A 72,089-nucleotide genomic window follows, 5' to 3' on the forward strand; every position below is an offset into this window, starting at 1 on the left:
GCAGGAATGTAATATTTCCATTGGGAAAACAATGGATTAGGGTGGTTTTTGATAATATTTCACACTGGCACCATCGAGAAACTTCACTTTCTTTCTACTGAAGCGCCACTTCTATTCTCCGAAATTAAGGATTTAGGAGTCTCTGGGTCTGAAATTATTCTGCAAGGTTCAGATCACTGCAATTAATGGTTTGGGAGGCATTTAAAATGCCCTTGAAGAAACAACTTAAATGCATAACTTCTGGAATACCCTGAGAAGCAATGAGACAAGAAAAGGAATAAAATAGTGAAACATTCTGTGAAAAGATGGAGGTATAGAGAGAAAACCTTAATGTTTTGGACTGTGGACTATGGAAGTAGACCAAGATTTATTTATTTGTTTGACCCTGAATTCCAAAACATTGGCATACTATCAGCTTTCACTGTCAGTTTTGAAAGTCCCAAGATATCAAAGCATCAGACACAAATCACATGGTATACGCTCAAAATTACCAAAATTTCTCTGTCCTGGTGAGGCTTCATTGATTCAGATGGAAAGAATCTGCTTTCATGGTGAGTTTGGAGGAATCAGAATCACTGTCAAAAGACAGTTTTGAGAGTTTCAGTGAACAGTTGAAAGCCTCTTTCTAAAAGAGTTCAAACACAAAATGAACTAACCCACCTTTACCTCCTTCTGGGAGGTAACTGGGAGAGGCTTCCACATTGCCTGCCTTTGCGGCATGCAGGACACTTTAAAAACGGGGTAATGAACTAATTGTATGAAAACAGAAGTGAGTCACATACTTTCTAAGCATGTGACTTAATATGATACTGCTATAATACTACAAAAGGTTTCTTGTCCTTCTTACAGTTACTGTTCTTCCTTGATCCATTGAACAACTTTATACAGGAGGAATTATCCTAGATGCTTCTTCCACTCTTCCTTCACTCTTCATGTGCTCTGAATTGATTTGTGCTCCATGGCGATTCCTGGAAATTAAAATCTGAAGGAGAAAAATTGGTGCCAGACTAAAAATAACAGTTGATGAAGTAGTTTAATATTCATACTTTAATATCCTACTTACTGAAGCTAAAATCGTGAGTCCCCATGGATCAGCCTGCATTTTTACTTATATTCTAAGGACAGGGTTCAGTCCACCTAACTCCAGCTGTCTCAGCTCACTAAGTGACTTCAATAGCTCTTTTGATATCTAATGAAGATAAATTGATACACGAATGAAACCCACCTTAAAACCGTGGGTCAAAAGAGATTACATCAATCACCCTCTGAAAGCACTCTCTCATTCATTGACTGCAGAAATAGGCTGTGGAGAGATCTTGCTAAACATTGCATGACCCAATTTCTGACTTCGGAATCCTAAAACGCATGCACAGTTCTTCCCGCTGAACGGGTAAGCAACGTGGTTACAGTAATCGTGGGGCAAGCAACATCACAAGAGCATAAACTGTATATTGAAGTTTTACAGCGAGTTTTAAAAGAACAGGGATTTAAGGTAGCACCAGTAAAATTGGCCGCATTATTAATGAGGGTAAAGACCCACTGCACTTGGATTCCTATCACAGGAACTTACGATAGCCAAATTTGGTCAAAGGTGGGAGAGGAATTACAAACAAATAAACTGTTACAGTTTGAAGTTCTGGAGGAATTAATTGTGACTTGGAGAACTGTATATACCACTTTAAAAACTTTACAACCGGCTCAGGCTATTTTGAGATCTAAATTGGAGAATGAGAAGGATGATGATAATATATATGATGATGACCCTTCTCCAATCTAGTTCTGATTTTGATCCTCTTGATCCTAGACCTACTGAGCCAGAAAAAGAGCCTGACCTATAGCCACCTTTAAAGCCTGAAAAAGCCATGGCAGCTGCAGCACCAATGGCAGCACCACTTTTACAACCTAAACAGGCTTCTTTAACACCAACGGCACCCCCAGGGTATCTTTCTATACCTATGACACAACCACTAAATGACCCACCACTTATTGATTTGTTTAGTAAACCATCTCCCTGTAACCCAGGGGAGGTAACTACTTTAACTCCTCAGGCACAAGCCACCCTGCCTAGGGGTGCTTTACGATAAGCCTCTCTAGTATCCGTTCCAGCTTTGAGGAAGATGCCTGAAACAAGAGGTCAAGATTCACCATTTGCCGCTATTCGGCAAGGTCTACATGAGCTGTATATTGCATTTATTGATAGACTGCAAGCTGCAGTCAATAGCCAAGTAAAAAATGAGGAAGTTGCACAAATTTTAGTATTCCAGCTAGCATTTGAAAATGCTAATGCAGATTATAAAAAGGCTTTATCTTCTGTGAGAGAGACTGCAAAAACCTTAGTTGATTATATCAAGGTGTGTCAAGATATTGGCTTGGAAGAACATAAAGCTAACATCCTAGCAGTAGCCTTAGTGCAACATTTAACAATGAATAAATCACCCTCACAACAAGCGGCTATAAAATGTTTTCAATGTAATCAGGAAGGACACATGCAGAGAGAGTGTCCATAACTTAAAGGAGAACATAAAAGAGACAAGAGAGCACCAACAACTTTATGTCCCTGATGCAAAAAGGGTTTTCATCGGAGCAATCAATGTCAGTCTAAATTTGACATGCAGGGGAGACCTTTGCCGGGAAACTCCCGGAGGGGTGCAATACCCAGTGCCCCTCAACCCAACACGGTTTGCCAAGTTCATTATGTTCCTCAACCATCATGCACTTGCAATCTAACACACGAAAACAATATGTCTGTGATTTGTCCACCAGCACCAGCAGCAGCGCAGGCTTGCACTTGGCTGCAGCCTCCGATAGAACCCTCTTAGATAGTAAAGTCTGTTTAATTAATACCAATGTGTATGGACCTTTGCTCACAGGATTTTGTGGACTTACATTGGGCCAATCTTCTGTATCAAAAGTAGGGTTTTTTGTTCTACCTGCAGTTATAGATTCTGACTATACTGGAGAGCTGAAAATTATGACTTGGACTATAACACCTCCTTGCAAAATATTACAGGGAGATCGTATAGCGCAATTACTTTTACTTCCTCATTTTGTTCCTCAAGCATCAAATGCTGAGTGAGGAAATCAAGGATTTGGTAGTACCGGGATGCCTCAGATCCTCTGGGCACACAAGGTTATGCAGTCACAGCCCATGTTAACACTGACAATTAAAGATCGGTCTTTTACAGGATTGTTAGATACTGGTGCGGACATTTCTATTATATCTCAAAAAGAATGGCTGTGAGATCGCTCAATAGGTCCTGCATTTGCTACAGTATCTGGTGTTGGAGGGATTCAAATTCCATTACAGAGTTTAATTACGTTAACTGTTGTCAGTCCAGAACAAAGAAAGGCTTCTCTTTGTCTTTATGTGATGTCAGTTCCTTATAATTTATGGGGAAGAGATTTACTGTCTCAATGGCAGATGATCCTTACTGCTGCTTTAGCAACAAATTTAACCCTAGGGTCACGGTCCATAAACCCCTGCTCAGACTGACTTGGCTCACTGCCCAGCCAATTTGGGTTGACCAGTGACCCCTAAAAGGGGAAAAGTTACAGCAAGCAGAAAGACTTATAGAAAAGCAACTACAGGCTGGTCATATTGTTCCCTCAACAAGTCCGTGGAATACTCCTATTTTTGTAATTCCTAAGAAGTCTGGAAAATGGAGACTTTTACAAGATTTAAAAGCAGTCAACGCAGTTATGCAGCCTATGGGAGCAATACGGCCTGGAGTTCCTAATCCTACTTTAATCCCTTCTAACTGGCCTCTGTATGTAATATATTTAAAAGACTGTTTCTTTACTATTTCATCCAGACGATTGTCCGCATTTTGCCTTTTCTTTACCAACAATTAATAATCAGGCACCTATGAAACGATATCAGTGGACGGTTCTTCCACAAGGCATGAAAAACAGCCCAACTATATGTCAAATTGTGGCGGCTGCAGCAATTGAGCCCACTCGTAATAAATTTCCACAAGCATGCATTTATCATTACATGGGTGACATTTGGCTTGCTACAGAAAATACTTTAATATCACATGAGGCATTACAGCATTTGTTATTACATTTGAAAACTTTTGGACTTATCGCACCTGAAAAAGTACAAAGTCAGAAACCTTAGAAATACTTAGGTTGGACTCTTTTTAATCAAATTGTTCGTCCTCAAAAGCTAACTTTGGCTACACAAATTAAGACCCTACATGATGCTCAAAAATTGCTTGGCAGTATTAATTGGTTAAGACCTCTGTTAGGAATTGCCACACATGAATTGAGCAATTTGTTTAACATTTTAAACGGGGATGCAGACCTCAGTTCACCACGTCACTTGACTAAAGAGGCTAACTATGAACTACAAGTGTGACAAAAAATACAAACAGGTTTTGCAGGACATGTAGTTCCGCACCTAGCTGTGGGAATTTATGTAATTAATCCTAATTTACGTAATAAATCCTTTTCAGCCTTTTGGCCTAATTGGTCGATTTGAGGAGCAAACCAAACAATTAATAACACTCGAATGGGTGTTTTTATCAAATAGTCCAAACAAAACAATAACAACAAGAATTGATGCAGTAGTCAGTGTCATTGAAAAAATAAGATTGCATTTCCAACAGTTATGTGGATGTGATCCAGCCTTTATTTCTTTACCTATGTCCACTGACTCTTTTCAAGAGCTTTTTAGGGAATATCTTTCGCTGCAAGCAGCATTGGCAGATTATTTGAACAAGATCGTGTTTATGAACCCGAGTCATCAGATTTTTACACTTTTAGGAGATACCTTTATCTGTGCAATCTATCATTCAAACTGTGCCTTTACCTAATGCTAGAACTGTCTTTATTGACGGCTCAGGAAAATCACATAAAGCGGCAGTCACTTGGCAGGAGGAGGGTGTTTGGCGTGATACTGTTATTCAACGACAAGGTTCAACACAACTAGTCAAATCAGTAGTGGCTATACATGCCCTTGAACTCTTCTCAAAACAAGATGTGAATATTTTGCTGACTCTTATTATGTAGTAGGAATAATCCAGAGAATCCCTGATTCCTTTTTGAAGGATGTTTCTAACAAGGCTTTGTCTCAATTATGGTTAAAATTATCACAAATTATATCCCAACGCACACATCTTTATAATGCACCTCCATTCACATACTAAATTACCCGGGCCACTGATACAAGGCAATGCTAGTGCAGACACCTTGACATTACCTGCCATATCAACTCAACATTTTGAAGATGCTCAATTATCTCATAACTTTTTTCATCAAAATTCTTTGGCTTTACAGAAGGAATTTAATTTAACACCACAACAAGCTTGTGATATTATAAGGGCGTGTGCTGAATGTCAATGATTGACGTTGTCCCCATTGGAAAATGGAGTTAATGCTCAAGGCCTAAGTCCTAATGAGATTTGGCAAACTGATGTTGCACATGTTCCATCTTTTGGTCAATTACGTTATGTACATGTATCAGTTGATACCTTTTCTGGTTTTTTAATAGCCACTGCCCTTAGTGGGGAAAGGGCCAAGGATGTTAAACGTCATTGGATGCATGCTTTTGCCACTTTAGGTGTTCCAAAATCTATTAAGACAAACAGTGGCCCTGCCTACCAGTCTTATTCAATAAAATTATTTCTTCAGGATTGGAATGTTGATGGTGTTTTTGACATTCCATATTATCCTACTGGCCAAACTATTGTTGAACACGCACTTAAAAATTTGAAACATATGCTTGAAAAACAAAAAAGGGGGAATATGCCTCCTCAGGAACAATTAGACAATGCTACTTATACTCTCAATTTTTTAAATCGTTCTATAGATCATTTAGCATCTACAGCCAGGGTATGGCATTCTGTATCAGGAACACGATTAATTCATAAACCTAAGGTATGGTTTCGGGATCCCCCGGATTATAATCAATGGAAGGGACCTGTGGAATTGCTAACCTGGGGAGAGGGTATGTTTGTGTTTTGTTATCCTCAAGTCCTCGGTGGTTACCTGCTCGACGCATGAACCCATACCATGAGTTGGAAGAAGTGGTAAACAACCCAGTGCCTCAGATAACCAACCTGCAAATTCAGGAGAAACCAGTGAAAAGGAAGCGGACAGCGCAGAACATCACATGGGGAGACCTGAAGAAATGGGATGAAGACACAAGCAAAATGGAGCAGAACCAAACCGTGTTAATACCTATTTGGTATATCTAGCCGTAGTGGCTAGCAACTCCAAGGTAAAATTGGGAAATTGGGCATTTTTAATGACCCTGCTAATGATCTTATGGCCAGTTCAAGGTAATGTATACTGGGTACACATAGCGGATCCACCATTGTTTAGGCCTGTTACTTGGTGGGATCCAGATCCTCCGAATTCAAATAACAACACACAGTGGGCTGGCGGGATACGGCTACCACCATCGGGCCCGTTGTCAAATCTTAGTGACTGATTGATGATAATGATCCATGAGTTTCGAACAGTTACCTCTTATGTGCTTTACTAGTAACAATGAATTGGAAGGATGTGTACAAGTTCAGGAAAAATGGCATTTAGTTGCTAAAAAGGGGAATCTAACATTTTTTACCTTACCTGGTATGTAGTCAAGTAATATTTCAGAGAACCTTTTTCCACCTGTAAATATCCCCGAGTGTCATTTTGAAATGATGGATACTAATCATCATCTTATTTGGAAACCCTGTCGATTATCACAACCAAGAAGACAAAGTTCAGTTGATTTTGATATGTTAGATTGGGGTCCATATGGACAATTTTGGTCAAACAATCATACTGTTAACTTTAATGAAACTTCCGCAACACCACTGGTTTGGCATAATGGTGGTATTTTCAAACATTAATAGATGAACAAATTTTAGCAAGACTGGATGCCCTAGAAGCTGCTGTTTTATGGATAGGAGAAAAACAAAATGCATTAATGACTAGAATGAGTTTACATTGTGATTAGGAACACGTAGAAAAAAATTTATGTGCAACAACACTAAAGTGGAATCAGTCTGTTACAGACTGGGAACAGATTAAAGCTCACTTACAAGGAACCTCTTCTGTAAATGTTGCTGCTGAAGTTAAGAGTCTCATCGATAGTTTAACACAACAATTGAAACAATTACAAATTCTTACCCAAAAAAGTGTGATGTATGATTTGGCCGACAGTGTAAAATGGTTAAACCCTTCAACATGGTTTTCTGGACCAAACTTACGAATTTGGATATTTGCTGGTATTGGTATTCTTGCTGTAATAACAATTTTTATAGTTTTGCAGTTCCTATGGAGAATCACAAGAAGCTTGCAAAAAACGGAAGCAAGAGTGATGGCGGTGCTGATCATGCGACTGGCAAACAAAGAAGGGTGAAATGTGGAGAGATCTTGTGAAACATTGCATGACTCAAAGAATGTAACTGTATCTGTATGAGCTTTAGCAAGAAGCAAAAAAAAGCATAAATAGTGTCTTGACAGGTCTTGACCAGCCTTTCTCAGGAGTTCAAAGCACAGCTGTGTGTGGGTGTGAAACAGGAATGTGTGATAGTGGTGGTCAGTTTATGACTTGTTTATGGAACACCAGAAGAGGTCAGACTACCCTTTGTCCCGGAACACTGAGGCAGCGTTAGTATGTTTAAGAAAGAGTGTTTGCTGAGTGCATGAACATCCTGTTTGGCTGTGTAGTCAAGTTCCTGAAATGTAACTGTAAAAGCAAGGCAGTGAAACAAGTAAACAGCTTGGCTTGGCTTGGCTTAGCTTGGCTTGGCTTGATCATATGCTGAGTTCGTGTCTTTCAGTCCGCCACAATAGGCTTAGGGACAAGTTTAGCCCAGACATGTGCATTTAAGTACAGAATTAGATGAGATGAACCCTAACTCTGACCAGTGACACATTTGTGAATAAATACCATGAGAGACATGCTAAACAGCTGTGTTAATAACTTGGGAACTAAACTCTCCTTCAACCCATTCCACACGTTCTTGCCAAGATGATCATCCATATTTGTTCGGATAGAATCATAGAATCACAGAATAGTTAGGGTTGGAAAGGACCTTAAGATCATCTAGTTCCAACCCCACTGCCATGGGCAGGGGCACCTTGCACTAAGCCATGTGGCCCAAGGCTCTGTCCAACCTGGCCTTGAACACTGCCAGGGAGGGCGCATTCACAACTTCCTTGGGCAACCCATTCCAGTGCCTCACCACCCTCACTGCAAAGAACTTCTTCCTTAGATCCAATCTAAACTTCCCCTGTTTAAGTTTGAAGCCATTACCCCTTGTCCTACCACTACAGTCCCTAATGGAGAGTCTCTCCCCAGCATCCTTATAGGCCCTCTTCAGATACTGGAAGGATGCTATGAGGATCATTTTCACTATGTCCAGGAACCTTTTCCCTTCCCTCCCATGGCTCTATGGCATTAACAGCCTTTGTTTTAAGACATGCTGCTGCCAGCTCATCACTCATCTATTCCTGCAAGCAATCTCCTCAGTCCTCTCTTCTACCCAGTAAAGGATGATGCAAGTCTGATGGCCTGTATTTGTCACTGCGTCCATAAATATTTTAAACTATGCAAAAGGAGCTGCACAAATTTTTCCCCTGGATCCTTTCAACCGTCATTACTGAGATATCTTGGTTCCAGCTGTGTATTGCACACACACTTGTATCTGTTGTATGTATCTGTGTATGGACAGATAGACACATAGATACACTTTAATATGCACATGATAACAAAAATTCAACAAGTTTATTACAAAGGTCCTACTCCTGCAGACATCTGCATATGAGAGGATCCTCATGCCTGTGTCAGTCCCGATGCAAAGATCTGGATCACAGCCAGCCTGTGCAGCCCATGGTCCCCCTGAGATGTCACTGAATTTCATTCCTTCAGAGGCAGGAATGTCTGGAGCTTTCGGAGAGTCTGACTTATATACACCCAACCCAAGAGGAGTGAGGTGACCGTTTCAGCCCATGAGCCATGGAAGGCATGATAAAATAGGTTTGAAATTTAGAAAATGGCTACTATTGACGAGGCTTAAAAAAAGGTGAAACAAAACCAAACAGACATGACTGTGTTGAGATCTTGGAGCAGAATAAAATACACACTCTACATTAAAGTCAAACTCCAAAACTGCTTTCAGGCTCTCAAACTTGAGAAGGAGGCTACAGAAAATGGGAGAAAGTAGAGCACTTGTTTGGGATTTTCACTCTCATCAGTAGAAATCAATGCATTTGAAAAGCAGCAGGTGAGCTTTTGATGCTCTGGAAATTTCCAATGCTTCAGCATCTGATTTTCCTGAAGAGACTTAGCCATGAAAGTGCTAGCAGGAAAATGCAAGCATATCAGGCAAGCAGACCGGCAGCTCTTTGCAAAACCTTAAAAAGAATGAAAAAAGCAAAACGTTGCAAATACCACGTTATTTTTAAGAACTGGAAAACCCCACCAGCAATTATAATCTGCACCTTTGCATCTTTTAAGAGCTCAGCAGGCAGTTCTTGAAGCTAACGGATTTAATGCAGTCATACCAAAATGCTGCAGATAATGTAAATGCAAAATGTGTTATAAAAGTGGAACAAAGATAAATGAGGGAAGGAAATCTACAAAGTTATTGGGACCTCTGTGTCAAGACTCATCACCCACAAAAATCAGTGTCATTAGCAGTGTGGGGCCAAAGGAATCAATATTCGGCAAAGAAGCAAGGTGTAAAGAAGTTTTGGAAGTGCCTATCTCTAAGAGTGGAATTTGAGTGAATGGGGAGAACTGCCAAATAATGCTAATGACATCAGATGATAAACTGCAAGTTGTGCTTTATTCAACTGAAATAAAGGTGATTGAAAAAATGTTGCCTCTTTCCAGAAAGCAGCAGGTATGGGAACTTTACCTTACATCTTTTTTCCCATTAGAAATCAAACCTGTGCTAACGATGCTACATTATTTTTTAGTGTAATTTCTATGTTTACTGAATATAAAGTTGAACAGAAATAGTCAAAACCATGTATAAGGTAATTTTTCTTTTAATGTACCAAATGAGATAGATACCCAAATAAAAGAGCCCAGTTAGCCATAAGTCATTCCCTCTGTTCTTAACTTTGATTCCCATCCCTTTGCTTCCAGCTCAGCACCTGGTCACTTTGGGAGTTTGTCTAGCATAGAAAGTACTTTATGCTAATGCTCCATCTGTGAATTGGCTTGGCTATTCAGAAAATTTAAATATCTCTGCTGTCCACAAGAGCTGGCTCCCATTTGGGGAAGAGGTAATTCAGTGTTAATCCACACATTATCCTCCAGGGTCATTTAATGCCACAGTAGGAATCAGTCTTTAAAGAATCTTTTGGACAATGTTTCTACAAGACCCTCTGTAATTCATTCTTCTCCCTAACACTTTTGCCATAACAACAGGGAATGCTTGGGAGCTCTGTTAATAGAGAGCTCACAGTGAGACATCAGATGCCTTTTCACTCACTGCCTTCCTTTCCACTGAGCTCATACTGTTAATATTGCAGTATCTAGTATACAGCAAGCCTACATCAGACAACAAGGAGAATTAATAATTACAGGCTTTGGGCCTTTAAATCACATACTATCTACCAATGTGTTTGTCTGGAACAACCAAACCCTTGCAAGAAGACTCAAACATACCATTACATCCCAAGGAGACATTTCGAGAACAGTATCTCAGTAGCAAGTAGAAAGGTAACTTTTTTGGTGAGTTGTTAAAAGAAAAAGAAAAGAAGATCCATCCAGGATTGTTCCCTATTCAATGAACATCCCTGGAGAGCACAGCAAAATACCCCTTAGGTACAGGCTCAAAATGAAGTGGTTTCACAGTGATTGTGTGACATTTCTGCAACCGATAGCGTAGTGACACCTGCTGATGAACATACACATTGCAAATACTTACGAGGTGAAAGTCTGGTTCACATCTGCATTAAGCCTATTTTTTAATTCTATCTCTGAACCCACACAGCCTATGGTACTACAGTATTACCAAGAGCACTGCAGATCCCCAGCCATTCCCCTCAGCCTTTGCCTGCCTATACTGCTGACTGGCCACGACAAGCTCATTTGCTCCTTAACACCAACAGGTTGGACATGGCTGTATAAGGGAGGATACATTCTTTTTCTGGACATAACATACAGTGATAACAACATCTTGCTTTTTGCAGTGTCCTAGCACAAACGACTTTTCTTGCTGCAGTTTGAAGATTAAGGAAATGTCTTTAGCTGGTTCCCCAGTTAACCTCCAAATGTTTGCAAATGATACCTTGGGGATGTATCTCAAGACAGGAGCAGGATTCAGAAACAAAGTTGGAGGGCTCTAACTACTCATTCGAAACTGAAAGCAGAGATTCACTCAGAACCACTGTTTGAGGTGCTCTTATGCATTTCCACATCCTTAACCATGTCTTCAGGCTACATTTATACATTTCCCTTCGTTCACACGATAGCGGAAGAAAGGCAGGGAGCCACTTCAGTTACTGCTAGGCAAGGTTAATTTATATGTAGCTCTAATTTATATGGGGTCCTGAAGATCTGGATCTTTTTTTCTGGCTCTACCACTGAACCTTGCAATGACCCTTAACAAGGCACTCCTCTGTTAGGTCCAGCCTTCAGTCACATCTGTTACCTTCTCGGTGATAAGCTCTTTCATACTGCCTGCTTTGGCAGTATGCTTATTATGATTATGGTTATTATGCTTATTATAAACCCTCAGGGTTTCTCCAACCCCTACCCACTAGAAAGAGCAGACCCTGACCCAATGAAAAAACAAGGCTCTTCAACATACAAGGAATTTTCACTCTGTGTGGTGCTTAGTTGCCAGCTGGGGTTAAACCACGACATCAATAAAATCCCAACAATGCAACAGATGGTCTTCTTGTTTTGCTTTTTGTTGTTGCTGTTGTTGTAAAGGTGCCAGGACAGGCTTCCTATCTTACAGATTCAGCTCAGTGCTAACACTTCTTCACCTTCAATACTTCCCAAAGCCAAGAGTGGTTCTAATACTAGCCATAAAAAAGGAAAGCTGGTTACAGCAATGAAATATCACATCCATTTAAAGTCTAACAAACAGTTACGAAAGATGCATCTGGAGGTTTATATGGCAATTTGTTAAAACTGCACAGTGTCACAGGAAGGCAAACTCCATTGTGTTCATTTATTGTCTTCCCTCTGCTTTATTTCATATTTCTCAGAATATATTTTCATGGTTTAAGCCCAGCTGGCTAGTTCCCAGACTAAAGCCGAAACACAGCACTGCACCAGCTACTAGGAAGGAGAAAAAAAACTGTTACAGCTGAACCCAGGACATATGTGCATGTCTTCTTTTTTAAAAAAAAACCCAAACCTGCAGGTTTGGAGTCTGCAATTTTTTAAGTGATTTTGTTCTCCTACAACTTGACCTAAAATTACTTACAAAGTTGTTAATCATCTCGAACTGAGGAAAAGCCCATGGGTGTCTTAAAAATGCTGCCAATCACCTTTCTGCCTCTTTGGAGGGCAGACCTTCGAAAATCAGGTCTCTCATCCTCTCTAAAATGGGAAAAAAATATGAGGTTTAGGCTTTTGCATTTCTAACCTGAATCCTGTCCATTGCTTTTTTTTTGACCCAGTCTGCAGCACCAGACAGCAGCTGAGGCTCCAGTTTACCTGAGCATTTCCCAGAGCAAGACCAGTGGGTTTAACCACAGCCTACAGCCTCCCAGGTCTGATGCTGCAGGAAGAAGCAGCCATGCAAGAATCAGAGCACATCGCCAACAATGGAAGAAAGACAACTCCCAAATGAAGGGTGCGCTGGTCTTTGAAGGAAGCTGATCCTGAAGCAGGACTATAATTATCCTTCTGTTAATTGTCATGGATATAAACAGGACGAATGATCTTGATGCTAAATCTCCTTGTGCCTCAGAATCTGATCAGCAAAGCCTTCTCTTCTTGGCTTCTCTATCTACTCTTTGAGAAACCAAAATATCCTTCATCATAGCAAGACTCAGCAAGCAACACATGCCATTCCACTTGTGGCCACCTTCAGTAAGTTATTATTTATCAATATTCATCCAACTAAATTTAAACAACATGATGGTCTATGAGAAACTCGTACTGAATTCCCTCCCTTCCCTGCCAAAGGAGGTGCTATCTGAACAGCTGTACCTTTCCTTTACCAGCTGATTTCCCATAGTGTCACTAGTGATGTTTAAACTGTCTTAATTATTGCCTTTGGCAATTGTACAAGGAAAAATAGTTATTATAGTATTTGTCTCTATTGCTTAAATGCTGCTGGGGAAAAGCAAGATGCCTTTTCTTAATTCTTTGGTAATAATTAAAATTAACACATAGTTTCCTATTAATTAGATTTTTGTACTTTTAAGGGCCTTATCTTGCCTGCCTCATGCAGCAACTGAAAGGGAATGTGCAACAATGAAAATATGGTGAAAATTCCTTTTTTCCTGATTGAAAACAGCCTTGGAAAAGAAACAGATCACATCCAGTCTCCATTTGAATAAATTTTACTAATTAAGCTGTTATTATTAATGGAAGCAAGCTGTCATTAACAGCAGATAACTATATGCGTTCAGCTGTGCCTGCTCACACCTTTCAAGGTGGGATCTGGGGGATCCGGATAGGATGGGAATAACCAGGCATGCAGAAAGCTGGGAGGGCTGCCCACTTGCCTGGCTGCCAGCCCGTTCTCAGAACCCATTTAATGTTGTCAAATTAGCATTTTCTAGTGGAACGCATTTCCCACTGAATATTTCTGCTCAGCATGAGGGCTGGACATCATGTGAGCTTCAGGCCTCACAGTCTTCATTCACTATCTGGTGCCGCTTCCTTCCTTGTAGAAGTTAATAGGCATATCTGACCTTCCTGCTGCTAAGTGTGTTTTATGGGGGCATTAGGAAGCGATGCTCTTGGCAAAGATAATTACTGTGTGCAGTAGTGCAGAGCTGTAAATGCAAGAGCAATATTACGGTTCCAGCAGTAAACCTCTCAAGAGAATTGTATGCATAGTGTAAAAAAATAGATGTTAATTGATAAGAAATACTGCATTTGTTGCCTCTCTGAGAGCAGCACGCAAGCCACACACTTAGGGTTTCTTGTAATTGGCTTTAAAGATGTGCATCCTGCTTCAGGGAGGTCTCATGCTTCACTGAGACCATTGGGAAAGACCAATTGGAGCCAAAAAAACTGGGCTCAAGCTTGTCGCTAGCCCTGAGCAGGAACATGGGCTGAGCGGACAACCCTGCTGCATCCGTCAGGGCCGAGTGGGCATGGGCAGTAGCACCCATCCGTCTCTGAAGGTACCAGTGCTCTTGCTTGCAGTGAAAAGAAACATGTTGTAGCGCAGAATATTAACTTGTTTATATTCCACTAACTCTAAGAGGTATTGCCTTCCAGATTGATTCGGGCAGTGGTAATTTTTCATGTCTATTATGCCCCTTATTTTGAGATACTTGAAGAGGCTGTTTTCTTGTTACAGCGCGGAGACATTTTACATCTATTTGGGTATGTTGGTGAAGTCTTGGGCAATTTTTTGCATATCTCGTGATGCTATTTGCATCATGCTGAAAACATGCACTGCCTGACCTGCTGGGTCACAACTTCACGCTTTGTGTCCAGAGTCAGCAGCAGAGTCCAAACCCTGTCCAGGCCCCTGGAGGGTACCAGGCATCTGCAATACCTCCAGCCCCTGCTTCTCAGTTCATTGTTACCATCAGAACCATGAAGGAAAGAAAATAACTCCAGATAGAAGGAGGGAAAATCCATCCTGTCCAAGGTGTCCTGCTTGCACTTTCCCTAGTCAGAAACTGGGCAGACTTGGAGTTTGCAGGGATTTTTTTTCCCGCTCTCTCAATACCTCATCACAAACTGCTGTGCTTTCTGTTCCTGTTTTTTTCTCTTTTGTTTTTAGGAAATCATTTTGGAGGGAATAACTGGTGATTTTAGCAGCTACTTTTCATCCAGAATTGGCAGATGAAGCTATTCTGCTCTTTTCCTGAGCAAAGGAGCTGGCGTGGGAAGAGCCCCTGAGGCTAGGCAGGAGCTGCCTCAAAAACACATTACAGAACATTTTGTTGAGGACTCAATGCATGTGCAAAAGTGGCTGTGTTGTTGGAAGGGCTTTGAGCATGTGTGTGCATGTGTGTGAGCTATTGCAGCCACATGGGGTTTAGAAGTAGGCGGTAGAGGCAGAAAAAAACTGTGAGGTCAACTGTTCAAAAGTGAACTGTCAGAAAAAGCTGAAGGGATGTGCAGTGAGGTCACAGTGCTGGCTGGAAACAGAGTTTTGAAAAATAGAGGAAGGAGTTGAATGGCCTTCAAGTGTTCAGAGTGACTATATTCAGCAAGGCACACTTCTACATGCTTCGTAAATGAAAGGGCAGCACCAAGGACCATGCTTTACTTCACCACCAAGCTCTTTCCCTCCCAGAGGCAGAGAGGTGACCCCTTCTACCCACCCCCAGGACCACCATTCTCTCCTCTGGGGCTACAAATGCAAGGGGGTGTCCACCTTCAGGAGTTAGTAGCCCATCCTGCGATCCGATGCTGCCCAAGACTGGCAGTGACTACCCAGCTGTGAGACTGCCTCACCATGCTTCTCAGCCGCATCCCCCACTCCTTCTTCTCCAATAGCATGACTGCTGCATTGCATTTGTTACACTCTTAAACCAGCTGCAATCTGAATTTGGGGCCATTTAATGGAAACTGGTTTTAGCCACTTTAAATGCTGAGGATGCTTTGCCTGTGGATGCTTTTAAACTGTTTTTATCCTGGTTTACATTCGCTTAATTTGCAGAAGCTGCAAATAAGACCAATTTTATTCTAGTGAAGTAGACTTGTCCTGCCTTATCTAATTTAGGATTTTTTTTAAACAATCTGGCTTAAATTAGTGTACTATCTGTGAGCAGACTATCCCTGCTGTCAAGGAATCAGGAGTCACTGGCAGCAAAGCACTAGATTTCTATGTCAGAGGACACAAATAATACAACCACAGTGCTATCTTTCACACTAAATATAACCCTAATTAATTTCTATAGGATTTTTTTAATTTGCCACTTGTATGTCTGTACTTCAGCCCAAGTGAAAAGAAAAAAACACTTTTATACAAGGTCAATCAGAAAACACAGTCCCTGTGGCTAACTGAAATCGTATTTGCACATTCCCTGTTAAGGCAAATCATCATTTGGGCTCCTGGAAATATTTAATGGAAACCTCTTGTTAGGAGTCCGTGATTACATCATGCTGTTGTCTTACTGATATCAGAGCACATCCACCAGTAAGAGAGCCTCTGATCTATTCCCTACAAAATTAGCTCGTACTGCACTTCCTCCTAAATGAATTTAGGGGAGCACCAACACAGAAGCGAAGGGTTTTGTGCATGCCAGAGGCAGAAAATATCAGAGGCAGATGACCAAAACGGAATAAAAAAGATTTTGTGGACGCTTTTTGCAAATAAAGACTATGGTGTAAAGAAGTAACTGATCTGTAGGGTCAACATCACAGCATGGCCCCTGCTACCAGCAAGCTGCTCAACTTTTCAGGGCCACATGGAGCAAAATCTGGAAATCAAGGATATAAAATATAAATTGTGCCTATGGACTTCAGCACTAAAATAATTTGTTTCCAACACATGAACATTAATGCTGTTTAATAGAAATGTGATGAAATTTCAAGAGAGGCTGAGAGAATGTGATATTTGCAAGGTCTGTGCCTGATAACCTGCACATAATGGGAAGAAAGAAGAAATAATAGAACAAATATGATGCAGACACTTATACCTGAAGAGATTTGAAAAGTGTCTGTGCTAAGTCACTTGGAAAATCTCATGAAATGCAGTAATTCAGTGAAGAAAAATGTTCTTTTACAAAGCAAAGAGGCAGGGGGAGGGAACAAGCCTTATAGATAAGATGGAAATGTGGATTAATTGTTGGAATAAATTGGAATAAGTAAACAACTACTGTCAGACCATGCTGTGTTTTGTTCAAACAAAGAACAGGTGAATGTTACAATGTAGATCTACCTGACAAATATAGCTATAAAACACACCACACCCCTGGGAAGGGAGAGCAGGAAAAGCCTACCTCAGAGATGGAAAGGTTTGTTTTGCAGTGACTGGGGTCAAGGCCAACCACAGTCAGTGGAAATCTGTCCCCTGGTTTAGGAGTCTTTTCTGGACCATTGCAGATCCTCATAAAGGAAGCTCCTGAAAGAGGGCCAAAGGTACTGACGAGTACACAAAATAACTCTGCAAAGTGTTGTGGAAAACTGATCACAGGGAAATAATTTGGGCTGAACCCAAACTTTCACACAACCAGTAGGAAAACTGCTGCTCACTTTGGTAGGATCACTCATGACTTATGAAAAGCAGTTAAGTATATACTTTCCTGGGCTGGGATTTTAACCCTGAGTGAACAGTGTAGTACAACGATATTTGCTGAAAATGGCAGAGCAGCCAAGTGAGCTCCTCACTTGTATGGTACCAGCAGTGGGTGAATATGACAAGGCAACAGACGTGAGACATAAAGGAAGATGCTATGGGTGAGACCTGCAAAAAAAGGCTCCTAAGGCCATACAGCGTCCGTGTCCATGTCTCTCATGTATCGGGGAGCCTAGAATTAGACACAGTAACCCAGGTGTTGCCTCACCAGTGCTGAGTAGAGAGGCAGGATCACCTCCCACAGTGTTCTGGCAGTGTTCTGTATAGCTCTGAGGTAACATCAAAGACAAGCTCCGTATCATCTTTCCCCATACTCCTTCTGGAGAACATGGCATTTCCTAGGCATACGACGGAGGCCTGACCATAAGCAGAACTGAAAGAGCTGTGAAAGCCAAGTGGGTCATAAAAAATTTAAATATCCCAGGCTCCATTGGTAGAAAAGCTGATAAGGCAAGCTCTGTGAACGTATTTCCTTGAATATGTTTCACATTTCTCTTTTATTTCCTGGGAAGGAGAGATACAGACAGACCACATTCATCTGTGTCAGGAGAAGGTTCAACTCTCACTAATGTAACAGGAGAGTACCAAGCCAGAACAAGCACTTTTCAGTGTAATTACTTTGCCTCAGCAATTTTGTTTTATCATAGCTGGTGTTAGTGGAGGCAAGTGAAAGGGGCCTAAGAGTGCAACATGACAACAGCACGGCACATGAAAGGCTTCAGCTTTCTCAAAAACAGATCAAGTCTGTCATCTTTATCTGATACTAATTGGAAGCTTTTTCATTATCACAGCCAAATTCTGCCCTTAGCTGCCTTCCCATAAATCCTTCTGACACTTTCCAGTGGGAGCTGGAGGCAGATAATCTGAGGGCAGAATCTGACAGGGAACTGGTAGAAGGACATGAGAGGGCCAAAGACCGCCCCTGGGAATTCATCTCTTGCCCTGACCTGGACACGTCTCCTAGCTGCAATGATGCCAGTTTATCCTTTTTCCCAGATCTGGGGTGAAGGGAGAACGTGAAAAGGTTTGCTAGCTTTGAGAGAGATGGGCTTCAGATTGGATTTGATTTTCATTATTTGCTTGGCAACTTCTGGACGTGGGCTGGGGAGAGGTTGCTCACTTTACCACATTGGGATGCATTGGGATTTCAATGGAGTTTGAAACTGCTTACACTTCTGGATAGCTGCTCCTATTCTTTACATCTGTTTTCAAATAGCACATTTAGTTACATACTTGGGAAGGGGCAGCTTGTAGCAATCCTGACTGAGAGGCCACTGTACATTTGGAGCTGTGGTCCATGCAGCAGCTAACCCAGGTGGGTGCCTATACAAGCTGAAAACAAATCTCTTAAAAAAGAAGTGTATCTGAGAAAACCAGCATCATATGGAGGAAAAGACTCACCGATTCAGGCAAAAAAAAGTGTGGATTTATGGACCAGAAAGGGAATTTTAAGGAAAAGTTATTTTGAGCACAGGATGAGCTTTAGCCTCATTTTAGTACTTCTTTCTCTTGTAAAGATGCAAATGAGTCTACAACCCATAATTTCCACAGCACAGCTAAAATGTTGCAACATGCAGAGAAGCATTTTATAAATACCTGAACTCCAATAGGAAAATGGTAGCATAATTAAATAAGGACACACTCCACTGTGCAAGCAAGCTGGCCATACATCTATCTTGTTTGGTTTATGAGAGTGTCCAGACCATTATCCACAGGATTTCTTTAAAAACCCTGTGTCCAAATTGGAAGCCTGCTAAAAGGAGGCACAAAATAGCTGTTTGAGGAAGAAGGAGGCTCCTTTGCCCACCCACCTCTGTTCCTGTGCCTCATGGATTGATCTGTGTATGTACAAGTACTGACAGCGAAAGGATAAGCATCACACTGGAAAGATGGGTAGCACTGATGGAGCAGACATTGCTATTGTTCGTTCATCTCTCATCACTCTTCTAGCCTCCATTTTGCGTAAAATGCCTGATTTCACACATAGGCTTATATATTACCCCAGGAATTGGATGACCAATTATTACATCACTTGAATTACTTCACTGTTGTACAGGGCAGCTGGAGGGCAGAAACAAGTCAGGATATTATTATTTATATGTCACTGTAGTTCACAGAAAGCCCGAAGATTAACCAGGGCCCTCTGACAGGTTTTGTGTGAACACAGACCGAAAAGATGATGCCTGCCTTCACGTGCAATTCAGTTTCAAGGGTGCTTTCACCTGAGCTCAACCTGGAGCAGCAATGAGTGAAGGTTCTTGTTGTCTGGTAATGGGACTGGGGTGGTCTCAGTTCACATCCCAGCTCATCAGTACGTAAATTATCATGACACCCTTTCTGGCTTCCACAAAGTGCTCTTCATCCTATGAGAGAAACTCAGAGGCCTGGAAACATGTCCTCTGTCAAGGACACAGCCAGCTTCTGTAAGGCCAGCATCGTTAATCCCTTGGAAGAAAAACACACACACTGTATGGCCATGAGGGACATCTAAGGAGCCTCAGGAATGTAGCAGGGATGGGGAATAGAGGGGAAAAAAGGAAACACTTCACAAGGAGATGAGGCTCTTGCTGCTACCCTGACTGTCAGCCAGCTCCTGCCAGTGGTCGTTAGCAGTTTTTTAAACCTCGGTCAGTCCCATTACAAGTCTCAAAGGAATTAAGTTTTGCAATTATCAGCTCCTTCACAGAGGCAGAGTCAATTCAGCCATCTCCTCTTCTTACCGGAACAGCTGTCTGACCTGCAACCACAAGTATAGGGCAGGAAATCACCATCCACATCATTCCACATCATTTAGAGTATGTGCTTCCTGCTCCTTGATTTTCAGGTCAAAAGAGATGGGTAAGAAGTACGGGGTAAGGAAAAACATTGTATTGCTGTGAAAGCAGGAGCTGGGAAGAAGCTGAAAATGCTGTAGCAGATCTACAAGAGAGGGAAAGGCAGCAGAAGTGTCCTGGGCTGGGGGGATGCTTGTCCAGTAGTGGGCGTCCAGGATCCCACAGTGCAGATAGCACTGGGACAAGGAGGAGACAACAACAAAATGTTTCTGAGATAGTTATGGTTAAAGTGCAGGGAACATTAGGGAAAACGATGTCTCATAAAATTAGACTTTTATTTTAAATTAGTTCAAACCCACTTTCTGTTGTATTAAATACAGGATGTTAACAAGGTAGTACCTGTTGCCATTCACCCGGGCTCATTATGTACAGCTTCCTTTGAGGGTGACTTGTGTCATCTAATCATTTGTGTCACATGATTAGAGTGGGGCTTATGAGATAAAGGATGTCTTATTCAACATTAGAGCTGACCTTTAATCTGTATTTCAGACACTTTATTACAGTTTGTAATTAATACAAAATTGAAGGTGTACTTGGTAAAGAAAACTGTCTCCATAAGAGACATTTTGTTCCTTATCCCTTCAGTGTTACTAATTCCATCTTTTTAAATCTTTCAGATCTAATTATGTATTAATGCTTTAGGTTACCAGCTCTGGGTTACAAATCTAAATCACCAGCACTGCAAGGGTGACTGGCAAATGTATTCAGGAATGAGCCTCCTGCTTTTCCTTCCTTGAACTCACTGATCAACGGGAGACAAAAGATTAAAATAAACCAAAGCAAAACAAAAAAACCCCAAGCCAAAGTATACTGTGTTTCTGAACATTGTCTTTTATGGAGACAAGAGCTACTCTTAGAGCAAGCTTTAATGATTACAGAATTAGCTAGTGAGATCTGTTGAGTTTGGTTTTAATGGGAGACATTCCTTTTAAACTTTCCCTACTTGTATTACTAAAAATCACCTCGGTTGAGCCTCAATGCAGTTCTATTGCTGCTTTGCAAATCAGTTGTCCAAAGTCTTCTCCTGTTCCTGTTCAGCCTCAAACCCATTGTATGTCAGTGTGCCAACAGCTCACTGGAAGGTCATGGATAGAGGTATGAATGACACAATGAAGTAGCGGAGGCCAAATTATTTGTCTTAAACTCAGTTACATGCCATGAAAGAGTTTGGTGTCCCATTTCTTCTGATGAGAATTTCTGGTATCTATTTCAAAATGAATTAAGATGTGAGCATCTTTTGGTGTAAATGGTTCAAATGCCTCTTTGAACTTCTCTGCAGTTCAGCCTGTGAAGGCTCTCAGATTTCAGTTGCAAAGAACCCTACTTCATTCCTCAGCACTGGTCAAAGCATGCTTTCCCCCTTTTCCTTTCTCAGTGGCCGATTTTAATACATATTTTTCAAATACGATCATCTTATTTTGTTGTTTGGTTTTGTGGGTTTTTTTAACACAGCAAGGTTTGCCTCTTTTGTATTCAGGTGTGTACTATTTTTATGCTGTTCACTTCAACAATGAATAGTAAGAATTAGATTGGCAGAGCTGTAATTTTATGTCATCTTGCCAGAATTAAATTGTTCATGAACAGCAGCCCTGTGATCTGAAAGCAGCAGTTCACTGCATGCCGTGCAGTGGCTGCTTAAAACACTTAGCAGGCTCAGTCCAAGCCACGTTTAAACCAAACAAATATGTGCCAAACTTTAGAACATGGGAGATCAAGAGTCTCACTTCATTTTGACAATTCTTTGGCATCCTGGTTTCTCTGCTGACTGCAGTTTGTACACAGATGTTCTGGATAGGAAAAACAGAGAGAAAAGGTGCACAGGCAATGACAGTTCGCTCTCTCTTCTGACACAAGAATCAGGAGGCAGCAGATGAAAATAGCAGGTGGTAAATAACAGATCCAGAAGAAATAAAAACCCTCTAAATCTGGTTGAAGCTGTCTGACATAATCACAAGTTTGGGGGGAAGACTGACAGATGACTGCATAAAAAAAACAAACCAAAGCAAAAAACTCCTCATAGTTTTCCCTTGAGAAGCAAAGCACGCATTTGAAAGAAAACAGCAGCTTCCTTAGCCCAGGCTGGCATGCCTGTCTGGCAGAGAGAATTTATGCATGGTCACTGTCCCCTTCAGATGTGGATGTGGAGGGCACTTCACCCAGCAAGGAAGATGAGCCCCAGTCAAGACTATCACTGCATCTGCCTGCAGGCTCTGCTGGGGGCTGAGACCTGGACAAGGTAATGCCCCTGTGCCAGTGCAGTGCTTGGAGAGGAAGTGCTTGGAGCTGGGCTGAGGCACAGAGCAGTGTGAAAGCACCCAAGTGCAGGTGAAGAATCAGATGACGTTGCTTTACTGCCTGGAGTCAGTGTGATTGATGTGCTGACGCTAACATGTTTTGTGTCACACTTTGTGTCTTTGAACAAAAGGCTGGGTGATGGGAAGAGGGTCACATTTCATTATGGAAAAAGAGGGAGTGTCTGTGCATTTTTGTGATCTTAAAATTGCTAATAAGCAGGCAAGCACTGATTGTGCCTTGCCATAAATTAGGAGGATGCACTACTCAACAAAATCAAAGAAGTCTTGACATTACCCTTCCCAGCTCCACACAACCAAGGGCCGCTAATTACTGACAGGCTGCAAACCAATTGTCGTAGAGATCACCTTTATCTTCCCACCACTGTCTGCAAAAAAACCATTGCTAATCAGGCAGCCCTATGCTGTAAAGCTTCTCTGAAAGTCCATGTTCAATTTGTTCAACTTTTCCCAGAGTTACAGCACTAACTCTGAGATAGTTTAGGACAATTTCTCATACATGGCTGAGTTGCTCGGCTGCTCTGCAGACAAGGATGGATGTTAAAAGATGCTGAAAATCTTTTGATGTTTGTTGGAAATGGCAGTGATGGCGAACTTCAATTACAGCTTCAACAGAAAGCCGAAGTGCTTTGCAAACAAATCTTCTACAGCAGTTTGTTGTGGTACCACAAACAGTAATAAATCTGAAAATATCAAAAGTGGAGTAAAAAATAATAGCAGCTAGCAGTTCAAGTATTTCCAGTCTAATATTTGCAAATTCTAAATAAATAAAACAATGCTTCTAATTTTGGGTAATGACTGTGCTTGTAATGCCCAATTAGTCTAATAAATTGCCAGCAAAACAACTGAAAGCACCTGTGCAATTATGCATTTGCCTCTCCCTCCCAGACATTTTACTTGCATGGATTTATTAAATCAAGACATAAAGCATGCATAATAATCCTTCTTGGAAATCAACTGCTAACTTGCATAGAAAATCAAAAAAATGAATATTTTTTGTGTGTGATGCAAGATGAAGAAAGGCCTACAGAGTGGTACAGGATTGGATAGGTTGTATAATACAAAATTGAAAAAGAAGACGGGATAGATTGAAGAAGCTGAATGGGCAATCGAGCCTATGAATTAGGCTGAAGGTGGGCTCGTGGGGATGTAATGCCAGCTGAGGTATCAGTGCCATGCCACAGGATTGATTTCTGTGTATGGCAGAGGCAGGGAGGGGGAGGCGATATCAGCCTGGAAAGCTCAAGAAAAGAGCAGTAAGCTAAAAAGCACTGTTAAGGTTACAAAAGCAAACAAAGAATTTAGGAACTGGCAAGACTAAGGCCATTGGAATTTTTCCTATTTATATGTCCTATGGCAGTCCTTCATGATGTGTTTATACACCAATTTCCCATAGGACTTTTATCAGAGAGATGATTTTAGGACTGAATTGGGGTGACACAGACACAAGCAGTGTTGCTGGTCAGCACTCTCCTTGCTCTGTTACAGGAGCAGGATGAGGGACACCATCACGGTCAGAGCATGCTGGATGCCGACCAAACATGTGCCCTTATCCCATCCCTCCCACAGTGCCCTGAAGTGCTGGATGAGGTATACAACCTCACTTCTCAGTGGCTGTCACCACTTCTCAGTGACTGTCACCACTTCCCAGGTGAGTGCTCCTCAGTTCATGGTGACTGGAGTCTGATTTACAGAAGTACCAAGCACTTTGGAAGACAAGCCAATTAAGGCAGAGGTGACCAGGCAAATCAAGAGCAATTCTGTTGTTGATTTCAGGAGGGAAAAATTCCGATCAACTCCTGCATTCCCTTCCAGGCTTGCATGTGAGCAGGAAGCACAGAGAAAAAAGGAAACAAAGAAAAGATGGGCATTTAAAAATACAGTGTGTGCAATCTGCTATCTCCATACAGAGCCATCCTATCTAGCTGGGAGAAGGAACTGTCTGATGATGCCTCCATACAGAGCCATGACCAAGAAATCAAGGTAATAGGATCCATTTGCCTTAATTTAGGTGTTTAGAAGACTGATGTCTGAGTCCAGGATAGCCACTGTATATCCCCTTAATAATGGAAAGAAACAGGTAACTTCGATATTCTAAACCACGTGTCTAAGGTAGACCCCTTCAGAGCCTGTTGTCTGGCCTGTTTCCCTCTGTTGACTCTGGTGGGACACTAAGGCTATTTTTAACTTGACATATACTCTGGCACAACAAAAGAGCAAAGCAGCTGGTCCCAACATTCACTCTATATGCAGTTCAGGGTTTTGCTTTGGACTAGATTTAGTCTGGCTCGCCTAGACCAGCTGTCCTACCTAGAACATCTATTCCACTGCACACACATTTCAAAGTTGCCTGAAGGATTTGTTCAGACCATTATGCTTTTCTAGAAATAGAAGGACATTAGGTGTGCACCTGGAATAGAGCTTTTGGTGAAGTTTCCTCCAACAGGAATTCAGCTTAGCAGACGAGACCGACTGCTCCAAGAACCAAGCCATGAACAGGCACAAGGATGGGATTTGGTTTAGAGCTGCACTGCTGTGCTGACCCTAAATACTGCTGTGTATGCATCAGGACAACTGGCTCAGACTTGGATATTAAATTTTTATATGTGTATACTTCATGAATCCCAGGCTTAGCAATATACATCATAAAACCCAATCATTATTTTAACAAAGTCAATCAAATCTATTTACATAGCTGCAATTATTTCAAATCCTTTTGAAACACTGTTTGTTCAACAGATCATGAAATGTGCAGGGAACAAAGTGAAAACACAGCAACAGTATTTTTCATTAGAAATTAATTAGCTAGAAGGGATTTCTAACCAAGTTACAGGTTAGTATTGTAGAATAACTTTTCCTACGAAAGTCAAAAGCAAACTCCTAATTCAAAGTGTCATAAATAGCAGCAGCTTAAGCAGGATTGGAAGGAAAGGCTCTTGGCTCAATGCAGAGCACATTCAAATACAGATTCAATGCAATTTCTCTCTCTGTTTTCTTAGATGTAATGGAAATGTGCACAAATTGGTCTCAGTTGTGATGGTAGACTATTTCTCTATATTCACTGCAACTTCTCTGCGGAAATTCTGTCTCCGATCACAAAAGACCCCTTCATCATTTTGAGCAGGGTCTAGATTTTCTCCCAGGTTTCCCTATCTAAGAATTAGCATCTTTGAAACAAAGATTCCTTTAAACATTGCAGGACCAGCATCCTTTGATCAGAAATAACTACAAATTCCCTACTCTAGCCTTTCAAAATATCTTTCAGTAAAGAATATTTACAGTCTTACATGGTTGCTCTTGTTTATGAGAACACCAGCGAGAACATGCAGAGCTCTTCCATTCCCATCAGAGGTATCAAAAGCACTTGACTTCTAAGATGCTTGGCCTGGTCCCTTTGGTTATGTGTTCCTGGACTAAAGTTTGTAGGAATGATGAATTGTATATTATAAAGCCAGAGTAATGGAAAAAAATGGGTATTTTTGTGTGAGAAGAAAGGAAACCCAAGTGGTGCACTGTGCAAAGGGCTATGAGTGGCACTATAAGAGGTAGCTAAGCCTCCAGCGGAAGCAGGAGAGCTCTGGCTGAGAAAGGTGATGGTTGAGTATTCAGTGACTTATGACCATCTCTTTCGGTTTGAAAATGGACCTTTGGGTAGGTGTATTGCATGGCCATCATTGCCATGGCATCTGAGCAGCTCACAGTAATAGCTGGCCATGGCCAAATGTTGCCTACCAGGCTCCAGAAGTTACCCTTGTGCTGTCTATTCAAGGTCTGTCTGCCCTAGAAACTTGCTTCCCAACAAAAAGTGTCGCTCAGTTCTCATATACGGGAAGGCAATCAAAGGCGATTTGGGAGAACCAGGGTGACTCATGTTATTCTAACGAACCAGATTAATTTTATAGCCCTGACAGAAGTTCACGCATTGAACAAGCCCCAGCTGTCACATTTTATCACATATTTCTGCTCTCAAAAAAAGGTATTATTCCAACTCAGTTGCAAAGTGTGGATGCAGAGCCTGAAGTCCTGATTTCATCTTTGTGCCTTTAATGAGACTGCCTAGTGTTTTCCTTTTGCATTTTATTTTTATTTTTCCTTAATTCTTTTGTCCTTGGGACTTCAGAATGTCTGTGAACATTCTCCTAAAAACAATCTCTAAGCAAACCCTGGGGATTATTCATGTCTGGCTTGCCAGCCATGCAGGTAGGAGACATCCTCACTCCAAAACCCTGAGCTCCTCAAAGACTCCCTGATGCTTTTACTGGGATATGTGACATGGCACGCTGGCACTGTCCACAAATTGTGGGTAGCACAGGCTCAGGTTCCTGAAGTGTATTGACATTTCATGTTTGCTTACTGCATTTTGCATGAGCCACCGGTTTGTATAAAGCCTCTTTGAATGAGAAGGCAAATTTTGTAAATCCTGATTAATTCAGTGGTTTGGTTTAGAGTGTGATTCAATAAACAGCTCCAACCTGCAGTGAAGAAGCAAAGTATAGCACAGAGGGAAGAAGTAGTAGTCAGTTGGTAATATGGAGAAAATCAGGAAATCCTCGAGACGCCTTTGCCCAAAAAGCCAGTGCCTTGTGAAGTCAGACCCCTACCAGAACTTCTTCTAAATTCCCAGCTAGATCAGTTGGTGTAACAAAAGGTATTACCTCTCCCTCCAAATCTTGTTGCTGTTATTTTGAAAAGAGCAGTCCTAATCCTTGTTAAAATATTTCTTAAAATCTTTGAAAATCATGTTGAAACAAGAATCCTGAAAACAAACTCTCCTCTGCCATCAAAGATCTTTTAGGACTATTTTATTTCAAGATAATATGGGTGTGTTCTGCCAGCTCCAAAGCTTTTCACAAGCTTTTTTTCAGAGCATAAACCAAATCAGACCAATGTTGCCATCTTTTAACTGTGAGCAGTTAAATCTGCCGCTTTCCCTCCTGCTGCCGCAGTGAGAACTGGCTCCCTTCCACCACACCAACATGAGGACACTGCTGGTCCCAGAACAACCACACAAAGAAGCAGGGCTGCACAGTTAGTGTATTGAGATGGTCTCTTAGGTTGAGACTTGTTTTTAAAGGCAGGAGCCGGGTTATCCTGAATCAATGCCACCACTTTCCTAGCCTGCATAACCCAAATTTAGCCAGAAGAATTAAACTGCTGTTTGAAAAATCAGCATCCGTTTATACATTTCTTGCCACTTTGCAGTTGCTTAAGACATATGGAACATTCGAGACACTTGGATGCTTTATTTGTACTGCAAAAGCTTAACTCATTGACTCCTAATACACATTTGAGGTATATCTTACATTTGAGGAATGATAGATCCTTCTGAAAATCAGATAGGATTTGATTTGAGCTAACATGTCTGGCCAAGATAATGAGTATACAGAAAGGTGCAGCAGCAGGTAGGACAAAGAGAGGACAGCTTGGAGCAGTACCTGAAGTCACAAGAGCCAAAAGTGGAACAGGGAAACCTGTAACTGGAAGTGCTCATTTACAGCAACGCACACCTTGCTGCAAATAGGTAAGATAAAAAGAAGCCCTGAAAGATGCCAGCTTCTAGATGAGGACAAGGAGGGGTGGTTGACATGGTAAGAAAAGCACAATACAGAAGCTGTAAGAGTATAGCAGGAAAAAGAGCACTGGGTGGAGAAGAAGCAAGGGTCAAAAGACATGCAAAGTGCAAACGCTACGTGTCCAACACACCAACGAGGTTAGGACCAAAAGGACATTGTGTCACACTACATGACAGACAAAACTACCTAAATAAACACTTTCCAAACAAACAAGCGGGCCTACCTACAAACTGGTTTAATTAAACTGATGCAAAATTCAGGATGAAATTCTTGTAATGACATTGGACTAGTTACAGGTATTTGTTTATTCCAAAGCAACATGGAAATGTCCATATGCAAAGTTTCACCAAATTGAAGTCAAGGTCTATGCCTGATCTGTAAATAACACGATTATTTTAGATGGATTTTTCCTAACACTGGCTTACTTTTTTAATTGTTTTTTCTCTCTACATAAATCCCAGTTTCAATTAGAGCTATTGACTTCAGGAGCAGCCAGCCAGAGAGTAGTGCTGCCTACAGTCAGAGCTGTGGAAACAGTAAATTTTGAGTCTGCCCCAGAATACACCTTACCTTTTAACCCAGACTGCTTTGATTCATTTTCTCACCAAAATAAAAATGTGGGGCCAAAGAATGTTTCCAGTTTTTCAAAGACAGAATAATGGAAAGTGAAGCAAAAGCTTCACAAAACCAGGGCAGTAGTCCATGCATTGTGCACTTTTTTCTGTGGTAACTTAATGTTTAACATGGTTAGCCAGAACACAGAGGAGCACAGCTCAGACCTCTGCTCCTGCAGTGCAGATCTCCTGTTGGAGGGTGTGTGTTGCAGCTATACTCTCTGGACTCCATGCCCTCGCTCTAAGCATTTTAAGTACTTTTCATTCATTGCCTCAGAATTTCTCTTCAGTTCAGCTACTGCTCTGCTATTTGGCAAGAACTGAGACAGCGCTGGCTGGACAGACTGAGTCTGTACCTTCAGGATGGCAAGTCCTTGTTCTGCATTAAAATCCCATTAATAAAAGAAAGGAATAAACCCCATCTCCAGCATCCTCAGGGAATTCAGTAATAACTACAGCTTGTGTGAACTACTGGATGTAGCTTCGAAAACAAAACCACACATTATATTCAGGTCAAATATTAAGATGTCCTTAACTGCAGTTTTGCTGAATAAACTATTTCCCAAGAGGTATGTGGGGTGGCAGAAGATTCTTTTACTGAGCTTTCAAACTCTGACATGATGAAATGAAAACAGACTCTGGAGTCTCCTCCCCACAGATGTGCTGAATTTCACCAAGGTAAATTCGCCCACCGCTGCATCTAGCCCAGGTCACCTCACTTTAAGTCAGAGTACGTCCTGCCTGCACCACTCTGCAGGCAGCACAGGGACTGGAGTTGGCAGTGCGAGGGTACAGGGCCACTTGCTGTGTGTCAAAGCATGAAGCTTTGAGCTTAAACGGATGTGAAGAGGATTGCCTGAGTGCCTCTGCCAGGCCAGGCTGGGAGAACTGCCAGGGTTGGGCAGGAGCAGAGCAGGCCTGAGCACAGCATCCTGCAGGAAGAGCTCTCCTCCCTCCCTCTCTTCCCAGAGGCAGCAGAGTAGCCAAGGCTGCATCTGTCTCCACTGCCCAAGAAGACATCCTTCTCCCAGGCATGGTTTGCTGGGGATGAAGTTTGCAAACTGCAGCTGTATGGAAAGGTTTTAGCTCAGTGGCACAGGTAAGAAGTTAAAGGGACTTTTATACAATGCTTCAATATCACAAACTAAAGGAACAGTCTTTTCTTTTATCTACTTCAAGTAACTCAGCTGAGGTACAGTTTGAAATTCTACCACACAGCACCTACACATCTGCTGAGATGCTAGCTTGAGGCATCTCTGGGTGAAACACCCCTGTCCTTTCCTGGTTCCTCCAGGATGACCTTAACATTAGGAAGAGCAATCTGAGAGCTAATTAATAGCTGTGGGGTCAAAATCTGTTGCCAGGGTCCTTTGTTATTCAGATACAGATCATCTTTTTGAAAATAGGCAGTAGTTACACTGTTATCAGTCTATAGGGCATGAGGAGCAAAGCCATGAGAACAACAGAAAGAACTAACATTAAAAAAAAGGACAAAAATCTGAAGGGACACATGTGAGTGGCTTTACCTACAACCAGATTTATGTGGTCAATTCCTAGAAGTGCCTGGCTGCTGCAAGCACCTGGATTTTTTTATGTTATCCCAGAGGACAGACGAAGGCAAAATCAATCTTCAATTCCTCAAGCCATGGTCCAAGTTCTTAATTACATTAATGTTATCCAATTAAGGTCTCTGTGCTCTTCACAAAAAATCTTAGCTTGATGTGGCCCACCACCTCATCGTTGTCAGGACTAGGTTCTGTTTTTCGAGAATTTGTTTCTTTTGCAGAAATCACTATACTTCGTGATGCAAAGCCTCATGAGCCAAGCCAAACAAAGTGCAGAAGCATGTGAAATGTTCTTTATGCATCAGGATTTAGCTCAAGCAACAGCCTTGCCTTTATACATTACTACCAACTGATTTCTTTATCACCTTGAGGAGGTGAGGTTTGTCCTTTATCTTTGCACTTCAGTTCTCTGCACGTTATTCTTCAGAAAACATTTAAATTCACAGTAAATCCACAAGAAGCAGGTTTTTCCTGACAGTAGACTCCTTTTCTTGGCTGTGGCTTACTCTGCGTCTGTGCAATCATTTACTTAGATTCCAAATTATTTTCCAGTGTTCCTACACTTAATTTGAAACTATTGCAGAAGAGAGCAAATATGAGTTTAGAGAAATATTTTTTTCTGCTAGCTGTCATTCCACTATTTCTTCTCATCATGTCTCCAGCCTCCTTTATCCTTTTGTTCCTGAAAGGATTTTCTGCATTATGATCCCTAAATTGCTCATATTTCTGTTTAGGCTATAGCCATCTTGTTGCAAGCAACAACAGTTTATGTTTTGTGCGTCAGGCATTTCTTAGAGATTAATCATTGTGCAAATTCTCTGCTAGAGTAACACTGCGGAAGTCACTCTGCCAATTCTTGCAAGCAACCCTTTTGACCTGATATTTGTAACACTTCATTGCCACGAAATACATTTTGATACAATTTGCATTTTTAAATTATGTACAATTTTCTTATTTATTATGACTATTTATAATCTCGGGTTCTTCAATTTGGACAACATCAATAAGCAATTTAACAGCCCAGAGAAATTAATAACACTCACCACTGAGCTCTGTTGTCAGGCCACAGACCTTCTAACCTTGACGGATTGCTTGGCACAGTCTCAATATCCATTATTTTTCTGGAGATAATATCTTTTTGCTCAGTATGATGGAATTCTCAGAAATAATTCAACTGGAAGGAAAGTTACCTTGTCAGAAAGTCAGCATCTTAAGAGTTGAAAAGAAAATTTGTGAGATAAGAGCTATTGGATAGGAAGAAAGGGCATTTGAAGAAGCAATATTCCTCTGGAATAAGTCAGAGACTTGCACCACTAATATCAAGTGGAGCATTTATCAGTTGTGCTTATCCTGGGACAGATTGGTTGGGCATTAAATTGTACTGATTTTCATTGCAGCTAAAAACATGATCAAACATCTGTTTCCAAAACAATGACAAAAGTTTACCCTCATCCACTCTGCTTCCAAGGGAGTGCTTAATTCTTTGTTTAGCCATTTCTATGCAGATAAGCTAAGTGGTTTAATAAATATCAGGACATAAATGCTCTATTACTGATTGCATTACAAGTATATTACCATTGTCAAGCTTTGTACACACAGCCACATCAATTAATCTTCCCTTTTTTTTTCCATCAGTCTTAAGCAAATTGCCGCTTTGTGGCAAAACAAAATTAATTGCCCCAAGGGAGCATAAATGAGCCCCTATCTCAGTGATAACAAATACTATTTAGCAGGGGATAGGATAAATAGGATACTATTTATTTCAAGTATTCACTAATGTAATTTTACAGTATGTTCCTTCATAAGATCAAGAAAAACAGTTCTACACTCACTAGTTAAATGATCAAAATTAAGTATTCATATAAGCCTGGTACTTACTGAAATCTGGCAGCTCAACGAACCCTGCAGAAAAAGTGAGCCACTAACAACCCATGGAAGCTCATTACATATCACTGGCACTGACATTGCAATAACATCTGCTCAAAAATAGGTAGTTGCTCTAAGAAAGATTTGCATCCAGAAACTACAACTGTATCTACAGAAACATGGTATGACTTTTAAAAGCCAAACACTGACTTTTACATAGGGTTAACATAATATAAGAAAGACAGATAGACACTGACTATATAAGCTCAGAAGCTAAAAAGCTCACCATGTCTTGCTTTACATGCCTGGCTTTAAGCACCGACACTTTGCCTGGCACAGAAGAGGAGATGACACATCTGGGTGGATGGCAGTACCTATCCCGCAGAACAGGCTCACACAATTCACTAAGCTCCCCCATCCCTGAGAGAAGCCTCCCAGACCATGCATACTGAGCCAAGTGTAAAATTTCAGACAAACCTCAGCCTTTTTGGGGGGAACAGGGATTTATTCGCTGGATTTATTAGCATATCCCCACTAAGCTGGAGGATATGATCACCTCAGGAACAGAAAGACTCACAAACATTATTTCTGACTCACCACTGGCTTATGGGTCAGTCTTGATAAATACTATAAAGTATCTATATACACAGGGTATTCTTTTGAAAGGCAGCCCTTTTCCTGTTGTATGGTGTCTCCGTATTTGACATTCACTGATGTCTTCTACTGAATACCTCTGTTTGTCAACATGGTGCTCCAATGTTTTACTGGTGGAAGCCAGACAGCAGTTTCTAGGCTGCTCTTCACAAGTCACGTGAAAGCAGCAGCAGCCACAGCTCATAAATCAAGTCACAGAGCACACTGATGACTTACCCCCAGCTCATCCCCTCCACCCCCCTGAAAATGGTAGCAGCTCCTCAGAGGCAGAGTTTGCAGGCACTTCTGGATTCTCCAGGCCAGGGACTATTTTTCACTTCTTCTGAATTGAAGTCATCTTCCAATAGCCCAAGACAATGACTGACTTCACATTTGACTTTTTAGATATGAAAGACCTACACAAAATTCACTCAGTAATGAAGAAAGACAACAAAAAACTTGCGGCCAGTTTCTGCTCTGAGCCAACATTGCTACCTCATGAGCAAGAGATAGCATGGCTCTGGGTTGTAACAAAAGCACTTGTAAGAAAAAGTAGACTTCAAATAAAATGTGTTCCCACCTTTAACAAATATGTATCTACAGATACACTGAACTTTGCCAAGGGCTTCCCTCGGTGAAATATTGATTTTTCATTCTATCTTCCAGCAGCAGGGATTTCTAAACCCCACAGCACTCTGAGAACAAGACTTCTGAAGTTAATGTCACAATATCACCCCCTTGCAGTATGGTAATTTACCCAGAGAAAGAACTTTCTCCTTTCCTTTCTTGATACCTTCCAATCTGTTTTTCCTACTTTGCTGAAATCAATTTAATTTTTTTGTCACTCATATATGCAGAAGTTTAAAAATATTATTTTATATATATGTAATATATATGTAATATTTACATGCTGTGGAGCACTTCCTTTAAAATATTTCAGAAAGATACCATTCTTCATAAACCTGTATAAATTAGGCCAGTGAGTCCAAACACAACTTTATGTTTTTTTATCCTGGTCCTTTGTAAGGCTGATTTTGTGGGGCTGAAAGCTTCCTCCTCCTGCAGTTAGTCTTTCAGCAATTCCCCTTTTCTTGATTCAAACCCAAGCAATATGTGATGAAACGGCTTGGCAGCAAACTGACAGCCCATGAAAAGATCATGCTGTTTTACATAGGTGAGTATCCCACTGCTGCAAGACAACGCTGGGGCTGAAATCTGGTCAGGTCTTCTGGGCCACTTCTTGGTCTTCCTAAGCCATCAGTTACCTTCCTGGGATGAACAGGTTTCTGTCAAAAGAAAGCTCCAGTCCTGAACAGCAATCCTGTCATAGGGACCCAACAAAAGGGGAGAAGCACGCCACACTGAGGAGAAAACCAGCACTGGTGGTAGAAGAAAACAAAGAAGGGACAGAAGGACAAGGGGCAGGAGGGAGGCAGCAGCAGACTGGAAAAGTGCCAGAAACAGACAGAAAGGAGAGAGCTTATTTCCAAGAAAAGTGAACAAGCACAAAAACAAAGGGAGAACATGGAGGGCAGGTGAAAGCAAAATTACAGAATATGAGGCTCATGAAACAAAAAGCTTCAAAGGCAGCTGGTAGCCATGGGAGGGAAATAACTTCCAGGCATCCATCCCTCACTCCTGCATCAGCCTAACCTGCAAATGTTAAAGTTTGGTTCTTAATTACCAAGTGCTTTTTGCCTTGGAGGTTTTATTTTTTCCTAGAATTGAAAGATTACTGCCTTAACAATTTCATTTCGGTATGGTTCCTACTTAATGAGACACACACAGGTGTACACGTGACATGATGTGCCAGCAAAAGGGGGAAAAAACAACCTAAATTATTCACTTACCCACAGGAGGGAAAAAAAGACTAATTTTTAATCCCTCTTCTTGGAAGTAGTGAGAGAGATCCTGACTCACACGCCTTCCTCCCTGGGGATGTCCTGTCGGCTCTCAGATTTCCTGGAGCCAGAAGGAGCTGGCAGAGCAGGCTGAACTGCATGGTATGGTGTTTGTGGATTACTGCACACAATAACCAAGCCTGTCCTTGGGAGACAGCTGGGAATTTGCAACTTGGCTATCTGCTCGTGTGCAGATGAACCAGAAAAAAAACAGAAGCAGATAGGGATTGCTCCCACAGAGTATACTTTTGCAAAGCGCAAAGCCATTTAATGCAACTGTGGTTCTAAGAATACATTCCAGAGTCGCTATTTAGCGTAAAACATGCAATATCTTTTTGCAGCCAAATAATGAACATGCTGCCTGCCTTGAAGAGTTTACAATCTGAACTAACCATATGTAGTGTAGATGGAGTATTAGATGCAATATAACATAAATTAGTCCAAAGTGTATCTTAACACTATGTATTATTTTTGTGACTTTCAGGCTGCACTGAAACTTGTAAAGTATTAAACTAGGAGAATCAAGGCCTCTAGTTTCACATCAATGAACAACAGTGACAAACATACAAGCTAAATTGCAAAGGATTGGTATTTTTCCTGGAATTCCTCCAAAGACCCTAGTAAGAGCTAGCAAGTTGGCCAAGCATGATTTCCCCTTCATAAATCCATGTTGATTTCTCGCAGTCACCTTCTTGTTCCCAATGTGTTTAGAAATGTTTTCCAGAAATTACTTGCTCCATCACCTTCCCAAGGATCAAGGCGAGGCTGATGAGCCTGTAGTTCCCTTGAGTTCTCCTTGCCCCTACTGAAGACACTTGCTTTCTTCCAGACCTCAGGAACCTCCTCAGGTCAACATTGTCTTCCAAACATAATCAAGAGTGGCCTTGCAAAGACATCAGTCAGCTCCCTCTGTAACTATGGATGTATTCCATCAAGCCCCATAGAGTTACATGTGTCCAGTTTTTCTGAATGTTCTCTAACTTAATCTTCCTCCACCGAGGATAGGTCTTACTCCAGACTTTCTCCCATGTCTCAGGAACTTGGAATGCCTGAAAGTCAGTCTTATCAGTAAAGGCCTAGGTGAAGAAGGCATTTGGTATTTTGACCTTTTCCATGTCCGCTGTCACCAGGTTCCCTGCCCTATTCAGCAGCTGTCCCACATTTTCTCTACATCTTACTTTTGCTGTTGATGTACCTGTAGAAGCCTTTCTTGATGCCCTTTACATTTCTCACCAGATTCAAACCCAGCTGGACTTTGGTTTCTCTAAGCCAAACACTTCGTCATACATTTCTCCTGGCTCCCCTGTCCCTGGTTTCACCTTTTCTATGCTTCTTTTTTATGTCTGAGCTTTGCCAGGAGCTCCTTTTTCATCCATGCAGACCTCCTGTCTTTTCGCTTGATTTCCTGTGCTCTGGGGTGGACCATTCTTGAGCTTAAAGGAGGGGATCCTAAAGCAACCAGCTTTCCTGAACCTCTCTTCTCTCCAGGTCTGTATTCCATGGGATTTCTCCAAGACGATCCATGAATAGGCCACAGACTTCCCTCCTGACATCCAGGGCTGCTATGTTTCCAGTTGCTTTGCTCCTTCCTCCCGGGATCCTGAACTCCACCATCTCATAGTCACTGCAGCCAAGGCCCTCCCCAGCATTCACATGGTCACGACTGTCACGGAAAGGAATTAATTGTGCCTTCTTCAGGTTTCCAACCCAGACTGAGCTCAGTGACCTCCTTTAACCATATTGCAGCCCAACATCTTTGTGCTTCAGTAAGAAGTTCTGATACAGCAATACTTCAGAATTGCATATGTCCATTTTCACTTCCACGCAAGCAGCACTTCTTTTCCATGCTGATGGATACTACTCTTTAGATTACCAGATGCTACATGCATGAGGTAACTCACATCTGTGACTGAGCTGCATCTCCTGGGTGAAACAGAGTGTTGTCACCTCCCCAGGCATTTTCAGGAGTTCCTAGAAATAGGCAGACACAGTGTTCTTCAAGCATTAAGGAATATTGTGCCTTCGGAGACAGCAATGATCACAGCCAAAACCTCAAATAATGTTTACATGTCAGAAAAAAATATGAGGTATGCATTTTCAAAGCACTGATTTCTCAACACCTAATTCTTACATCTCTGTACTCTAAAGTATGCATTATAGTGAAAAGCTTTTGTGGGTTGGTACTCTGTGTTCTGTCACAGCACACTCAGAAGGTCCATCATAGGAACATCCCTTCCTGAATTCAGACATGGTAATAGGCTGCAGCAAAACAGCCTCAAAACAACTCCAAATTTCACTTCACTGCCCTAGATTTTGTCAAGCCTTTCCAGCAGATAAGGCTAAAGGAATAGTTATGTAAGGAGGTAAAAATATCAAGGTATATAAAGCATGGAAAAAAATAGGTAAAATGATCAAGCAATGTCCTTTCTTAACCAGCATTATCATAATGTTTCTGTAGATTCTTCACTGCTCTGGAAAGTGCCCGCCTTATTATATACAGTAATATATTTTTTAAGGAGCAAAGTCCAATGTTTCCATAGGCTATATCCCTTGTGGGCTTCTGACAAATCCACCTACAGAAATACCAGTGAAAATACCTTACATCGGCAGTGCGATCGCCTTTCCATGATCAGTACATACAAAAGGCACATTCCCAGACACTTCTAAGTATGGCAAAGTGCAGGTGTATACATGCAACAAATACGGATCATACAGAGCTATCGAAAATCATGAGCGAATCACACTGTCTCCTTATTGCTCTTGCTTTGAAGTACAATTCAGTACAAAAACTGTCTTGAACAACCTACAGTAGATTCTTTTGTGCTCAGAGGTACGCAGGCAAATAATGTCTCTTCAGTAGTTCCAACATACTTTCCCAAACTATTTTAACAACTTTTTCTACTATGAAATACCTGTTACTACAATCATTTTTATTTGCTTAGAGAAATAACAGCTAGCACTTTGAGAATGGCATTTTAAACAAGCCTTTCTTAAGCTGAGTGGAAGAAATTTCTACTTTGCACAGAGACTTAGGGTGTGCAAGGAAGGATTTGCTGTGGATCAGACTGCCCAGAGCACAGACAGTGAATGAGACCAGTGCGGGACCTCTGCTAGATCTGCATCATCAAAATGAGTGCTGGAGAGCAAATACTATGATAGGTTCACAGAAATCCAGTCCACAGGAATATTTGGAGCCTCATGCCCCTAAAACAGAAACCCCTTCCTCCCAAGCTAGAGTTAAATCTTTGGAAAAGATTTATGAGGTCTGAGTAGCTCAAAGGGAGCAGAAATGACTCATCTCCCACTGAATGAACTTTCTTGGCTGCTTCATGGCAGCATTATGTTACAAAAGTTTATGGTTAGGTTTTATAACACAAATTCTTGGAGATATATAAAGATTCTGGGTTTTTTTTTACAGCAATTTTAGTCATTCAGCTGACTGCAGGAAGCATTAAAAACATGTAGAAAACAATGTGATGAGCAAAAGATGATCTGTATTCTGGTCAGCTAAAAGAACTTTGTTCCAAGCAGGACAAAACTGCCCTTGCTGGCAACCATGCCAATAAATTAGAGAAGATCTGCTATATATGAGGAGACATATTTTGGCCTATATAATTTTAAGTTGTGAAATGTTGCTCTTCTTGAAACAGATTTCTTCTGATACAGCAGTGATGATATGGAGAAATATGCCCATGACAACTCAAAAACTTTAAACCCTTCATAGGCCAGATCTATTCCAGAAGTAATTTTAATGACAATATGAGATTAGGATATTCAGCACCACCAGATTCCTGCTTTTTATGAAGCATGAGTGTAGGACAGCAGCAATTGTGAGTGGCGTAGCAGTTCAAAGCAGGGCTCAGTAAATGGAATCCTGCAAAGCAGCTGTTGCAGTAATTCACTATCAGATGATGGAGAGCACAACAAAAAAAACTTTCTGTTCCTCCTGACTGATGTGATTCCTTTAATTTTTTATTAGTTTTTTTTTAAAGACAGACAGGGAGAGAGGGATGTTTTCTAATCACTGAATTGCTTTATGTTCCAACCACAGCTTCACATCAGTTGGCAATTTGAAACTCTAGACATGTTATTTCATTTCACTGCAGGGCACGACAGAATTCAGATACTTTTGACTAAGAACAAACTGGTGAAGTTCTCCGGCTGTTAGTGTAGAAGAAAGAAAACTTCTGTGCAGGCACGATTTATTTGTTGGCAAGGGATAAAGAAAACTAATTGATTTTGTACTCCAAGCTGTACTAATTATTTTAGACTCACACACGTAGATCTTTTCATGAGCTTATTGAATATCACTCAAAAGCTTTAATGTTGCAAGAATTTTGAAAAACTAAAGCAGATAATTACTGAAAAAAAAAACCTAAAATCACAGGTTCATATGTTTTAAAACCTTCCAGAATATTAAAAACCTAATGTGATATTTGTAAGAAGCCTGATCCAAAACCTGCTGAGGTCAGTATGAGTCTTTCCATCAAATGTAAATCCAAGCCATTTACATCCAATGGCTTGGATGTAAAAACATAGAATTCAGAAGGAATATTATTAAATAATTTACTAGCCTTATCTAGGAAAATTCACCAATAATTTCCAGTATGTTTTACTCATCTCTCTGCTATAGCACTTAATTATGTATGTTGTAAATCCTCAGGCTTATACCTGAATACATCACATGGCCACAAATTCTAGTCATCTTCCAGACATTCCAGAAAATTAATTCCTTGCCTGGTCATTTTGTATTTTAGCTGTTTTGCTGCTTTTTGCAGGATAGTAGCAGATTAACTTTTCTGTATTCCTCGGTTCCTCATTGATCTCTTCAGTCTTTTCTGCACACCACCTAGCCCCAACCCACTTGCCACTGCTCAAAAATTGGGGTTTATTGCACAAAATCCTTGTCTGCGACCTCCAACAAACCACTCAGTACCCTAAGATAGAAAAATTATCAGGAATAGCTGGAAGCTGTAGAGAAATTGTCATGACTTCTGGTGGTATAGTTGGAATTTCTAACACAAAAATGTTTTTTTGCATGACTTGCACACCTAGAGGAAGTTCATGAGGCTTTGATACATCACACATAGGAAGCATCCCTACAGGGTGATGTCTCATCCATTTAAGTTATATGGAGCAGGAAAATACTTTTCATGGAGCTCCAAGCAGAGCACCACATCCTCCCACAATTCCTTCCTTCAGAAAGAGTGGAGTGGAGAGGTTCTAAAATAGATTAACATGGAGATGTTCTAGATACAATCTCTGTAAAGGACCTGAAACTGTAGACACCCTGAAGCAGCTCAGTGTAGAGTCCCAGTATGCTCTGTGGATAGAAGACCTTGTTGTGTTTTCCACAGAAAACCATTCTGCGGAACTGCTGAGCTTCCTAATACTGCAATTTTCTCAGCTCTGTCAAATGGAGCAGTCTTCTTCTGCCCTCTGTGCTCAGGATATGCTAATAAGAAGTCAGGTTAAAATTCTGTGCATCCATGTGTATGCTTCCAAATTTGCATGGTCCCTGATGCCTCTTGCAGCACCCAGTCTGTGAGGGTGATTTGATTCATGCTTTGAATACCAAAAGACCCTTCTGCCTCTTCCTGCATATTTACCTAAAAAATGAACACTCAGGCTGCATTGCAAAACATTTACATGCCACATATGCATATTCTTCCCTCTGCTACAAGTACGTTTAACTGGGTGGATGTGACTTTCGCCTCTGGGGAAACTGAAGAGAGACAGCTGATCTTCAGGTAGCTTGTCTTCTCTGCATGGCACAGGCTCTCAGGGCACACAAAAGAGGGTATCACAAGAACCTGGATGCACATCAGGGAGCAGCAAGAACAGGGCTTCTCCCCGGGGGCTGGGAACTGTGGGAAGAGCCCCTATTAGCTGAGGCACATCCCACAGTAAAGTGAAGCATGGAGGACAGCCCCTGAGATGGTGGCCAGTCTAACCAAAAATACAGATAATAAAGCAACATTGTGGTGATGAGGCACGTCTGAGATCAAACTGAGAAGTCAGCCTGCAGGTCAGTGTTAGGATCAAGACCAGTGATCACCAGGCAGAGCCATAGAGATAAAGGCAAGGTCAAGCCAGGAAATCAATTTGTGGGTTGAGGTTGGCATCAAGGAGTTGCATAGCCATGGGCCTGCACTTATATATATTGAATTACAGAATCATAGAATACCAGCCTGGAAGGGACCTCAGGAATCATCTGGTCCAACCTTTCTAGACAAGTATGACCTAGACTAGATGTCCCAGCAGCCTGCCTAATTGAATCATAAAAGTATCTGACGTTAGGAAATCCACCACTTCCCTGGGAAGATTATTTCAATGGCTGATTGTTCTCATTGTGAAAAATGATTGTTCTCATTGTGATAGTTCTACATTGATGAGATCCTCCTGAGGCTTCTCTGCTCCAGGCTGAACAGTCCTAGCTCTCTCAGCCTTTCTTCATACGTGAGGTGCTCCAATCTCTTCACTGGACTGTCCAGTATGTTCATGTCTCATACTGGGGAGCCCAGAACTGGACACAGCACTCCAGGCGTGGCCTCACCAGTTCTGAGTAGAGGTTACCACTGACAGCAGCGAAAACTGACCACATGGCTGGAATGGAGCTTTCTTCTAACCTTGACCTGGGTTACATGACTCAGTTCAGCACCTTCAGACTGTCTATTGCAATATAATTACAATATTACAGAAGTTGCCCATGTGCATTGCACAAAGGAGTGTCCCAAGCTTTGGCATGCCCTCAGCTTGCCCTACTGACTTGATCCTTCTTGTTCTCCTGACAAGCCTACTAGGAATCCTAGGCTTTCCTCCCAGTTCTCCTATTTGCCTTAAGCTAAAAACACTGATGGTTTATTTTTGCTGACTCCAGAGCTAAATTAGCTTTTCCTGTAGTGTGTCTGGTTGAGTTAATGTTATAGTAATATGTTAAGCATGGGCGTTTGCCTATCAAATTATGTAATTCTAGAATAGTTTCATTGTTATTCAATTTTAATTGTTTGAATTTGTTTCAAACTTCTGAACATTCTACCTGTATTATGAGCTAAATGTGAACATCCTGCTCTCAGAAAAGCTGCTTGCTAGAAATTTGGATGGATTTTTTTTCTGGAAACAGAAAGTTCATATTTTTCAATAGTATTATTAAAGGTTTTGAATGTTATTTCTGCAAACACCATTTTATTCAGGTAGTGGAAAGGTTGCTGTTAAAAGGTACTGGGGAATTCAGAGTGAGCCCTGCAGATGTGCATAAGCTGTGGGCGTTTTTAGCTGCATGGCTTCACACAGCGTACCTGTGGAAGGACTCAGTCTCTAGCACTTATTGCCCAAAAGTGCGATCACATATTTGTTCTTCAGAAAAAGAAAGCATAGAGATAATAAGAAAAAAAAAAAAAAAGGCTCTGAAATTAGAGTAAGTTGCATGACCACGTCAATGAATATCCTCTCTAGAAAACTAGCCTTGTCCCTCTAAGACATCCAGCAGCTCAAAGCAACAGTGGATCCCAGTTTTCTTGGAATAGCTGGGAAGTAACAGCCTAGGAAACCATTAAACCAGGCAGATATCAAGGGAAATATTTTGTTTGCCTGTTCCTTTAGCCACCATATATTTTAAAAATATTTTTTCACCTTCCTTTTTTACAGTTTGATTTTCCATTAATTCTGCTTATATTTGTCTTTTCTTTCTGCTATTCACCAAATTATCTTTATTTCTTTGTTTTTCTAAAGAGTTCTTCTGCATTTTTATGTGGTATGGTTGGAAGCAAAAATACCGGCCGCATTTATTGCAATGCTTTACCAGTACAAGTTATAAACATACATCATATCATACAACATACTTCTTGCCTGGAGAAGCTGTAGATGCCCCGTCCTTGTCAGTGTTCAAGGCCAGGCTGGATGGAGCTTTGAGCAACCTGGTCTAGTGGAAGGTGTCCCTGCCCATGGCAGGGGGTTGGAACTGGATAAGCTTTAAGGTCCCTTCCAACCCAAACTTTTCTGTCGTTCTATGATCCTGTGGTACTACCCTCCTGGAGAGAGCATCAGAGCCCCTCCAGGTGCAGCTGCTGGTACAGATGTGGTTATATTGGAACAGTACTGCCCTCTTTGGAAAAAGCAGTGCCTGGAATAAACTAAACAGCACCAGAGTATCTTTGAACTACAGTCATTGTGCGCACTTTCCTTCATGCATTACACCAGCAAACCTGCAATGACAGCGGACTCTTTGAGCAGGCTTGGCCCATGCAGGATTGAATTCATTGACTTTTCCAGCAACAGTAGGCTCTGAGCACTGTAACCTTTCTCTGATACCATGATTCAGGATCAGCAGGCAGAGATGGAAGTGTAACTAAGTGTGCAGCACTATTAACGAATCTCAGCAAAAGGAGATCACAAAATCTTTGAGCTGCATAAATCTGTAGAGGCTATCTACAGCTAATTTTCTGAGCTGTGTTGTTTCTCTAAGCTTCTTATAATAACAAAACAACACTTACACCTTTTAGACACTATATTGTGTAAATTATAAGTGACACATAACCCTCCCAGCAAGGCAAGGAAAATGACAGCATTAAATTCCCAACAGCTATCAGAATACATTAACAATTTTAGAAGAAAATGACTTTTGAGGAGACAAATTTCAAATGAATAAACATGAATCTACAAGGTTTCAGCAGAGCATGGGATTCATCCACAGCATGTTGCTTCGGGGTCACATAACTCCATCCAAAGCAAAGCAAAACCACCATGACAGATACGCATGGTTACAGCAAGTTAATCTCAGCTCTGATCACAAATTTGTCAAAACTCAGCAGCTTTAGCTCAGAAGGGATCTATGTTGGACTGAAGCTAAAGAACTTATCAGCCCCTGCCACAGAAAGCAGCCCTTGCAAACCACAGAGGGAGAGATGGAATAATTGGGGCTACAGCTTCAGTTGATTTGATACTATAGCATCCCTCCAGCTGCCGCTCCCTTCTGTGCACTGCACTTGCTGGTGTCATGACATGGCCTTTCAAGCGACCAGCTTTACTACAATAATATGGTCTAGGTCATTGGCATCCATCTGTTTGGGGCTTGAGCTTGGTAAAGGTACAGCAGCAAATAACCTGGCACCACAAGACAGCACAGCTGGTCAGGTGTCTCCGAGCCACCAGGGGAGCGGGTATATGCTCAGCTCCAGCTGGGATGCTGTGGATTGCTCCACTGTGCCCCCTTATAGCTGGAAGTCGCCTCCGTGTCTCCCTTTGTTACCTCTGTTGGTGATTTGGGGAGTTTCACACTGCATTGCAGAGGGGCTTGTGGTCACTCACTTTTGATAATGAGAGTCACCAGCTCCCTCTACCAGTAGTGCACAGTGACGAGGTGCCGTGCTGCCTACATTGGCCTCCCAGGAGTCTGTCCAGCACTACCAAGGACTGTAGTGCACACACACCACAGGTGCGGTACAGGCAATCACTGGGTTTCAAAGGAATTCAAGGGTTGCTTTGAAAAGACTGTCATTCTCAGCCACCTTTGGGCTGCAAGAGCAGTTGAATTTCAGGCGGGCACAGATGATGCCTAAGGCCAGCGTAGGTCCCTTAACCCTCTACTTTCAGTCTAATCCCATGTCTCTAAGTGGCACACCTCTGAATCTGTCCCTGCAGCTTTCAAGCAATGCATCAAGTGAAACCTGCTGTATCATCAGCTCTGGGAGAGAAGATTTACACAGAAAAGATTTCAGAGCTGCCAAATTTTCAAGCAGTAGCACGGCACAGAGAGCAGAAGGCACTCAGATAACGTGCAGGGAGCAGGCTGGAAGGCACTGCAGATCACTGTACAAACTACAAGGAAGCAAAGAGCATGTCAGCAGAACAGAAAAGTGAAAAGTACCTTGACTACTGGAATCAATGCAAATGGGTTCTCTAGGAAAGCATGTTTTTGTACAAAAGCCAGAGAAGTGAGGTGATTCACTATTCATACAGAGAACAAAACACAGTCCTGGTAGTCTGCATAGCTGATAGACTAAGCAGAGACCAAGGTCAATTGCTGTGTAATTCATATTCATATCAAAACAGGTATGGTGCAGAACAGCGGATATTTGCTTAAGTAGTGAAAAACTGCATATTCCATATTGGTGTAAGAAATTCTCAGAGCTCAATTAATTAAAATCTAGACTAAGAAAATGAGAGTTTGAAACGCTCTCATTGAAAAAGAAGCTGCAAATGCAGACTATGCGGATTCCACAGAAAGCAATGCTGTAGAGAGAGAAACTCAGATGCTCAAATGGATGCATAACTTGCTGCAAGAGGAATAGAAGTTAGCCAGAACTTTGAAGCACATCTTCCCAAAACAAGCTCTTCAACTGAGCGTACAAAGATTTTAAACTTGGACAAGTCTGATTTAATTAGAGTACAAGCTCAAATTCTCAACTTCTTCTGCAGAGAAAACCTATAGTCCTAAGTTAGGCTAAATAGAAGTAAAAATGCTTATAAAAGACTCTTCCCCCATCCTCTATGTCTTTGCAGGGCAAGCTCCTGTTTCCAGTTTGGGGGTTTTAAAGTCAATTCAGGGATTTTCTGAATTGCAGCAAACTGCCCAAATTGAGGTATTTTCTCTTCCTGTCACCAGTGAGATAGGCAACACCTAGAGCAATAAATAGGGCAGCCACAGCCCCTTCTAGACTCCTAAAGCCAATTGGTACAGTACAGATCACATCCACAGGGCAAAACACTTCCACTCTCTCTCTAAGTAGGGTATGCATATCCAAATTGCCTAATCAGGAATGGTGCCTTGATTCTTTGGTCCCAGGGATCCTTGCATCTGCCATGCCCCTTACAGCCTCAGCTTCTGCACTACTTCTTTCCCTTCTCTTGGACGGACCTTTCTCTTGGGTCCTTCTCTCCTCTGAGCATGTCCCACTGCTCCTCAAGGAAGGAGCAACCTCCTCCCCACCTCCTTCACCCCATACCCAGCTGCTCTCTCTTAGAGATATTTGCAATCTTCGTTTAACCAGTTAGGGTAGTTCAACTATGAATCTGAGTTTTTAAAAAAAGGATATGAAAAAGGGGAAGGGGAGTGTGAAATCCAAGCTTAGCCAGATTAAACCAGAGACAGGCACTTAAAATTCCTTACTTAGGTTATGGAAAAATGGGTCAGTCTCAGTGGATATGACAGGTGTCTTTAAGATCTCAAGTGGCAGGAAGGACATTACTGCACAGCAGCTGTATTTCCAACTGAAGAGCTGAAAGTCTTGGGGTGAATTCAGCAAGGAGAGCTTTGTTCTGAGGCTGAGCTGTGGAACTTCCTGGTATATTTCCATTATTATTACACACAGGATCTCTCTGCATTTGCTCCTACCTCTCACCTCAATACCTTGGTCAAGGATCCCTTACGTGTGCCCTGGGGACACCAGTTGGCATAGCCAGCATAAGAATGAATAGAAGCATTCTAATACATAACAATGACAAGCCCAGCCTCCTAGTACAGATGGTATCTACTCCATTCATTGAACTAAGCATTTCTCAAGGTTTGGACTTGAAAGCTAAGTGATCTGTGTACATATAAATGAATGATCAAGACAATCCAAAAGAGAGCAATAAAAATGATGTCAAAGCAGGCCATGTACCGAAGTACTTCTTAACATTCATTACCCTCTCGTCATCCCTTCTCTCTTAATGAACACAGGTAGTATCTGAACACTGACACCTAGAAAAGTTTTTTTTTTTTTATTTCCTCCCAGAAAATTGTCAGGAAAATTGTCTTCTCTTTTCCTAGAGCACTCCAAGGGCTGTTGTAAGGCTCCATCCCAAACACATCCACCTCACGGCTTGGGGAATGAAATCATCCATTTTTTCCATAGTAACAGTAAGCACTAGGAAGCTCAGGGAATTCAGACAGTCATGCCTTCTGAGGGATTAGTACTTAGCTTGAGATTGAGCATCTCAAATAAATTCCTTGTGTCAGAAAGATCTCAAAGGAAGAGTTACCCCTTCAATCAGCAAACAGCAAGATACACAGCTCACTGGTTCCAAATTATTTTGGTGGTTTAGGTACACCTCAGACAACCTTTAAACTACAATCCATATGGATGTACACATTAGATCAGTATCTTTTGGTTATTAAAAAACAAACAAACAAATCAAAAAACACCAAAACTACTATAAAGTAATGAAGAAAAAATAAATTCAGTTTAGATACAAGTTGGTATCAAAAAACCACAATAGTTTCATCATGCTTGATTTCACTAATAGCCAGAGGTTTGTTCATGCTAACCTAGTGGAATCATTAAGGAAATTAGATATTCTTTAAAATGTCTGGAAAATCTATGTGCTTACGTAAACACAGTACATGCTGTCCCCTAAATTGCTAGTTGCTGTTATCAAATACTAACAGTTTTGTACTTGCTGGCCAAAAATTTTCATTGACTGACTACACAACACTATTCTTTGAAAATAAGTACTATTCTTCTTATCCTTATACTATTATGAAAGTCGCATGCTACAAACATCTATCCCATTTTTTAGTTTGGCTATATTGGAGTGCTATAGATCAGATGTAAAGACAAATGTAGTGATCATGATGGGGGCCAAAAGTATTTTCTATAAGCAGTTGTATAAAGGTAATGAAGACCTATCCACACAGAAGGGATTTGTTTAACATTTTGGCTCAAAAATTCAGGAGTGTTGGACTCCAAAGCATTAGTTTCTGCAGCTCGAGGATAGTGTCAGACTGGAAGGATTAGTTTCTGCAGCTCGAGGTAGCTACATCATATAATTCTTTAGAGGAATTTAACAATCTGACACAGACTGACATGACCAGGGGTCAGTTCAGCTGCTCCTCTCACAGGCATTGAGAGTCATATCAGTGCCTAGTATGTGTTCTCAGCTGCTGCAACACGAGGGCACAGATCTGCTGGGTCCATGAGGACGTCCCAGATATTCTAGAGCATCTTCAATGGGATCTGATACCTATGCTTAGACAACTGTGTTATGCACTTGAATGCAGGTGCCAGCCCTCAGGCGTCTCCAAAAAGACACACACACACACACACACACACACACACACACACACACACCCCCCCCCCCCGTAAGATCCTTTTTAGAGTCAGTGGAGCTCTAGGCACTCGAGCTATGGCATGATTCAGTTGACCATCTAGCACATTTTAAAGTGCCATACAACATCGGATACGTATTCTTGGGATTCACAGTAAACGCTTGTCTTACCAAAGGCTAGATGAGATAGCCTGCAGCATCTCAAATAGCTCTAGATCATTTGGGGCAATTGAGTCTTACTATCTACTTTAGGGTGAGCTGAGCTGCTCTTTAGGTACTGTTGACTATAATGAGGGCTTAAAGATCTGTTACTTGTGCATACACCTACAAGTAGATAGCTAAATTAGGTATTGTTATTTCACACTGAATTTTGCCCCAGGTTTCAATACCCACAGAGATGTGCTGTTCCCATCTCGCATTAAGTCCTCCTCTCCACACTGTGGTTCCTCATCAGATCCATGTCCTTTTTCTCCTTCCTCTCCACTATTTTTTATTACTGGTCCCTAGTTCCTTTCTCTCCTCTCTTCTTCAAATCCCAGTCATAGATTTTCTCTTTCCACCTCTGAAATCAGTCTTGCTAACCTGCTCATCTCTCTTTTCCCAAAGCCAAGCCAGTTTCTGTTTCCTCTGCATTCAAATAAATTACTTTCTCCACGCACACTGAAGAGAAAAAGCACCCAGGGATCTGTACGGATACAGGAAAAGCAGCCCTCTCTTCTTTCTCATCACTGTCTGGGGGGCTAGGAGGGGAAAGAGGCAAGGCCACTGCGCTGCTTAGTGTACATGGAAATTTATGGATGTCTAAACTGTAATTAACATTTAACAAGCATGAGCAAATGGTGAAAACTTAATCAAATTTGGATATATATTAATGGAAAGTGCAAAGCTCCCACCTGTCATAAAGGGTACCCTTGTGGTGCCTTTGACTCAGAATATAAAGGCACCAGAACTTTTTGAAGAAAAGTAATCAATTGTTGCTTGTACAAACTCTTTTTATTTTTTTTCCCAGTGTGGTTGTCAAAGATGTATTGACTTAAATTGCCCAAAAGCACTCAACTCGAGGTGGTGCTGTACAGTGATGAAAGCCAAGACCTGGGCAGCTTGACTAAATGATGGTGTTTCCAGTAGCTCCCAGCTACAATGACGTTCAGCACCTTATGTTTCAGCCCTAACTAAAGTTGCAGTAATCCTATTTATGCATCATTACATTGCTCCTCTGAACACTTTATGCTATTCAAATGGCCACACTGCTGCTAACAAAGCCACAAACCCTTGGTCTGTCCCTTCAAGCTGCTCCTGGCAATGTGGGAAGATATTACTCTGCGCAATGGAATTTTCCGACTGGCACAAAATGCCTTCAGAAGGAGTCTGAAGTTTTTAAACCATCTGTTTATTTGGAGAACCCAGAAAATTAAAGGCACATCCATCCTTTCAGGTGCTAGGCATCCAATTCAAGGAAGATGAAAAGCTATATAATCCACCCAGTCTTGCTTTAAGGATATTTGTTCTCACATCCCACTTTCTTTTAACATGCCATCTTTTCACAAAGTCAGGCTCTTTCATCAATTTGCAGGTTCTGCATTCACATTTCAGAGGTACCAAGCTGCAGGTGCTATTTATATCAGGCAATGACAAAAGATTTGAAAGTGACAGCACATTTGACAGAATATTGAAAACTGGCCTCTTTCCCCAATATATCCAAGGAACACCCAAAGTAGCCCATACAGTTTGGCTCACTTGGACCAGTATAATATTGTAGTCCTGCTGGAGTCAATGGTTCTATGTTAGCAGGGGCTGTGCTTTTTAGGCACTAATTCAGAAGAGCACTTAAATAGTTGCTTATCGTCTCATTCCTTGCTCTGGAGCCAAAGATGATTTTGTATAGAAAAACATACTGGAAAGTGAATGTATAAAATTGCAGCTAAGCTAATATTGTTGCACAGTTTACAGGTGGAATCAGCTTCAGGTTATTCTGACTCAAAATTAGCCTTGCTTTAAGCAAAGCACAGACGAGAGTGCTTTGCTTAAAGTGAATAGGAATAATTATTGAATGGACTTTGCTACAGAAAAATCAAGAAATACTCAGCTGATACAACAAATAGATACGTTGCCTTATTAGTCACATTGGACTCAGAAATATTTTGATTTTAAATGAGAAAATAGTGCTGGATACAGGCATCAGTCAGGGTATTTCGGAAAGGATGTATCAATTTATGGAGATCTGGGAAAAGGTCCCATTATTTAATTAAGCGATACAGCAATTATAGGAATAATAGGCCATGTGTGCATGTAAATGTAGTACTGCATTATCTTAGGTAGATCATGGATGTCATACATACAATAGTGCACACATACACTGAGCTGTCAATTTTTAACTCTGACTCCTAGAATCTGGGCGTTTTACAAATTAGGAAATTAATGAAATAAAACATAAAGCGTTTACAGAGTATATCACTGTTAATACGCTACCCATTAAATTGCTATTAATTAAACTAGTTTAAAATCAGTGGAATTGTGTTTCTTCACACAAGTGCCAGAGTGACTCACATAAAATTATGTCAGTCGTTTCTCTTCAAGGACATAACACAATGATGTTTTTTTCCCCACTCATTGCAAACAAAAAAAAATTATTCAAAGTATCTGTGATCCAGTCCCATCAAGCAATCACCCCTAGAAAAGCTTCCGGGTATACACTGGTTAGAGGTACTACGCTTCCCTCCCTGCCTGTGGAGCAATAGTGTGTTGAAGTCCGGCACTTGTCAAAGTAGCTAATACAAGAGAGAGCTGTTTTAAACAAACAGAAAGTTTGCAGGGATGTTGCATAGATTGCCTGCTATGTAGAAGTCTGGAAACTTTCACTGAGTCAGACTTAAAATTAACCCGATTTTATTTCTAAGAGTACAAGTCTACTGTTAGAGAAGAAGAGCTCTGCAACTCTGAATTCTTGCTATTTTCTACAAAAAAAAAACCAAAAAACACTAGTTTAATTTAGCATAGCAACATTTGCAAACTGACACATTGTGAAACTCACAGTGCCTTCCATGAAAGCTGATATTCAAAAGTAAATTCATACTAATAAACTTATGCAACATTTGCATTCAGACAGGCAAGGCTTTGGCTAGCTATGTATTTTGCTACAAGTTTGACATTGAACTCAAGTCTACAGTGCACCTTTAGAGCACTTTGAGAGAAGAGACAGCTTAATAGTTCATGGCAAATCAATGTGGCAAAGAAAAAAGAAACCATATTATATGCAAAAGAACCCCTCAAGCCTGAGTTTTGGGAAAAGCATTACGGGAAGTGACTCCCAGCAAGGTGCACCTGAACACAAAGGAGCATCTGCTAGGCTTTTAGTTATATGTTTTCATTTCCTTTTCTTTGTGTGATTACAGCACAACAAAGATGTGCAATGTCCTTGTGGCTTGAAGGAATAGCATACTTCACATTTTGTCTGACTTTTCAGAACAATCAGAGAAGAAGTTCCAACAAATACATCTCTTACGTGGTGTGATTTATTCTGTTTAGTTCCCAGAGCATCTGTGTGCTTTGAGTCAGACACATCCCCTCTCACACACCATTACTCCTCTCACATTCAGTGTCTTCCTAGTCCTCGCCTACCTGAAGTTTGCTTTTCAGCAGCTCTCTCAAAGCACACTTAGAGTTTCCCTTTTAAAATCATCTTACATGCTTCTCTGGGAAAGCAGTAATAACCATCTCTCATCTGGGCCAGGAAACAGCAGCCTGGCCCAACATCTTGGGTGCTGCAGCACACCCTTCCCAGGCCCTAAAGCTGTGCCTATGCACACCTCTCAGAGTACGTCTATTCTGGTTCATTAAATCATACCAGGGTCCTAGCAGGGCTCTGCCTGTTGCAACCTTGCTAGCATGTTGCTAGCATGCTTTTGGCCTGGGCTAATTCCCAAATACCGTTCAGCATGGGCTGGGAGTCCCCCACCAGGCAGCTTGGATGTGGCCACCCTGCATGCGCTAGTGGCTAAGACAGCTTAATAGCATGGACATGCCCATAGTCCATCCTCAGAAACAGAGAACAGACTTTAGTGTTTTGGTTTATTGGTACAGACACAGCATAAGTTTATTATAGCAAACCAATGCCAAACACCTTTAAAATCTGCACAGCCTTGGACTCTGATACGTTCAGGAACATCACCAAAGCAATCTGCTTAGAGGTCTCAAAACACACAAGCACACACAAGTCTTTTAGATCCTCCGGTGCCCCAGACTGCCATCCCCAACTCACCACAGCCCAACACACCCCTCTCACTTACCCACCACCACACAGTGCCCCTCCTCCCCCACACTAGGCACAGGTCTTCATGCGTTTCATGACATTGGCTGCATTGATGATGCTGCTTCCCCTCAACAGGAGCGCAGCAGAGTGTCCATCTGTCCCTCGAGCCATGGAGCGTCTTGTACAAGAAACAGGGTGATGAGATCTGATCGCAAACACCCCCAAAGACAGGTTCTGCTGTCTCTGCTGTGCTAAAACAGAGCATCCACTGCATGCCTGGGGCTCTCATGCAGACAGATGACTTGCTCACACACCCACCATGATATTTGGTGGGAAGCAGCAGAATATTGCAGGTGACCTGTGATTTACATTACCTGTCAAAGTTTCAGATGATAAGATGGAGGATGTTACCATCTCGAAAGCACTCCTGAGCCTAGTAGTCTAGACAAAACTTTTGCGCCATCTCTCCAACACTCCTTTTTCTTTCCTCGTGCCTGCTCCACTCACTAGCTCGGAGGGGTGGAGGCTTAGATTCATCTTGGGAAAACAGAGATGTGAGCAGTGCCTGTAAACAGAAGTAGTTTTGTGCAATTGCAATCTCTGTCAGCTCCTGAAATACAAATAGCAGTAAGAAAAAGTCACAATATCCCTACATCTCCAGATGACTGTTTATTCCACATCCTTTTTAGCTATGTATCACTGACACTGTGAAAAACTACTGAACCAAAGTAGGGAATTGCCCTGAGGAAGTTTAAGACCTTATCATGTAGTTATTGATATATGTATCTACTTAAAAGAAAACCAAAAACATAAATATAGAAGATAAATCAATGCCAACAGTACATTGCCTTGAAGTACTGTGTTCATAAGCATTCTGAGTATGAACAAAACTCTGATTGAAGATCTCACATACAAGAAGTATCTTACTTCACCGCATACAATTCTACAGAGATCCAGCACTATGTAGAGCACTGAGCCTTCCCTGCTCTCTCTCCATGATTTCTTGCTCAGACAGTAAGTTGAAATCTGACAGTGAAAGGATCACATTAACTTTCAAATGTTGTATAATCCAGTTCTCACTCTGTAGCTGAGACTATCTGATAGGCAGGGAAGTTTGGTTTAATAAATTCATACTTGTAGTCATAGATATGAAATAACACTACAATTTCTGACAAATACAGTAAGGGTCTCAGCTTTGGAATTAATTTGATCTATATACCAAAAAGACTACAAAGATTGTGCTTTTAGAAATCCAACTGAAAATTATCTTGCCCACGTTGCTGTTTTCCCATACTTTTTTGATACATTCAAAGTGTTGCATTGCACCATTTAGTACATTATTAAGCAGTCATTAATGGATTCAATTTCAAATTAAACCCAGTACATTACCATGCTTACTTGTGTTATTGAGTTGAATTTACATGGTATGGTTCTCCACGAAACTGTAGAGGTTGGATTCAATTGGATTCAATTGGATATGAAGATGTGCAGAGCTGTATATTATGCCATCCATTTCTGCAGGAATTCATCCTGGCTGGATTTTTACAGAATTACAGTACTTAGGAGGCTCCAAATACTTACACATAGCACCACTCATGAAAAAAGTTAATCATGCACATAAGCATTGCTAAGTCTGAGCTCTATATGTGAACTACTAATGGTTTCAGTTAAGAACTGACTAACCTCTGACAGCAATAGACAGATTCCTACTGTCCTTGAGAGGCATGGGCTGATGTGACAGGAATTCAAATACAAGGAGAAAATCTAGCTTCCTCTTTCAACAGCCAGTTGGTTGTGAAAACAGAAGAAAAAAACCCCATAATTTCAAAAAAAATAACCATTTTCAATCAGCATTACAGAACGCCTGACTCCTGCAGCATCAAGTATTCACCAATCTGGTCAAAGCCAGATCAGCCATCCAATCTAATATAGCAAATTATGCAGATTGGTAGTTTGATTTTAATGTGACAGTTCCTGTAAACTGGTTATTACTTGTATGAGGCATTTAATTAAAAGACAAAGAGTCTCCAAGTCACAAACTACCTCCATAATTCATGCCACTGTGCCTGGGTTTTTGAAGTCAGCAATGTTCCAAAGTGCCACTTCCCCAGTCAGTTTGGTCAGTTCTTATTTCAGTGATATAAAACTTTCTTTTACCTCTGACAATTACTGACTGCATGCTCAGTGGGGGCTACAAGGGTCCGAGTACTTTGAATATCACCCTCATGTTACTGCAATAGAAATAAAAGCAGAGTTTTAGAAACATAAAAAAGCCCCAATAACCATGTTTGTGTCTGAACTGTCCACTAAATGGAAGTACCTCAAATTTAATTAATTAATTAATCTTGACTTGGTCTCCCAGATAGCAGCTAGAAGTATCAGAGTGACCAAAATGAGCCCTAACATCTCTGGAAAGGACAGATCTCTGCGTGTTAGGGTAGCTGCAAATCCCTGTTTGGCTAATTTGCACTGGAGACCTCTAAAACAGGCCAAAAATTAAAGATTAGCTCAAGACACTACGTTGTTTCTTCACCTCCGCCATATCTTCTGCCTGACGAGCTCCAGTCTGTTCTTCTTGGAGCCACCTCTCAGAAACCCATGCTGTAGTTACAGGCCATGCTATAGTTACAGATGGATTCAGGTCCTAAGAGTCCTAGGAATATGACTGCAATAGTAATTGCACAAATCTCTGAAAAGCATCACTCCCCAGTACATACCAACAAGGAAGCCTTTCTGAAAGATTATTTTCTGCACAGACTACAAAATGGCTTCAAAGACAACTCTTCAAGTGAAAAAAATTAGTATGCAAAAAGCTAATTTTTGATCTAATATCTAAATAAAACTTTCCATTTGAATCTAGCATTTAATTATCACATACCAGATGTGCATTTATGCTGTGCAAATCCATGTAGTCAACTTAGCAGTCATACTGAGCATCAACCTGCCAGTGAACCAAGCTTAATATACCAACACCAGGAACTTCTTAGACTCTGACATGAAGTTTCTCTGTTCTAAGCAACACACTTTGCCTTTCCTCTCATTTTCCTCAACTGCATTTTACAGCTGTTACCAACAGGCCTTTTTACCAATTATTGGGATAGTCAGAAAAATAATTAGCACTGCTATTACTGGGATTCATTCCAGGCACAAGCAAAATAGGTAGAAGTTTATTGCAGTTGCTGCTCAGACAACAAAAGAAGCAGGTCCGCTTCCCCTTTTAGCCCATGTCAGTAACAAGCTTAGTTGTGCTACTGCTTGAGAGTGTGTATGGTGGTGGCAGCTCTAGGCAGGTGGAGAGCAGACCTCTTCTGCAGGTACTGATCACTCTCTCAATGTTTCTGGTCACTCAGGTTTACCAAGCCTAGCTTTTCAGACGTGTCTACCCATCCTCCTCAGCCCCAGCCTCTACCCATTTGGGGCTATGGCAGTTCAGCCCCATCTATTGGGGCAGCAAAGTTCAATATTGCCTGCACTGCTGGGAAAGTTGGGTCTACCTCCAAATATTAAAAGGTAAGGGTACTCAGGCTAATTAACGAGTAACATTTGGAACAAATGTGTGATTTCTATAATTAGTGGTGCTGATAGATTAATTACAATCATCTCTTTGATTGAGTATCCATCCCCTTCAGCTGTATAATCTGCAGTTTTGACATTTTTCTGCCTTGCTTCCAAATGCCAAGATTGTTCAGACTGCCCACCTTCCTGTGAGCGCTAACCTCTTTTAGCACACTTTTTAAAATGTTATGGAGTCACTACTCAAAGCCTTCTTATGTTGCCTTGATTCTTTTCTTTTTGTTGGAAATTTTATATTCCAGAGATCTATTTCACCATGAAGCACATCTCTATTGTGTACACTGCTGCTGGGTTAGCAACAGTACTCACCTCCAGGAAACTAACAGTGAAGAGTTCAAGATACTCTCCTAACTTCTTTCAGACTCCTGACCCTCACACCCTAAGAAGGAGAAAGTAAGGAGAAGGGTAGGATCTGGGCACAGACAGTATTGCCATTTCTCACAAATGGAATCAGATGTGATAGAATATACATACTGGTGGCACAGTCAACAACAAGGAAATTCTAATTACACCATGATGTTTGGCTCCACATGCGTGTACATCCAGTTTCCCGATCCCTTGGAGACAAACACAAGGATCAAGCAACAGGCTCTACCTCACACCTGTGCCACCCCAGAAGAACCTTTGGTGTCCAGACACAGAACCACAGACTCACAGAATTGCTGACATTGGAAGGGACCTCTGGAGGTCATCTTGTCCAACCTGATACTCAAGTACGGTCACCTGAAGCCAGTTGCCCAGGACCATGTCCTGACAGCTTTTGAGTATCTCCAAGGATACACCAGCAGCTCTTTCTCCCCTTCTTATGTGAAAGGCTCACAGAAAAGGTTTGATGAGCAATGCTTTTGAGTCTGGTGCTCCATCTGCTTTTATGCAGTAGATAAGCACCATCCTCATGAAGAGTTCATTGTTCCTGCAGGATGAGACATTGGTCTTCTTTGCCTTGATGGTGGTGCAAGTGCTAATGCACAGGGGAGGGTGGTTTCCCATCAAACATTTAGGCTGGCCTGATCTATGAAGAGGAACAAAGACTTCAGTAGCACAAGAGACAATGAACATGTGCTATTATAAATTAGGATGTAGCCTTCAGTTTTCTCTACTGGTCCTCTTTTAAAAGACTGCATCTGAGTAACCTACACTAACTGTTCTTAAGCTGTTTCAAGTCAGAAAAGTTCCACTTTGTACAGCATTACAGGTAATACTTAGCCCTACTCTTTCTTCTTCTTTCATTAGTGTAAATGATGTATTATCTTAAATTATAGAAAACAAAACTGAAAGACGACGTTCAAATGCATTAACCAGGGATTTAATTGCTCTAGAGAATCTTGTACATTGTTTAATTACAACAGTCAGTTTGTTTCAAGATATTTCCCACACTGCCAACTCTGTTTGTCAATATTAGAGGCTGCACCTTTTTGCAGCTTCTACTGCCTGAGTCAAAATGCACTTCAGAGTACTTCAGTCTTTACTTGCTGGCTACCAATTACTTTTACAGGGACTCTCCCACTTTGTTTTTTCCATATTGTTTCATGATTGGAGTTACAGAACAGACAAGCATTTAACGCGAGCTTTGAAAACTCCTACATGGGATTTCACAGGGAAGGATGGTGAATTCAGCTGCCTTCTCAAGCACAGTGTGCCTGAGTTTCCATAATACTAATCGCACCACTATTCAGAGTATCCGCTAGTGAACATTTTTATTTTCCTTTTAAAACCAGACTGAGCAAGACTCCTCAGTTCTGCAAAATCTGAGTGCTGGTTAAGCATATTGTTATGATTTTCTTTTTTACATTATTTTTACATCTTTTATCTGATTAGAAAAATTTATTACCCCTTCAAACATACAGGCATTTAAGGTTAAAGAGGTATGAAATACAAACCATTTGTGGTTAAAAAGTTGAGGGAAAAAATGAATAGGGCTGAACCCAGTTAACACAGTGACACTATAAGGTTATTACTGCTTCTTCTGCAAATTGTTTCTGACAGCAGGGCCATTAACTTGCCTGATATTTATGGATTTTCCTCCATTAAGAGGACTGGCATCTCCTGCTGTTGTAGGGCCCATGACAACAGTCTCTACAGAACTACTCTTCCAGGGACCCTGGGGAAGCTTGGGGAACGTCATTTTAATCACCTGTAGCTGTTTGTTGTCCTCTTTTTGCTCATGGAAACAAAGACACAGAGATGACATAGCTTCCCAAGGGCAGGCAGGTGGCAGCCTAGGCAAGGAGAAATGTCCCTGAGCATCCTGAGTCAAGCAGTGAGCTCAGCCTTGCCTTTGAGACCCTCATGTGGGTAATCAAGCAGCAGCAGCGCAAACATCAGTGATTTGTTTATGGCAATGCATTTCTTTTATCTTTCAGGTAGAAGGGGGAAAAAGCAATACAGAAAAAAAGGCAGATAACGTCCCCAAGCCTGTGATGAAGGGATTCTCTTCTGGAAAACAAGGACATTCATAAAGCTCTGCTTGACCTTCTACAGGATCGGAAAAGGCCAATGTGACCCTGGGAGCAGTCTCTGTGCTCCCAGGGTCTAAGCAGCCCCTTACAATACATTTATGGACAGGCAGCCACACAAACCAATTTTAGCTTATACAGGGCTTTTAAAAGGAAATAAATTCTTCAACCTCTGTTACCAACGCTACTTACCAGGCTAAACCTCTCCTAAGTGTATAGCTTGTGTTAAATTGCCCCCTAGAGGAGACAACACAGACGCAACAGAGCGAAGAACTGGAAGCAAATTTTAACATTTTTTTTAAAAGCAGCAATAATACAGCAGCAGTGCCATGCTGTTCTTTCAATAAATCAGACAAGAAATCTTACTGTCTGATCACCCTTTGTTCCAATTTGCTTCAAGGGCATAAAAATCATGTTTTACAAAACAAAATAATGTTGCAGTTTCAAGATGACGAGGCAAGTCTTCATTGATCAAAGGTGGAGATCTGTTTTTCAGACAGGGAGCTGCACTCTACACTTGCAATTAGCTTTCAGAAGAGCAGGATGAGGTTTTGATTAGAAATAGATTGCTACTGATCAGAGTTGACTCTTCCTGTTTTTTGACAACTATTCAATTCTGAGATAGCACTTTAATGTGTCCTCTTACCATGCTTTATTGATAGGCAACTTTTGCAAAAAGAATGCCCTAGGAAAAAAAAACTCATTAGCTGTTGCAGCCCCTTGCTCTTGCAACAGGAATTTGACCAGATTTCTTGAAGTTTTCCATTTTATAAAAAGTTGACTTTAAATTTGAAATAATGGCTACACCCTTTACATAGACTTTTTCACCCTTACTGAGCCTGCCTATCCATGTCAAAAAGAAACAAATAGCATTATATATCCTAGGGGGTAAAATGTGTGTTACCTGTTTGTGACAAGGGCCATCTGCTTTCATTAAAAAAGATGAGTAGTAAATCAAGCATTTTCGCCTTCTGTAACACTGAGTGAAAATACAATGTGTAAGAGCAAGAATCTGGGTGAATGGAGGTAGAAGAAAAAAAGAATTTTAATGGTCAGGCACGTGGGGGGAAATTGATCCCTACTGAAAGCTTATTGCTGTGAATTTATATCAGATATTAATTTGGCTCCTTTTTGGGGAAACCACAGAGAGGTATAATGTCACATAAGATAAAACAATGCATTAGGCATAATTTCTTATATAAGGTTAGGAAACCTGTTAATTCTTTAATGCAGTACTCTGGAGAAAAAGAAGAGAGAACGAAAACAAACAATTCTAGTCACTACGGCTGTCAAGGTGTGCAACCCATGGCTATTTTACCAAAATAACAGCAGCAACACTACTGCAGATTGCAAATGACCAGAATGAAAAGAGGAAGCTGGAAGTCCTAAGGTCTCTGATCTGATACAGCAACATGAGGAATTAACTGGCAAAACTCAATACCTTCCCTAGGCACCTGTCCTACCCCTTGATAGATGTTGTCCTCTAAGCAGGGAAATCCGATGCACTATTAATTATTTCCCAAATTGCTGAAAGTTTCCATATTCAAGTAAGGTGATTCCTTTTTCATCATACCTTAACATAATGAGCTGAAAGCCCTGGCATTCTAGGAAAAACATAATTAATGGATTGGCTGTCCTTTGTACAGGCAAAGAAAATCAACTGGAATTACACCAATGTAAGTTTTATGAGTATTTTCTGTGTTGACCATTAAAAACTGAAGTTACAGAACTAATTACAGCAATTATTTCTGCATGCACATATCAGACCATTCCCTCAGTATTCACAGGTACATCCCATCAGGGCTCATGGACTTATGTATACCCAGCGTGCTTAAGTATTTTTCATCCTGATCATCTTCTCCTTTATTTGGGAACAAAGACTGTTTCTAAATTGCACCCACACACACATCAGTCCATCTATGTGAGGAGAGGAATATGTTATCTTGAAACTTAAAACAATAATTCTAAATATAACTCTAGAGCCCACAGTATATTCTGAAATAAAATTATTTTTGCAATTACTTCAGTCCTGAGACCCACAGTAATACAGCGCAGGTGACACCCTTCATGACTATAACCATTTAGTACCTATAAATGCTTGAGAGAATATGAACAATACAGAAAGAGAAATGTAGCAAAGAACGTAATCCGATAAATATGGTGCAGAAGACATATTATCAGCATTCTTACAGTGCATGAGAACTGCATAAAAATTTGATGGATGCGTTTCTAGAACTGTATATAGTATCTCTCTGCTGCCTCTACAAATTACAGATAGGCACACTGCATTATTATGGGGATGAGAAAAATGAGTTAAGGCATACGTTTTACAATGCATTAAAACAGAACCATAAGATAAAATCAATGTGAGCTACTGTAGAAAACGCATAGTAGGAATGTGATCAATTTAGGCTTACCTATGACTTGCTGTAAAGTTATCTCAAGTTTCCACACAGGCTAATTTGAGCAAGAACATCATATTGCCAAAATGGAGTTGAGCTTTATTTGAGAAATGTTATCCAACCTTCTCCTTTTAGGAACGCATTCACTGGTGCCTTCCATTCTGCAATATGAACACCCTTCAGAATCTTTCACAAAATACTGTGTGAAATGCTGCTGGTTCTTTCAGTGTGCTGGAGTGGAAGCAGTTGTAGCACAGCAACTCACTGCCATCCTCCACACTTTCACCAGATTCTCAGAGATCATTTAATGTACCAATGTTTGGCATCCTTTAAAATCGCTCAGCTAAGTAACCAAAAGAGTGCCATTACCTTCACAAAGTGAGAAAATGGTGACATTGTAGGAGGAAACGGGGAGCTGACACAAGAGAGGTGATTGTAACACACACTGAGCCAGCAGACAGAATAGCATCCTGCTATTAGACTACCTTTAGTCCCTCACAAAACTGCAAGACTAATGTACACAGAGAAAAAAAACAGCTCTAAGCACTGAAGAGTTGCATCGCTCTCATTCAGGGACTGTAGGTACGGATTTCAATTCCTGAGCCATAGAGTCTCCCATCCACAGCTGCTTCTCATGCTCTGGATCTCCCCACAAGGTGGAATTCTGAATTGTAATATCATAGGTCCTGCCTTGCTCTGAACTGAGCACCAGAGTGAAGTTTGGCTGGTTGCTTGAGTAACGAGGCACAACAATAACATATCTGCGAAAAGAAAACAATCTATCCAAATTAACTACATGCCAGCCTTTTCCTAACATCCATGTAAGGATAATACTACTACAGTGAGAGGACACCCTTAGAGCAACATGAAATGCAAGCACATGAGAAATCCAGGCCTGAGAGTTGTTGTACATATCATTCCTTTTTTTGGATGATGGTCAGACCCAGAGAGGAATTAGCGCACACTGTTCATCAACAGCATGAGAGAATGTGTCTGAAAGGGACAACACACATTTGTTACTGTGGTACAGTGGGTCTGCTGTAAATCATGCAGACTAACAAACCAGCCAGCAGCAGCAGCTCATGTGCATGGGGCATTTCTAGACTGGCAGAGTAAATCACTTTTGACGTCAGATATAAGCCACATCTCACCACCTTTCCCCTGCACTGAAGGAAATCAGAAAGAGCAATAACAGGAAATATTAATTTACAGAAATGTCTCTGAAACAGATGTTGAAAAACTGATAACAGGAGATGTTTGCAGAACATTTTGTAAACAATCTATAGAATCACATTAGAAACTAACACAACGCAGCTTGTAAAGCTATCCATACACTTAGCTTACACAGAGTGACTGTGAGTTACTAAGTGTAATCATCTCAACCTCAGCTCTTCTCAACTGCATTCTCCCAGTGGCAGGAGCGTAAATACTATGATACATGCTACTATTCTATGGATGCTACTGGTAGTAGGTCTTTATCTTTTTACAGAAAAGTGTGAAACGACCTCGAGATGTTGAGGTTTATCCTCTAAGCCCGTACCACCTATCAGTCGCAGGTAAAACTGGGTTGTCCCCTCACAGAGGTCTACTCCTTATGTCTGACTGGAGGTCAAAGGAGGTAAGCTGTGCAATTGTCCTCTCATTTCTAGAGCAGCTCTGCACTGATGATGCCCACAGAACAGTGAGAGGCTCCCTGGACCTCAGACATACCTTTCCCAGCATACCTTCCTATTTATTTTATTTATTTATTTTCTTTGTCACCCCTGCAGCTGGTTTTGTCCAGGTCTGCACTTCTCTATCTGACCATCTGAGAACTGTTTATAACTGTGGGGTCTCCATTGCCAGGCCAGTGTGCCATCTCTTATCATCCCATGCCTGCATTCCTCTGTGCTGCATGCAGTTTTTCCACTTCTCAAGGCCCCTGCTCTCATACCAGGGCTGTATTCTCTACACAACATCAGTATGTTAGAGCCATAAATATCTCATTCTACATGTACAATAACTGCCTGTTACAATATCTACACAGAACTACGGTTGTAGCACACAAAGATAAACAAAAGCAAAACAAATTAACCACAGACACCTAGTCAATTAGAGAAATTGCTGTCTCAGCTAGACCAAGTAAAACAAAGCTACAGGCATGACAAGAAAAGCTCAGACAAAGCAAGCCTGACAAACTGCAGACCCACTGCCTTGCAAAGTCAAGTCAGTACAAAGTTTATGGTCTGCTGCCCCAGAACAGCAATCCTGTGCTGCAAGGAACAGGATTGTTCCTTGCAGCTCTCATTCCTAGATCCATATGTCCCGAAACCTGGTTTTCTCCCTTTCCTCTGTAAGTAAAAAAAAAAAAAAAAAAAAAAATCAAACCAAAAACGTCCTTCTCTAGCGAGCAGATAAAGTCACCAGCATTTAAATTCTTTTCTGGGAGTAATTCACTTGCCCCATGCCTGCTGATATCTTACCCAGCTAGTCCTGCCATTTAGAGAATGATCACAATGGAATCACCACCCATTTGTAGATGGCTTGTAAGGCAAGCCAGTGTGCCTCCACATGGACTCTGTTCCTGAGAGGCAGCATGAAAGAAGAGGGTCGGACTCTCATTCAGTATTAATCAGCACAGCTTCACTAGGATTTATGACAACTGAACAGATGCGAGAACAAAAATCCTTTTGTCTGTATACAGCAGGAATTTTTACTTGCCAGTCTACCTTTAAAAAACAACACTATTCGAATTCTCTGAATCATGTTTGAATTTACAACCAGATATGCAGGACAGTTTTCTGGCCTCCTAGTAAGGGCCCAGGAAGGGAATCATCTCCTGCAGGATCACACAGTAGGTTCATCCTTGTTGCTACACATTTGCTGGGCACAAACACAGCATCTCTCAGCATTTGAACTCCTTATGGGAACCCTCAGTAATTTGCACGGATCTAAGAAAGTAAGGAGGAGGTGGAGGGGAGGTTTGAACAACACTCCACAACTTTAGTTCTTTGACATTCAGGATTTGAAACCACAGGTTTCCTCTTTTGACTCAGGTATACGAAAAGACATTTAAAATGTCCGGCTAAAATGGCAAAACATATGCAAACTTGTGACTGTTTCTGCCCTCAGATGACTCTTTCCTCCTCATAGTGCCCTGGTTACTGTTGTTTTGCCAAAGAAGAAATTATCCACTCAGTTTTATAATTATGTCACATCTAGGCATGTTAATTAATAACTCAGAGCTGCTATTACTGTCTCAGTAGCCTAACATAATAGCCCAAAATGCATGGTCTATCTGTTGGGTTTCTTGGTTTCCTCACCTCCAGAGCACTACATGAGGATGCTGGAGGCATGTGAGTCACACCCATTCACATTAGAAGTCAATATAAACGTTTAAATAACCCATTAAACAATTTGATATCTCTATAGGATAATGGCATAGTGGCCTCAAAATTGTACATCCTTAATGTTGAAACCAAATTAAGTGGTAGCTTCACTTTTAAGCTGTAGCTTCACAAAGGGACTGTGAGACAAGGCACGGTTTTATAGTCATTGCAGCAACATGTAACTAAGCAATTCAAGCACTTTCATATTTTTGTTTCTGAAGTGCTGCTGTTTTGGAAACCAGGGCTAACATTGGTATGTTTGGGTCACTGATGACTAAGCAAACAGGCTGAGTTTCTCTCTGCACCCAGATATTAGGGGGATAGTGTTGAAAAAAGTGTATTTCTCTAGACAGTGAAATCTTACATTGTTTTCCGTGGCTCAGCTTCTACAGAGAAGAGCCATAAACATCCCTGGCCCCTTTTCAGACCACATGGAAAAGGCTTCGACTAGAGACTTTCTGAAGTAGAAAACTCCTTGGGCTGAGACGAGGACATGGAAGACTGTATAACAGTATTAAATGACAAACTAACAGAATCCCAGAGGAAGACAGGCTTAAAAGAAGGCGGCTTACCTTCTCACTCCATCTACATGCTTTCACTTCAGGTTAATAGCCACCACAGAAAGACACTGACACATTTACACAGCTAATGGCAAGTCTAAGAAAGACTACACTGCATGAAAAAGCCCCAGCATTTGGCTGCCTTAACCAGTGCATTCTCCTGGCCATGGATGAGATCTCCCCTTTGCAAATACTTTCTCAAGGCACATGCTGGGGACTGGCTGATTTCTCTGCATGTGTAGCAGACTGCCAGAGAAGACCTGGCAGGCACTGCTGGCTCCGTGGTAACTTTGGGCTGAGAAAGGACTTACTGCAGATAAGTCAATAAAGACAGATTAAGAGCCCTGCCATTGGCAATTTGCAGACCAGGTTAAAAAAACTGAAGTGAATTAATTGAGTTGACAGAAGAATATTTTTTTGCAAATGTTTTACTTTTCTGTCAAGCAGAAATGCCTAACCTTTCAAAGTATATTTTAAGATTGCAATACTGATATCTATAAAAAAAGCTATAAACTGTAATGCATTTTAATGTATGTTAATTGCTCATTGAGCTTGGTAAGTGTTGCAGTTAAAATGTCTGGCATTTGAAGGATAAGAGGGGACAAACACAATGCACTAAAATCCCTCTGGCATTAAAAATTATATTATCTATGTTATGGATCCACTGAAGTTAATAGGAGCTTTGGCTGAGAAACAACTGAGTAAAGATTGTAGCCATAATTACCTACATCCAAAATTTTAATCTTCACTATTTCTGATGGTAACAGAGGATGACAGAAAGCCTGTTACATGCACTTTGAATGCTGAATGCCCCATTAAGAGCAACAAAATATTTTAATGATGAAATTAAACAAAAATATCATAGCGAGGCAGGCCTCTGCTGTACTGCTTATTCTGGAGTAACTGCTAAAACTTGAAGTTTCTCTGAATAACCTCAGACTGACAAGAGAATCTTACTTAATCAAGCACCTCTCCCTTATCTTCTGAGTATGAAAAGCAAATGTTATAATCAGTAATAAAGGCAATTTAACTTCTCCATATTCTTTGTGCTGTTCTGGGTGCCTGGGGAGCTGAAATTGTCTATAATACCCATCAGCAAACTCTAACGTTGTCTATGGAGAGATCTCAGGTGACAGTTTCATCCTGACTGCCTTCCCCATAGCCCTGGCATAGAGTGGGGCAGCAAGGAAAGACAGGGAGGAGCTGCCAGTTCAGTGTGAATGCCAGCAACCAACAGAAGGTCTTTGTGAAGCGGCAATCTAAAACGAGCTGGATATATGACATATAGCACAAACTTATGTAGCATACATACATATGGTGTGTATATATATCTACATACACACACACGTATAAAAAGCTATATATTATGCAGTATATAAATATATGACATATATAACACACGGTGTATAATATAGCATAAACTATACACTATATTATGCTAATCACTGTATTGAGATACAAATTTTTAACTAACAGCTATATTTAAAGTCCTTTTTTACCCCTTGATGTCCAGATCTACTAGTTTTCTTGTCGCAGACAGATTTTAAAAGTACTGAAATCCTTAAAGGGTGAGGATCTGGACAGAATAAATGGCCAAGAAACATAAAGACCATCCCATTGCATAGTCCTACTTTTCAAAAGAAATTTCTGCTCAGCAGCGTTTGGGGTATGCTTCATTTAGAATTCCAGGAGCTTTTCAGACACTTTTCTTTTGCTGGTGATCACTTGCAGCAGATGGCTAAAGCACTGTCTCTTATATCTCAGACTATACATGCTCACCCAAATTATTCTCTTGACTCCATTCTGGTATTTCTCAGTAACATAACTTTTGATTAAAGGTCTAGAAAAGTCAGTTGAAGGACTTTTGAGATCAGTAGGTGCTGGAGTTGATATATTTGCAAACTGGAACACTTTTAATGTCTTCTCTTTTTGTTCCATTTTTAGGTTACACAAATAACATGAATCAAATTTTCATTCCATGAATGAGAATTACTGTTGCAGGTTTTGTCTACAGCCACTGCTTCACAATCTTCCATTTAATTCTTCTTGCTGACTTTCCTCCTTGAGTCACTCTTTGACTGTCTGTACAGGCAGTCAAGTACACTAACACTCTGCATTATTTGCATATTGTTTCAAAACAATCCGTCCTTAGTCATCTTTGCCGCTGTATGGTTTCCACGCTATCTGAGAGAAGCTACTCTGTCACTAACTGTGGTAGGTTTCTCTGGGCAGGCAGCCATGCAAGTATCTGGAATTAAATTTGACTCATTTTTCATGGACAAGATTTCATGGACTCATGGAGTGTGGACAAGATTCAGGACTTGCCAACTTATCCCTCTCAGGATCTAGCTTCAGGACCTTTTATAAGCTACCATCCACCAATGCCATAAACAAAATATTTTTGTTGTTTGACTGGCAAATATGACTTAAACAAACAGTTTTGGTGTTCAGCATTTCACAAGTTTTCTCACTGGCAATTATTTCCTGTACTGTTTAAACACATCCAAAACTAATGCCTAAGGGCAAATCATGCCTGACCAATTTGGTGGCCTTCTATGATGGGGCTACGGAACTGATGGACAGGGGCAGAGCAGTTGACGTCATCTACCTGGACTTGTGCAAAGTGTTGGACACTGTCCCGCACGACATCCTGATCTCTAAACTGGCGAGACACCAATTTGATGGATGGACCACTCGGTGGATAAAGAATTGGCTGGATGGCCGCACGCAAAGAGTTGTGGTCAACGGCTGAATGTCCAACTGGAGACCGGTAATGAGTGGTGTCCCTCAGGGGTCGGTGATGGGATTGATCTTGTTCAACATCTTTGTCAGCAACATGGACAGTGGGACTGAGTGTGCCCTCAGCAAGTCTGCTGATGACACTAAGTTATGTGGTTCAGTTGATACACTGGAGGGAAGGGATGCCATTCAGAAGGACTTTGACATGCTTATGTGATTGTTCTGGATGGCTGATCTTTCCTAGGTACCTGTTAACTCACCATTTTGACCAAGCATGACAGAAGCTTATGAGCTCCTATTAAGTTCTTGCAAGTTTTCCTGGACATTCCATTTAAAGGAAAGCAACTGCAGTTGTCCTTCCTGAAGAAAATGCAAGTGCTAATCAGCATTTCAATATGCAGTGTAGCCATCAGTCTGCCACTCTGCACCATTAGAGATAATAACTGAAATAATCAATTACAATAATTTATTAGAGACAGCCAGATTCATAACCAGCGTACAATATATTTTCAAACTACACTGCTTTCCAAAAATTCCTCCTTCTGTCTAAACTCTGCCAAACATAAGAAAGAGCATTTATAGGGAGAAAAAAACCAACCAAACAAAAAAAGTCCCGTAGAAGGGTCTCTAGCATTTAAAATTGATTTCTTGTGTTTTAATAATCGCTATTGACCTTTACTGGGGGAACAATTCCCCGGTGCTGGCAGAGGTGGACTTCTACAGAGCACCTAGCCTGTTCAATATGGGTCATTAACAGAGCTAAAAGTCAACTTTTATGACCATCATTTCAGAAATATCCATTTTTATAAATCCTTTGCTATTTCTGAGGAGATCATGCCTGCAAACTAAATTAGCAACTTGACAAAAAAAGAATTTGCCACTACTCCATGTGTTTCAGGCAAATAGTACATTGCTAAACCAGATTTCTTTGGAGAGGCAATTGATAACAGAAAATTCAGTTAGACCCAATATTTTTCTAAGAAGTTACTTTTACAAACACTTTACCTGCTTTTAGTCTTTTTGAACCATACTTAACCATCTGCTTTAAGAAGTAGTCAGGTATGAGTTTATGGATCTATTGGGCCATAAAATTAGAAAAGTGGTGTCATAAAGATAAAATGCAATGCAAGAGTCCCCAGCACATGCTCACATGCCTTTAATACCAGCACTCCCCATAGTTCTTATTTTAGTATTTTACACTTCTACTCCTGCAAATTTTCCCCCAGAGTGCTGTCAAGCAATTTGCTGTTCTAGATGGTGCTGATCCTTCTTCTGTTCCTTGCTTTCAGCGTCCCAAATCAAAAATCTTGTGAAATCAGACCTCTTGGCCAAAAAGCTTTAAGAAATTGGCGGCAAAGCTCATAATAATCAAAAGAAACATGGGGTAAGAAGAAGGGGTTATAGGTGCAGGGGAGGATCATTAAGTGCACCTGAACAAGACTCACGTATGTAACTCTGCCACCTCCCGCTGGAGTCTGTCAGGCCTCCCTCCTCCCACCCCGCTCCTTATTCCACTGCCTCACATTTTCTGTCCTGTAGGGGAAACAGAGACTAGAACAGCTTTTACTGGGAGGGGACTGCTAAGTGAAGATCAAAAGTGCATCCCATTTACACGAAAATGGAATGGAAAAGCACCTTGCAGAAATACTGTGAAGAGGCTAAAAGTGCAGTTAAAATTTGTTTCCCCATTGAAAAGCTTTAGACCACACCAAATAACTCTCTTCAAGTGAAAGAAACGTAATCATTTAAACTGAGATCATTAGCACAGTGGAGTTTGGAGTTTGTATATTTATATTTCCCTTTAAAGAGTAATTACTTGTGCATTTTATTTGTATTTTAAATCATAGAATGTACAGAAAATTTAGTTTTACAAGTCTAGATCTTAATTTACTGTGCTGGATACTATAAAAAGCTGTTAAAATCTTTCCAAGTGATCAAGTGAGACTTTGATTCCAAAAGCTGAGAGGCCCTTGGGTAAGCTTAAAATACATTTATTTTTGTGTAAGTGTCTAGATCATGATAAACATTGACAGCATAACACACCAGGCAGACGAGAGTGAGTGGATAAGGGAAACTTACATGAACAGAGCACTGATGTTCTATTTCAAAACATGCAAGTGTTGCCAAGCATAACAACTTTAATCTCATTCCCCCTTTCTGTAGTTGCTCTTACTGAATTTGCTATTGCAGACATAGGAAGCAGTCTCTGTTTCGATGAGATAATACACCTGAAATAAATAAAAAAAAAAAAGTAGCCTGTAGTCCCCCAGTTTCAGAACAATTCTGGTTACAAGGACATATGAGTTTTGGTTTTACTTCATTGAGATCAAGGATAAAATTCTTTTTCTTCATACCTACTATTTCGGAGAAAGTATCAAACCAAAACCACTTCCTTAAATATGGCCTATAAATCCTTATAAATGCATAGTGATTATTTTGTTATCAAAGCACGGACACAGGAGCAGCTGCAATTCTGCGTTGTTGCATTAAGAACTTCCTTTCACAAGCACTCTGTGTCTTTTAGAAGTGAGGTGGGAGTGCCCTCTTGCGTTTACAGAAGAATAACCGTAATGGTCATCCCATTCACAATCACAAAGCGGCGAAAACTGATCCACTCCTGTATCCAGCATCGGTTTCCCAGACTGGCTGTGGGTCAGGTGTACGTGTCTGATCAGTGCTGCAAAAGAGATTGCCTACCGGTTCAAACAGGTTTCAGCCTCTTGTCTTGACATGCAGCATCCTACATCACATTTCTGCTTCACCAGCTCTTCTGCTGCAACTTTCAGAAAACTCTCACTGTGCGCAGGCCCACGGCCCCATCCTGTGCAGGGTGTGGAGGAACACGGGCAAGAGCCACAGGCTGCCTCTCTGCATGCTGTTCCCTCCCAGTGCCTGCAAGGTGAGTCTTGCCTCTGTTACAGAAATGTGGGTATAAAGCAAGAGCAAGTTATTGCAGATCCTAGCGTGGTCTCTGGTAACCCAAACTGGGAAGATGGGAGAAGGACATATTGAGTTGGACCCACAGGACTCCTGGAAGGAGAGGACATGTAATTTCTCAGTCTTGGTGGGCTGGGTAAGGTTTTCAAATGCTTGGACACTCCTAGTATAGTGTGTATTCATTATGCTAGTAGAGCTGTCTTGCTTTATCCTCTACTTGCATGTAAGGGATAAACCCTACAATCAAGCTGTGTCACAAACTCCTACTGCAGTCCATGGAAACTACTCAAACATGCCAATAAACTGCAAGATCTTCAAGAGAAATGAAACATATTAATTAACATTTCCTGAAAGGAGATCCACTCCTCTCTTCATATCTACTTACACAAGACTAAGTGCATGCTTGAGTAACCCCAGTAAAGAAGAGAAAGAAAAATAAAGAAAAAAGAATTAAAGAAATGTGACAAACCAATTGCTTTAAATGCTGTGTTGGCCCAGTGAACTTGAATAATTTCAATTAGATTATCTGACACGTAGCATAAAGCAGCACTGATGAGCTTCTTTCTTCAGTAGCACTTAGAAAGTTTAAATTTTGTTCTTAGAAAATAGAGCACCATTATCAAAGGACTTTTTTAGTTGAGGTGATACAATTTACACTAAGGTAGCTTCTGAAGTCCTCACAGCTCTTACTAAACTCAGCAAAAAGGCTGTATCACACCAAGTCCATGGATCAGTCACATTTGCATCACCTGGTTCTGTAACCAACGTGTCAATAAAAACTGTTGGCGGACTCTTTCCCGTATAGGTGCAATGTCAGGAATTGCCAGACGGGCTAAGTGGGATGTCCACAGCTAGAAGACACCAAGTCAAGACTGAAGCAAGGCACCTACAAGGCACCTACAAGAAATCTGGGATTGTGACTCCCATAGCTTGACTGTATCTCCTATAGATAGGAGGAGTTGAATATGAAAAATCAGGCAGGTGCTTCTGCCACTGGTACCAAGAGTCCCATTGTTGTGGTTGTGCCTCACGTACTGTGGGGCAGAGTCCTTGACAGGGAAGGAACTTCATTATCTGATAAGGACATGATCCCTCCAAGGAGGTCAGCAACATCTCTGTATGCAACCAGCCCTTTTCATCTTGAACATAACCCTGGTGTAGAGCAACCAGCACAGCCACGGCCACACAATAACTCAGGCAACTGTGCCAGCTCCTGTGGCACGTCAGCTGCATTATAGCATTAATGGTTTGCACTGTGCATGCGGCTACCAGGGCCGCTCACCAGCTTCTCTACCCCCATCTGGCATCTCAACGAGGCTGTTCATGAGCAGTGAGCTGCTTGCCTCTCCCAAAACCAGGTAGTAGCCAGACCTTTTTATATCTTGCACAATACCACAAGCTTCCCTAGGAGCTGCTCTTGATGAGCTTGAGAGTCAACTGTTCTCAGATCTGATCACTGGCCTCTTCGAAAACTCCCCTGGCCCTGTTTTTTGATGAGGAATAGAGAATCTCAGCAAGTGCATCTCCTTGTCATCCATGCCTGGCTCCCAAGAGGGCCTAGTTCAGGAATTGAAAAGGATGCTGATGGGAATGCACCCTGAGACTCTGGCAGCAATTGGAGACTGGGAGTGCCAGAGGATTCATGTCTGTAATAGGCCTCAGCCCAAATTCTCTGCTTTGCAAGGGCCCTGTGTTTAGAAACAGTGCGTGCTCATTACCTCTGGCAGAGCAATTGCTTCTTGTCACATGAACCACATAAATAAGTCTCATCTTCCTATTAGCTGCATATTCTGTAGCCAAGCAGAGCATGTTCCCAGTGTTGACAAGGAGTGGCAGCCTTGCCCCACACTTTCCCTACTCAATGTATGTAAACAGGATGTCGTCGTCTTGTTTTACTGCTGGCTGTTGAGTGGGCAGAGAAAGCATGCAACTTCTAAAATGCCCAGGTCCTTCCCGCTGTTGCTCAGAGAGCCTGGGTGAGCTACTTTGAGTTTTGGTTAATATCCAAGAGAGTACAACGAGGCAATGAAGGTTAGAGTGTAGGAAGGCCTTAAGCAGGAGGCACCTTGTCTG

The 72,089-nt window shown here is 41.2% G+C and overlaps 1 long non-coding RNA gene across 1 annotated transcript; it reads left to right on the forward strand.

Annotated features, from left to right (window-relative positions):
• Positions 1–8,601: 8,601 nt before the first annotated feature.
• LOC115609827 lies at positions 8,602–32,718 on the forward strand. Its single transcript, XR_003992000.1, has 3 exons — positions 8,602–8,613; positions 11,802–11,806; positions 32,644–32,718. It is a non-coding gene; the product is annotated as an uncharacterized LOC115609827 (long non-coding RNA).
• The last annotated feature ends 39,371 nt before the right edge of the window (positions 32,719–72,089 follow it).

This window comes from Strigops habroptila, chromosome 6 (assembly GCF_004027225.2).
Source record: "Strigops habroptila isolate Jane chromosome 6, bStrHab1.2.pri, whole genome shotgun sequence".
Taxonomy (NCBI): Eukaryota; Metazoa; Chordata; class Aves; order Psittaciformes; family Psittacidae; genus Strigops; species Strigops habroptila.